This window comes from Panthera uncia (assembly GCF_023721935.1).
Source record: "Panthera uncia isolate 11264 chromosome D3 unlocalized genomic scaffold, Puncia_PCG_1.0 HiC_scaffold_8, whole genome shotgun sequence".
Taxonomy (NCBI): Eukaryota; Metazoa; Chordata; class Mammalia; order Carnivora; family Felidae; genus Panthera; species Panthera uncia.
In genome coordinates this window covers 46,740,577-46,812,665 of record NW_026057586.1, presented here as the reverse complement: position 1 = coordinate 46,812,665, position 72,089 = coordinate 46,740,577, and the positions used below count along the sequence as shown (strand labels likewise).

Below are 72,089 nucleotides of genomic sequence, written 5' to 3'. Positions count from 1 at the left end.
TATCCCTTTGATATTCTTCCATGCTGGTCGAAGTGACCACGAGGTACACTGAAAGAATGGTCACATGGACAGCTCGTGACTTCCACTGAGAATCAATCCTCTCCTCATGGTAGTAGGAAACTAAAAGTTATGATGCACACATCAGAGTACCGAGAAAGCACACGGCTGATGACTTGGTAGGGAATGCATGTAGCACACAAGTCGTTGCACCCCGAGGGGGAGTGCAACAAACGCCAGCATCTCGCTACTTTTAACAACTAAGTTCGCTGCAGCATTGGAGAGCCGGCGGCCACACGGTAGCCGAGCCGGGGGTGGGAGCCCAGCATCGCCAGGACTCAGTCCTCGGAGACGCGCGCGCGAGGCCCGCGCACCCCCCACCAGGGGAGGACAGATCTTCCCCGCGCACCAGGCAGGGGGGAACGCGCTCGCACAGGAACCGGGCACGGAAACTGACCTACGCGGTCACCCGGGCTCCCAGAGCTCCCGGGGTGGGGGCCACGACCGCAGGCTTCCCCACGTCGATGAAGCGGCCGTCACCGACTCTGGCTGGCACTACCGGAGGACTCGCGGCCCCGCGGAAGGACTGTCTCCCGAGTCCCGGAGCCCGGAACGGGGCGAAACGCGAGACAGTCAAACGCCACTCTGCGAGGTGACGCCGCCCCTCCCCGGCGCCCGCGTCAGGAGCGCGCGCGCGCGCCCGGTTTATTTGCGCGGGGCCCGTGCAGCACGTGACCGGCGCGCAGGCCTCTAATCGTGCCGGTAGCACGCCGAGGCCCCGCCCCCGCAGGCCCCGGGCCCAGGCTTTGCCAAGGGCTGCCGGGAGTTGCAGAGGCTCGTGCTTTTTTCCCCAAACCCCTGACTCAGAAGAAAGGGTGGGCCTGATACTTACGAGCTGTGGCGGGGAGAGAAATGGCCCCCTCCCCGGCCGAAGCGAATATAAATACTGGGTTCAGGCTCTGGAAATTTGTCAGTAAACAAATACATCACACAGCTGCCCACGTTTTTTCTTTCCTTGACTTTACCCGAGGGAACTTAATTGGCTTTGTGAATTGGCTACACCTCTTTTTCTTTTCACGTGTCAAAGGATGGGCTTAAAATGCCATACAGGTGTAACTGTTACAAGATAAATACCAGCGAAGGATGCTTAAAGAGATGAGGATTTACAAAGTTTCCCTCATCTCCTCCCCCGCCCCCGCATCAAAAAATCTTTCATGAAGAGTCAACCTCTTCAGACTCCATTCTAACAGGTCTAGCCAGAAGCCTTAATTACGCCGTCTTCAACTTCAAACTCTAGTATAATTACAACTTTTAAAAAATTATGCTTAACCAAAACAAAGGGAATTATGAGCATGTGAAAAATCTTCCAACTTTTTTGTATTTTCCAATATATTTTACGAACCTTTTTGTAATGAAAAATTAGTAAGTAGGTATTATTTTTTAAGGGGCTGTAGTTTTCCTGTCAATTCCATTTTGAAAACATGTATTGAGAACCTATTATAGGCCGGCTGGTCATTGCGCTACATGTGATCCATCTTTTGGCAGATTTCTAAGAATGTTTTTAGAGAACACCAGTAGCCTTGCTTGTATTCCCCAGGCTAGTATCATCCCTTATTAACAAAAAAGGCACTTGAGTAGCACAATACTTCAACTGCAAAATGTGTGGTAACTGAGGCAGTCATATTTTCCTCACAAAGAACATCAGGATTTATTTTCTAAGGATACTGAATTATCTTCCCAGCCAAAATAAAAATTGACCATTGAAATAATTTTCCACAAAATTATATGAAAGGCTGCATTCTCGCTATGATATTTAAATGCCTAAATTTACTACTCTCGTTTTTTTTTTTTTTTTCCAATTCACTGTACTCTCTTGAGTTAGTAAATGAAAACAGATCCTAGCCAAATAGGAGGATGAAGGTAATAGAAGGTAGTCATCATGTTTACTAATAAAAGAAGTTCCAATCTTGGTAAGATCACTAATTTTTCTGTATATTTACAGGAGTCTCTTTGGTATTTATATAAAGAATCTTTAGGAAAAGGTATCTCTTTGGCATTTTTATTGCCGACTAGTAAGATGAAAACACAACAAAGGTGTTAATTCTTACTGTAGAACACTGCTGTCCAATGGAATTTTCTGCATGGAAATTTGAAAATGATGGAAATGTTCTATAATTCTATCTTGTCCAATATAGTAGTCACATGAGCCTGCTGAACTCTTGAAATTTAGCTAGTGTGACAAAAGATGTGAATTTTAAATTTTATTAAATTTTAATTAATTTTTTTTTTAAATTTTTTTTTTCAACATTTTTTATTTATTTTTGGGACAGAGAGAGACAGAGCATGAACGGGGGAGGGGCAGAGAGAGAGGGAGACACAGAATCGGAAACAGGCTCCAGGCTCCGAGCCATCAGCCCAGAGCCTGACGCGGGGCTCGAACTCACGGACCGCGAGATCGTGACCTGGCTGAAGTCGGACGCTTAACCGACTGCGCCACCCAGGCGCCCCTAAATTTTAATTAATTTTAAGCCACATGTGGCTAGCCACTACCATACTGGTGAGTGCTGTTCTAGAACAACAAAGAAATCACTAAATTTCCCCAACCATGGTAGTCTCTTTCTTGAGAAAACATTTGGCAGATACAGAACCTCTGGAAGCAATAATTTCTCCAAACTCTTTTCTGAGCTTTTGAGAAAGTAGGTATTTTAATTTTATAGACAGCGCACATTAAAGTGACTGTATCATGCTTAGCTACAACGCATGCAAACAGAAATAGAACTGGAAGCTCTAGATGTATGGCAGGGGCTTTGGGAGTAAGTAAGCCTTTGCCCTGCCATTCCCATGCCTGCCTGACCCAAATGAAAAATTTTTAAAAAAAGAAAAGGTAGCTATTGTTTAGGCCATGATATGCTTCAGAATTGCCCACTGCCTGGTTCACACAAGATCTACCTGGTACTCTCTCAATAAACTTAAGAGCCCACGGCTTTCTACCCCTGTTCTCCTCCCCACATCCCAACTATTCCCTCCAGACTACAGTACCTGACGTTTGTATCCCTGCAGTTTTGTCTTAAGCCTGAAACACCCCAGAATGCACTTGGTGCATTCCATGTTTTAAAAACACTCTCCTGGTGCTGGTGTGACTTTGAAGTGCTGCAGGAGCACACTAAAGGCTTGTTAAATCTTATTAAAAGGAGGATTTTATAGACCGAGGCTTTGGGGAGGACTTTGGGTAATTACTGCCTGGAATGCTGAAAAAGTAGGTCAGATGTCATCAGGCAAATCCAGATCAATTGTTGAGTTGGGGGAAATTAACCATCCTCTACACCTACATATTAAGTACTTTGTAGTTATTATGAACTCCAGACCATAAATGCTATGAGGTCATTGGAGGTTTTTCTCTCTTTGTGATTTGTACCATTACAGTTTATTTAACAGCTAAAATAAGGGGGGTGGTATATTTTCAGATATTAAATTACTTTCATCTAAGACTTCATTCCGCACTTGACCTTCTGTTCCTAGGGGTGACAAGTTACAGATGGCTATGTAACTCAACTTCCACAAATGATTGATTTTGCTGGGTCTCCACACAAGAAGCTTAGAAAGGTCCCCTATACCTATAGTTTCTTGGTTGCAAGCAATGAGCCCTGACCCTGGCTACCTGAAACAAATAAGGAATGTACTAGAGTATCAAAGAAAGCTGAAAATCTGGCCTGGCAAGGGCAGGACTGGGGCACTTGCAGGGATTACAGCAGGAGGAGCTAGTCTATAGCTTTTCCAGGAAATAATAAGTTCTGATTATTTTTGTTTTCCTATCCTATCTTCAGAAGAGGGAAATTTAAGAAAGAGAGGGAGAGATGGACTTTGGGCTCCTTGGCTGACAATCTCACAAGATTACCTTCCATAGGAGAAGTAGCTCCTCACCTACACACACACACACACAGAGAGAGAGAGAGAGAGAGAGAGAGAGAAAGAGAGAGAGAGTGTCCTGGTGCAGTGCTATAACCAGAAGAAGGGCCAATGGTTAATGGGCAGCCACCATCACAGAAAAACCCTTTATAGCCTCTTTTTTTTTTTTTTTTTTAATCAAGCCCTTCTCTTTCATAGCTTGTGACAGAAGCTCCTTGGGCAATATTTCCAGCTGCACCTTTAGCCCTTAGCTCTATTCATCATGAGTAAACCCTGTTTTTCCATCCAGTGTACCTGACAATTAAATACTACCCCTTCTTAGCAGTCACAGAGTTTGGGGACACCTGGATGGCTCAGTCAGTTAAGTGTCCAACTTTGGGTCAGGTCATGATTTCGCAGTTCATGAGTTTGAGTTCTGCTTTGGGCTCTGTACCGACAGCTCAGAGCCTGAAGCCTGCTTTGGATTTTGTGTCTCCCTCTCTCTCAAAAATAAAAAAACATTAAAAAAAAAAAAAAAAAAAGAGGAGCGGCCAGGTGGCTTGGTTGGTTAAGCATCCCACTTTGGCTCAGGTCATGATCTCACAGTCCATGAGTTCAAGCCCCACATCAGGCTCTGTGCTGATAGCTCAGAACCTGGAACCTGTTTCAGATTCTGTGTCTCCCTCTCTCTCTGCCCTTCCCTCGCTCATGCTCTCTCTCTGTCTCAAAAATAAATAAAAACATTAAAATTAAATAAATAAATAATTAAAAAAAAAAAAAGTCACAGAGTCTGCCCCACCCAAAGCCCTGTTTTGAGAACTTGCTTATGCAACCTACTATCCTTGGCTCAGCAGAAGGTGCAAGGTCAGGTACTAACTGAATGGTACCTTTCTATTAGGTTTAACAAAGATCTGGTAGATACTCTCTGCCCAGCAGAAAAGGTCTTTACTGAGTAGCATTAAACTATCTAGATTCCCTCTGGGAGTATTTGACCATGAAAGTATACAAGTACATTCTTTAGCCAGGGTACATGCATAAAGGCATAGAGGTAAGTGAAGGCAGAGAATAAACAGAAACCATAGGATGGCAAGAAGGAGAGGAGAAAAAGGTGATCAGAAATAGAAGCAAAAGTGGAGAGAGAATCAGAGACCCCAGAGTGCGGGAACACTAGAGTAGGGAGAGGCTCCTTGCTTGAGAGGGCGCCACCTGCTGGCACCGTTGTATCTTCAACAACCTTTCAGAGCAGCAGAGGTACTTTTGCTTTCAACAAATCCTGCTCTTTACCGGATGAAACCTGAGTGCCGCTCTATTCCTTGAACCCAGAAAGAGCCTAATATATCACTCCTACCCCCTTCCATGCATTCAGCTCTCTTGTTCTTCATCTCTAGCAAACAGCTCTGTCAATACCGCCTTTCTTTTCAAGAGCCACCTCTTCCTTCAGGGTCTCTACTCCTCCTTGCTCTTCTGAGCCTCCTAAAACACATCTATCTCTTAGGGCACCTGGGTTAAGTGTACGACTTCAGCTGAGGTTGTGATTTCACAGTTCTTGAGTTCAAGCCCCGCATCAGGCTCTGTGCTGACAGCTTATAGCCTGGAGCCTCCTTTGGATTCTGTGTCTCCCTTTCTCTCTGACCCTCTCTTGCTCATGCTCTGCCTCTTCCTCTCATAGAAATAAACGTTAACACACACACACACACATCTCTCTTCCAGATCCTCACTAACCTCCACTATCTGTTCTGAGTCACCTTTCGATACCTGATACAGCCAGGTCCAAGGCCCTACTCTCGATGAATTGCCATAGCATGAAATACAGTTCATTTACTGAAATCACGAAGATCTCAGCACGGGGATTTGACGGACCAACCTTTGGGCCTGAATTGTAAGTGTAGATCAAATCACAGACTCCTGGATCTTAGATTTGGAAGAGCCATCAGAAATCAGCTAGTCTAACCACAAACCTAAGCCACGTTGTCCTCAACCACATTCTAAAGAAGTATTTCCCCCAGCCTCAGGCTGGGGAATTCATGAATGGGCAGATCACTGTTTCACAGTGCAGCTCAATTCCCCTCCCCCCCCTTCCATATTACTGTTCGAAGTTCCTCCTGCTGAGGCAAATGCTGGCTCCACACAGCCCTCACCTGTTGGTCCTCAAGATAAAGCCGAACCTTTTAATTCCCTTTTCCCAAGCCATTCTTCTAAAAAGCTTAAATACGTGGGGATCAAAGAAGATGACAGGGTAGTTTTTTCTGAACTTTAAAATACACTAGAGACGTACAGTATTATTCTCTCCACTACTGTAAACACTTTTCACTCTTCTTCATACCCAAAGAAGGAAGATTCCTAGACTTCGCAGTGCAGCTTGAGGGGGAGCAGACCATAGCACCCAGAATGTGCCACTTTGGCATGTGGATATTTTCAAGTTGAAGACAATGGGGATCCAGAAGATTCAAGAAGAGATTTTTACTTCCCTCTTTAAAAAAAATTTTTTTAAATATTTATTTGAGAGAGAGAGAGAGAGAGAGAGAGTGTGTGTGAGTGGGGTAGGGAAGAGACAGAGGGAGACACAGAATCAGAAGCAGGCTCTGAGTTGTCAGCACAGAGCCTGACGCAGGGCTTGAACTCACAAACCGTGAGATCATGACCTGAGCCAAAGTCAGACGCTAACCAAATGAGTCCCCCAGGTGCCCCTACTTCCCTCTTAACTGCCTAAAATAATTTAGGTCAGGAGCATGTACCAGGAAAGAGAGCTGTTACTACAGAGAACGTTTTATATCAGAAAAGACTTATCTGCATGGCATGGAAAACATTTGTTTACCAAACATTTACCCTTTCCATCTTATGAACTCTCTTCCTCCCCTTTGAAGCCCCAGACCCCTACCCACTTCTCCTTGGCTCAGGATGCTAGATAAGCCTCAATCACCTGACTGCAGGGGAGTCTCGTATTTTTATGGGGCTCCAGTAAGTACAGAATTTGTTTTTCTCCTATTAATCTGTCTTATGTCAACTGAATTATTAGACCAGCCAGAGAACCTAGAAGGGAAGAAGGGAAAAGCTTTCCACCCCTACAAGCTCAAACCACTCCCCCTACCCCCACCCCAACATGCTGGCTGTTGCAAGTTCTTCTTGAGGAAAATGCCGTCTCCACACTGCCCTCACCTGTTAGGATTAATGATCCTTTCACATTTAAAGACAACTAGCATGAGCTGCCTTGATTTTTTCTAGGCTTACATTCCCAGATGCTCCAGCCCGTCCTCGTGTTCCAACTGGTCATGGCATTGTGATACAGTTTGTACTTTGCTCTCTTAAAATTTAGTGCCTAGAATTAAGCAAATCACATCTGTTTCTAGGAAGCTAAAGAGTATCTTAACTAATAGTTAAGTCCTATTAGATCAACTTTGCCAAACCTAAGGCCTTTTTCCCATCCCTAAGTCTCCCTGACCTCTCTACTGCCCTCTGGTGGTAGCTAGTTTTTTCTCAACTAAGAATTGGAGAGAAAAGAGATTGGAGAAAGGGGCAAAGAAGAACGGCAAAATGTGATACATTTATATACAAATTCTTGGCCTCCTGAAGTTTACAATATAATGTTGGAGGCAAAGTATACAATGGAAACCCAACAAAAAAGACAAGCCACAGTAACACCCCCAAGGATTTGGGAAGACCAGATCAGTGAGGACTAGAATAGAGAAGACATTTAGAAGTGGTGGCATTGACACTCAGCCTCAACTTTAGAAACCCCAAGAAGCGGGAAATGAGTGCCTCCCACATAGTAAATCTGAAAGATGCAGCAAGAAACAAAACGTGGGAGTTTCTTCTGGGCAAGAGCTTACTCTAGAAGCCGACTTACGAATCACCCTCAAATATCTGTGATAGGATTACCAGTGGAAAGAAGATTGGGATAATGACATGTAAAGACTTACCAGAGCACAGAATGTGTCATTCATTGTGGATTAACTCGTTTATTCATTAGTCAGTAGATACACATTAACTTCATAAATGACATGATTTTGTGAGGGAATACATGCTCTCCACTAGGACAGAAAAGATGCCTTTGACAATAGCCTTGCCTTCAGGAATTTAACAACCTACTAATGCAGATGAGACAATATAAGACTTGTAAGCAGGTGTACCACATATGAGAATGAGGAGTCATAAGAAAAGTTTAGATAAAGGACAAAGAAGAGGAAAGTTTTGTTTTCCAGCTGGGGCTATTAGTGAATGCTTTACAAAGAAGATGTCTTTTGAAATCAAGTCATTAAGAGGGACAGGATTTGAAGCTGTGGAAATAGTTGGGGAAAGGGCCCGTTAAAGCTGATGAAACCGTCTGAGCAAAGCCAGGGGGTGGCATACAAGATAGCATAGGGCCTCACACGGAGTAGGCCATGCTGCAAGTGGGTGAGGCTAAAACGTGGAGAATTCTCAGCTCTGCCTACCAGTCTCCTCTCCTCCTCTGGACGCTCTGAGCTGGAGCTGGGGGGGCAGAGTGGGGAAGGAGACTTTGAGATACTCAAAGGTAGGTGACAGGTAAATGGTCGAAAGCTTGGAGGTGAGGCCTGGACTAAAGATATCAACCTGCCAGTGTCTGTGCAGAGGCAACTTGAAGCCACGAGGCTTGCAGGGGAACACCTAGGGAGCAAGAAGAACAGAGTGGAATAAAAGGGGCAAGGGCTAAGCTTTGTCTCCTGCCCTACCTCACATCCCTTATCCCACCCGTGCCCCTGCGCTCTCAATAGATGACTTCACCTCCGACTCTACCAAGGAAACAAAAGCCCCCTGGAATTCTTAACCTCCGGACCAACAAGCTTACCTGCACCCACACTCTTCCTTAAGTTTCCTTTCTGTTAACGTGTCAAGGCCAAGGGCCTGCACCTGTGTTCGTGGCCCCTCCTTCTCCCCTCCTCAGCACCCTCATCCCATCAACTCCCTTTCTCCTGGATCTTCAAGTGCTCTCACAGTGTGCCTGCTGCACAGGGCGTCTCTAACCTGTGCCATCCTTTGCAAACCTACCTGCCAGAGAGTAGTATCCTTTCTCTCTCTCCTCCTTCACAGTTAAAATTAAACTCCTTGACAGCGTGGTCTATAAGGACTCTCTCCATTTCCTCTCTCTCTCTACTCTCTGCACTGCCACTTCTGTTCCCACTACTCCACTCAACAGGCTCCCACTGAAGACCCCAAAGTCCTCCTGGTTGCAAAACCCAATGGACCGTTACTGCTCCTGACTTTACTTGATCTTTGGCAGCATCTGACGCCAGTGGCCCTTTCCCACCTCCTGGGAACGCTCTCTTCCCTTAGTTTCCCTGAGCTCCTCATCCTTGCCCCTTTCCTTAAATGTTACAAGTTCTGCCCTAAACGCTACCTCTCTTCGTACCCTTCCTGGGTTAGGTCATGTGTTCCCTCTGGATGCTCATGTCTCAAACCTATAACTGGGTCCCAACATTACACCTGAACTTCTGACTCACACACCAATTCATCAAACTCAGCATAACTAAAAGGGCAATTTGTCCTTCCCCGCCCCCCTACCCTCCAGGCTGCTCCCCTCCTTATATTCATTCTCTTTCTCAAGTGGCAAACGTTTTTGTCTCTCTCCCTCCATTTTCCCCAAACTACCTTTTCCTCTCTCCACCCCCCATACCCAACCCTAATCCATTTTGTAGTCAAAGTATGTTTCCAAATTTTAAATCTGATCAAATAATGCTCTTAGAATTCTACTCTTTTAATTGCTTTGGGATGTAGTCCAAACTCCTTAGCACCACAAAGCCCCGCAACATCCTGATTCATGTCTCATTATCACCGTAGCGTTTTACACTTCAGCAATCATGAACAACTTTCAGTTCCCTGTATTGACACAGTCTCTGATGCTTTCAAACCTTTGCCCATGTTTTCTTGTGCCTTGAACTCTCCTCCCCAGCTTCCTCCTCCTGCTGAGGCTTATGTTTCACACAATCTGAGTTTAGAAATCACTTCTAACTCCCTTTGCTGACTCGTTATGACTGGATTATGTGCCCCTCTTATAGGCTCTCTGATTTACTGTGTACTTACACCCATGACATTTATTACACTGTGCTACAAAGGCCTCTTTATTTATCTATGTCTTTCATCAAATTAGAAGTATGCTAAAGGCAGGGAGTGTCTTGTTTACTAGTTTCCTCCCTTTATCTAACACAGTGGCTAGCACACATTAGGAAATCAATAAATACTTGTTGAATCAATGAATGAACTGGGACTTTATGTCTAAGATATTCTATCCAAGGTGGGAGGCAGTGTAATGAAATGGAATGTACACAAAATTAAGCATCAGAAAATCGGGATTGAATCCCAGTCCTCTGCCACTTAACCAGGTGTCTACATGAACAATTCACGTAACTTCTCTGAACAGACAGCCGACCAGAGGCAGGGCACTGTACTAGCTGCCGGCAATGCAAGGATAAAGAAAAACATAGTAACTGCCAAGTCCCAAACTGCCAAGAAAGCCAAGCCCCAAACAGTGTATGGTAGGAGGGAGGGGGAAGGAAAGAGCATTCCAAGTAGAGGGGCTAACAGGTGATAGGACAGCAGAAAAGCAATCATGTGCCTCATTGTGGGAAGTGACAGTGGTCCAGTAAGGCTACATCTAAGGTGCAGGCCAGACAGCTGGAGAGTTGGGATGAGGAGAGGAGACTGGAGAAATCCATGGGAATTACATCATGAAGGGTCCTTTACAATGTGTCATAGAGTTTGCGATTCATCCTCAAAACCATGGAGTTAAAACCTAATCGTTTCAACACTGGATGTCTATCACAAAGAGAAAAGTCTGGTGGCAACACGGAGAAAGGGTTGAAAGGCAGTGATGTGTGAGGCAAGAATACCAGTCACAAGACTGTTGCTGTAGTCCAGTCAAGAGATCACAGTGGCCTGAACTTTGGCAAGAACTGTGAGGATGGAGAAAAGAAGAAGTTAACTGTTGGAAGATTCAGGTGACAGAACAGAAAGAGCGTGGTGATCGACTGCACAAGGAAGAGTAAAGATGGCACATTTCTGGTGCAGACAGTTGGCCTACAGGGCGTCCTCACTGACACAGGTGATACAGAAGATGGGAAGGCTTTGGGACAGAGGACTGACACGACCCAAGTGATGCTTTAAGGGAAGGGTCCTGTCAGCAGGGAGGAGGATGGGTAGAAGGGTCTGGAGTCAGGAAGATGAGCTGAGAGGTGCCTGCCATAGTCTGAAGTGAGATGAGACAGCCTGAACTAAGATAAGCAGTGACAGTAGAAGGAGACAGGGCATCACAATAGGCAGGGCTTGGCAATTACAGTGCACAGCCCTGCAGCACCTCACCCCCAGCAGAGTAGAGAAGGGCATGGAAAGGACTGAGGTCAAGAACGCACAGTCCAGAGCAATCAGTCAGGGATTTGGAGCCAAGGAAAGAATGAAAACAGGTGGGTAGAGTGGTATAAACTGCATGAGGGGGACTGATCTGTCTCTGAAAACCAAGCAGAATTGAGCCTTCATTCAGTAGGAAAAGACAACACTTTAAAATATTCCAGGGCATGTGGGTGGCTCAGTCAGTTGAGTGTCTGACTCTTGATTTTGGCTCAGGTCATGATCCCAGGGTTGTGGGATTGGGCCCCATGTGGGGCTCCACAGTGAGCATGGAGTCTGCTTAACATTCTCTCTTTCCCTCTGCCCCCTCCCCTGCTTGCACAGATACACTCTATCTAAAGATAAAAAAAGAAAATAACTTTAAATTCTTGAACAAAGCAGCATTTAAGGAATAACACCAGATCTAGAAAGCGGAAAGGTGGAAACAGGACTTGAGTGAGGACAGAAAAGATAGAGGCAGCAAGGAGACTGCAGTGATCATTTAAATAAAATATAACCCTCCGAGAAAGTGGTTATGACTTAGGAAGGACTTAAGATATTTGACTCCTTTACCGTGAGGTGTAAAGGAGAGGAAGCAACTGACATACAGCCATGGCACATAACACGTTTTGTTTATGTGTTTACCCCCATCAGACTCTGGGCTTCCTGAAATCAGAAAGCATGTCTTACTTATCTTTGTATCTTTATATAGTGCATTTTATGGCTCAAGATCCAGGCTTGCAAATATTCCAAAATGACCAACTCAATGAATAAATAATTGGAATGGCAGGGTACAGTAGTCCCCTTGTCTGTGGATGCCTGAAACTACAGACAGTACCCAACCCTGTATGTATTACGTTTTTTCCAGTACATACATACCTATGATAAAGTTAATTTGTAAATTAGGCACACTAGGAGATGAACAACAATAACTAATAATAAAATAATTATACTATATAGAAGTTATATGAACGTGGCCTCTCAAAATACCTTACTGTGCTGTACTCACCCTTCTTCTTGTGATGATGTAAGAAGACAAAATGGCTGCGTGATGAGGTAAAGTGAGGTGACTGATGCAGGCACTGTGACATAGCGCTAGGCCACAGAAGTATTGACCTTCTGATGATATGTCAGAAGGGGGACCATCTGCTGACCGCAGGTAACTGAAACCTTGGAGTAAAGCTGCGGACTAAGGGGAGACTACTGTATACCTGAAAACAAGATCGTTCGGGGAAGGTTTTGAGTTTGGCTGTGAAATTTTGAGTTTAAGATGACACTCGGGGGGCCTGGGTGGCTCAGTCGACTTCGGCTCAGGTCATGATCTCGCGGTCCGTGAGTTCGAGCCCCATGTCAGGCTCTGTGCTGACAGCTCAGAGCCTGGAGCCTGCTTTGGATTCTGTCTCCCTCTCTCTCTGCCCCTCTCCTGCTCATGCTCTGTCTCTCTCAAAAATAAACATTAAAAAAAGGTTAAGATGACATCTAAAATATCCAATTACACGAATTATAAATAATATAAATGCCTTACAGGTACTTAAAGAGGAAGTGCTCAGAAGCTCAACAGAGAGAACAAACCTGAAGGGAGGCACATTAGGGAGTCATCAGTGTTAATTGTTCCCCTCGGCCCCCTACAACCATCTGACATCTGAAACAAATAACCACTGAAACCTCAGGGGCTTCATATTATAATGCAATGTGGTCACACGATAGAGCCCTGCTCTGAGCACTCATTCAGAGATCCACGTTTCTTCTATTGTGAACATCACCACCGTCAATGCACAGACTCCAGAGTCACTGAAAGCAAAAAGGGGCATAGAGGATGGTACGGGAGGTTTTATGGATGGGGCCGACAGTGGTCTGTCCACCTGTTTTTTGTTCTCTCCTCGGCTCCAAACCCCAAATTATGTTTTATTTATTTTTATTTTTAATGTTTATTTCTGAGAGTCAGAATGCAAGCGGGGGAGGGGCAGAGAGAGGGGGAGACACAGAATCTGAAGCAGGCTCCAGACTGAGTTCTCGGCACAGAGCCTGACATGGGGCTCGAACCCATGAACCGCAAGATCATGACCTGAGCTGAAGTCAGACTTTTAACTGACTGAGCCACCAAGATGCCCCCTACCAAATTCTTTTTTAAATGTTGATTTATTTTTATTATTTAAAAAAATTTTTTTTAACATTTTATTTATTTTTGAGACAGGGAGAGACAGAGCATGAATAGGGGAGGGGCAGAGAGAGAGGGAGACACAGAATCTGAAACAGGCTCCAGGCTCTCAGCTGTCAGCACAGAGCCCGACGCGGGGCTCGAACCCACGGACCGTGAGATCATGACCTGAGCCGAAGTCGGATGCTTAACCGACTGAGCCACCCAGGCGCCCCTTTATTTACTTATTTTGAGAGAAAGAGAGAACACTGTACTGTCAGCGTGGAGCCCAATGCAGGGCTCAAACTCACAAACCATGAGATCATGACCTGAGCCAAAATCAAGAGTCGGACACTTAACTGACTGAGCCACCCAGGCGCCCCCATAGATTAGATCATTTAATTTTCATAATACTCCTATAAAATAGATACTATCATCATCATCCTCATTTATGGACAAGGAAACTGAGGCAAAGAGCAGTTAAGTCACACAGCTAAGTCATGGGCAAAGTTGGTATTTGTACCTAAGCACTCTGGCTCTGGAGCCCTTACAAAGTACATGAAGAAACTATATACCTATTGCAGCTTAAATGTATATCACATCAACTTCACAAGATATGCTAAACATGGCCTGGCTATTGCTAATAACTTTGAATCTCTTCAGCACAAATTAGAATAATTCAGTGTGCTACACATAGTTGAAAAAAACACAGTTACATGGTTTCCTTTATTCTTTCTTAAACTTCTTGGAAATGAATTCACAGTGCTTTGTATCCAGCACAAAATAGGGCTTTAATCTTTATTTAATTCAACCAAGCTAGTAAGTTTTCATTAGCTTTGTAGGAAAACGCATCAGAAGGCATTAAAAACAAATAAGCAAACAGTGGTAGTAAAATACACAAACAGTCAATATAAACATAAATGATCATTATTGCCTCCTAGATACAAATTTTGGCTAGCTTTGGGAAAACGATTCAACGAATATTTTCAAGACTACAATTTAAAATGGTTACTAACTGCAGTAAAGCATGTATTTACCTGGAATGCTTTCTTTGAAAGCTTCAGAGTGATTTCCAAATATACCATAGTATTTTTTTTTACATTTATTTATTTATTTTGAGAGAGACAGAGACAGTGTGAGTGGGGGAGGGGCAGAGAGAGAAAGAGGCAGAGAGAGAATCCTAAGCAGGTTCCATGCCCCCAGCCGGGGAGCCTGATGTGGGGCTCGAACCCACAAGCCATGAGATCATGACCTGAGCCAAAATCAGGAGCTGGATGCTTAACTGACCAGAAGCCATCCAGGAGCCCCAGTATTTTAATGAGCATAAAAGATCTATATTCAATGATATTCTTTTTATATGTACAGGAAGCTTGGGCCTGGACACTAAAACAAAAGTTCTGAGAAGATACCTTATGATAGCCATTGTAGGAAGATGATTGAGAGACCTTGTTTTTTCAGGTTCTGTTTCTTGAAGGTAATAATCAAAATTGGCAAGAACTAGAATATCTTCTGTACATAACTGGCCAGATAAAATCAGATTTGACCATTTCACAGTCTCACAGGATTCTTTAGTCAGAATTCAAAAGGCCATTCATTCTAGAGTTAGTAGTTTCCCAGCCTCCCAGATCAGGTACCCTATCAGAGGATGGTCTGGCAACCCCCGAGGTGACTTGAAATGGCTGTGCCATCAGGCATATGCTTTGGAACTACCTCACTGCCCTTCCTGAACCTCTATCGCCACCTCTATTTGAGTCCTTTCCTAAGCACCTAACTTACGCATCCTTTCAATAGTATTTATTGAGGATATACCATATGATGGGGCTGCTTTTGACGTTGGAGACAAGCAATAAATGAGAACTTGATACCATGCCCTCACAGAGCTTATATACATATACATACATACATACATACATACATACATACATACGTACGTACATAAAGACGGGTCACACACACGTTAAAAATGTTAAGTTATATAATTGTTGGATGCTGATTCATACTGTGAAGAACATTACACAGGATGATGGGGTAAAGTGAGAAAGGAAAAAAATCACCCGTTTTCTGGGAGCTGGTCTGGAGTTTAGAGCTAGATGGTGGTGTTCTCCCATTGAACAGAAAAATTTTGTGGCACATCGACATGAGATAAGACCACTCTGGGATTGCGATGGAGACAATGACAACAAAAAGACTACCCTATAGTCATGTCTAAGCAGAGACAAAACCAACTACACTGGGTAGACCCCTAAAATGACTGAAGAGCCCCTCTCCCAGCTACCACAAGTGAATGCTGTTTCTTTACTGACTGCAGCTTCAGCCCCACTCTGCTCCTCCTGCCTCTAAGATAGAATTCGCTAAGACATGCAATCACAGAATGACTCCCCTTTCTTAACAGCCCCCAATCCAGAGTAAATCCCAGTTCCTTGATATAAGCCCAAACCCTTAACACGCCCCACTGTAGACTTCTTCGAGACATCCTGTTTTGCCAAGATGTGCATTCTCACTTGGTGGCAGGGGCATCTATAAGCCCAACTTTGTTGGATTACAATGTGTTCCCGGTGGTCTTTGATTAACGGGCATCAATAGGAGGGAGAGGGAACAATTCTTTAGTTAGGATGGTCAGGGAAGTCTTTGATGAAGTGTTGTTCTGCTAAGAACTGAAAAGTAAAGGGACAGTCATCTGAATATTGGGAGAACATTCCCATCAGAGGAAAAAACAGCTTGTATTTTTAAACAATATTTTTATTAAAAAATTTTTTTTTAACATTTATTCATTTTTGAGAGTCAGAGCGTGGGTGGGGGAGGGGCAGAGAGAGAGAGAGAGGGAGACACAGAATCTGAAGCAGGCTCCAGGCTCTGAGCTGTCAGGACAGAGCCCAATCCGGGGCTTGAACTCACTGACCTTGAGATCATGACCTGAGCCGAAGTCTAACGCTTTTAACTGACTGAGCCACCCAGGCACCCCTAAACAACATTTTTAAATTTCAAGTACATCATCTCCTTTGAACACTGATTTTGGGGTGGGGGGAGCTAATCCTATTCTCATATTCTACTTCTAATCAAGAAAAGCTTTTGGGGGCACCTGGATGACTCAGTTGATTAAGCGTCTGACTGGCTCAGGTCATGATCTTGCCATTTGTGAGTTCGAGCCCCATGTTGGGCTCTGTGTTGACAGCTCAAAGCCTGGGGCCTGCTTTGAATTCTGTCTCCCTCTCTCTCTCTGCCCCTCTCTTGCTCGCACTGTATCTCTCTCTCTCTCTCAAAAATAAATAAACATTAAAAAAAAAGAAAGAAAAAAAAGAAAACTTTTGGAGAAAAAGAAATCTTTACATGAGGTGCCATGTAAAGAGGTAAGGAGGTAGAATGTGGAGGCAGTGTGGGTTAAGGCAGCGTCAGTGTGCATAATGCTGAGGAAGGCTTAGCCATGGTTTTATTCCTATTCCAACTTGGGACCCTGTTCTCTGTGGGCTGTCTCCTTCCAAGGTTTTAACAAGCAATTAACAATAGAACTGGCAGCCATCCCTCCTAGAAATATATTCATTAAGAAGAGGCTTCTTCATCAAAATCCTTGAGGAGAAAGCAGCAAAAACCTCTTTGATCTTGGCCAAGCAACTTCTTACTCAACAAGTCTCCAGAGGCAAGGGAAACAAAAGCAAAAATGAACTACTGGGACCTCATCAAAATAAAAAGCTTCTGCACAGCAAAGGAAATAATCAGCAAACTAAAAGGCAACCGACAGAATGGGAGAAGATATTTGCAAATGACATATTAAAGGGTTAGTATCCAAAATCTATAAAGAACTTACCAAACTCAACACCCAAAAAACAAATCATCCAGTGAAGAAATGGGCAAAAGACATAAGTAGACACTTCTCCAAAGAAGACATCCAGATGGCCAACAGACACATGAAAAAATGCTCAACATCACTCATCACCAGGGAAATACAAATGAAAACCACAATGAGATACCACCTTACACCTGTCAAAATGGCTAACATTAACAACTCAGGCAATAACAGATGTTGACGAGGATGAGGAGAAAGAGGATCTCTTTTGCGTTGTTGGTGGGAATGCAAGCTGGTGAAGCCACTCTGGAAAACAGTATGGAGGTTCCTCAAAAAATTAAAAATAGAACTACCTAGAACGACCTAGCAATTGCACTACTAGGCATTTACCCATGGGATACAGGTGTGCTGTTTCAAAGGGACACATGCACCCCCATGTTTATAGCAGCACTATCAACAATAGCCAAAGTATGGAAAGAGCCCAAATGTCCATCGATGGATGAATGGATAAAGAAGATGTGGTATATATGTACAATGGGGTATTACTTGGCAATCAAAAAGAATGAAATCTTGCCATTTGCAACTATGTGGATGGCATTGGAGAGTATTATGCTAAGTGAAATTAGTCAGTCAGAGAAAGACAAAAATCATAGGACTTCACTCATATGAGGATTTAAGAGACAAAACAGATGAACATAAGGGAAGGGAAACAAAAATAATATAAAAACAGGGAGGGGGACAAAACGGAAGAGACTCATAAATACGGAGAACAAACTGAGGGTTACTAGAGGGGTTGTGGGAGGGGTGATGGACTAAATGGGTAAGGGGCACTAAGGCATCTACTCCTGAAATCATTGTTGCACTATATGCTAATTCAGATGTAAATTTTAAAAAATAAAAAATAAAATTAAAAAAATAATAATAAAAAGAAGATGCTTCTTGAAAATAATAAAAAAGTCAGAGTTAATATTTTTGCCACATAAGGTCCTTCTTAATACTGGGCCAGCAATAGATATAAATGTGACCCTGAACTATCATTGCCAGGAGGATATGAGATATACTGATGCTTAATGGAGGTAGTACTTATCAAAGAGCAGTCTAATAATGCTACTGTTCCAAGATTTTAGGGAGTTAGGAAGGAAAGTTAGGGATTCCTTACAGAAATTCCCTGTGAAAAGCTGAAACTATTATCCACTCTTAGAGATTTATATTGCACATTAGAATATGAAGGGCTGTGAAAAATCTAACATAAAATTAACAGATGAAGTGTGTTTAGCGCAGCAATGATAAACTTGACCACACACCACCTTCCCCCCTTGACCGCTTGAAGGATTAATTTCTGTGGCCTACGCATTTATACATGCTGTTACTGGGAAATCAACCACTGCCTTAGAAGTTAATTGAAGTGGTTGCACACCTCGTCCAAAGAGGGGGGTTCCTATTTCTGCAATGGGATTGCTGACTTGGGATTGGTGTTGACAGGATCTGCACAGCTCCACTGTGCACATTACATGCCACCTTTCCATTCCCTTCAAATCTCCTGAAGTCAGCAAATGCCTGGCACCATTAGTTTCTGGTGACTGCCAGCTAATCTTGCCATGCTGCATATTACTTATGGTGACATTACAATATTCAAGGATTTCTTTCCTTCCTCTATTGTTTGCTAATCGTGACTCCATTTCCTTGACTATTTCTTTGACAAAGCTTCTACCGAAGACTTGTATTTTAATATCCGGCATGTTAATCTTCCTTTGTACCTTTATCACTTTTCTTGGCCATATTTGGTCAAACTGTTGGCAGAACACAAATAAATGGCACAAGCAGAACCTATAACCTTAGCATTTGTTGGCCTGTAGCCTGCCACATTGGCTTTCATTGACGGGGAGTGTAAGATAAGCACAGAGAAATAAGGGAGAGACTTATTATTAATAGTATGCCAAGATGGCTTGTGTTTTGTTTCTTAAATATTTTAAGGACATATTTTCTTAAGAAAAAAATTTCAGAATGAGATATTACTGTAAGTCAATACTACATGGACAGACTTCACCTGAGTTACAGTGTACCCTAAAGCACCTTGTGCTGGTCTGGATCCTGGAGAGGCAGACCCCAAAATGAGATTAAATGTGCAAGAAATTTATTGGAAGAAATACCTGTGCGAGAAAATAGGAAGGGAAACTGAAGAGGCTCAGAGAGCCAACAAACTGATACAAATCTGACCCTGAGTGAGTGGGGAAATGGAAGGAGGGACAGAGGAAAGTTGTAAGGCACTAATTTTAGAAAAGTTCAGCAAGGCCTTCAGGGGAACCCTGGAGCCCAAGTACCCCATCAGAGGGGTCTTGTCTCCTAAGAACGGGCCAGTTTGCGTAACTCTGCTTTGTTGAGAACAGCCCATGGGAAGCATAGCCTCAGTGTAAATGGAGTAATGGATCCCAGAGCACAGGAGCTGGAGTCTTCTTTAATATCTAAGAGGCACTTCCCCATGGTTGTCACACAAGATCCTCAAAATATGACGTACATACAAATCACCCAAGAATCTTATTAAAATGCAGATTCAATAGGTCTGGGTGGGACCTAAATTTCTGTATTTCTAACAGGTTCTCAGATAATATGATGCTGTTGGTCCACACACCTCATGTTGAGTAGCATGGTCCTAGAGAATGTTTGGAAGAGCCCTATTTAAACTATCTATGTTTATGGAGAACGCTTCACAGGATTAACTCCTCACCTGATGTAACAGTCATCTCTGTCATAGTCAGATGTATACCCTTCCAGGTTAGGGTTGTTGTTTTTTCCCCCATTCACATAACTCATTCTTGCCTCTAATATCACAGCTGTCAATCTCATCTTGTCACACTGCTTGCAAAACCTGCTAATGGTCATTTCTATATCATCTCTATATCTATATGCATTCATTTTTGCTATGAAGGGAGGGCTTTGACCCTTTGTGATCTCCACAACATCCCTTCTCTCCTCCAATTATTTGATTCAGAAAGTTTATGTTTCTTAATCTTTTTTTTTTTTTTTTTCCTAAGTAGGCTCCATGCCCAACATGGAGCTTGAACTCAGGACACTGAGATCGAGAGTGGCATGCTGTACCAACTGAACCAGCCAGGCACCCGTTTCTTAATCTTAAACAAAAAATTGCAAGCATCTCCTATCAACCATATTGCACTCTCAAGTCTATCTGACATAGAAGCTCTGGTGCAGCCAGTCACCCCATCTTTCTTGCTGAGAAGTCCATGGGATCTGGCCACCTGTGTCTCCACTAGGTCACCTGAAGCCTTCTGCAGTTATCACACTAACAGCAAGCAGCCAGACACATATTGTTAAACACATCTGCTCTCTTCCTTCACTCTGGTCTCTGGCCTCTTTGTATATCTTAATTCTATACAGTGTTTACTGTGTTAGAGAGCAGTTTTCATACTTTTTTTTTTTTAAGCCATGTAATTCTTTCATCAAAGGAAGCTTAAATAAGTTAGTTTGGTCTCACTAGAAAAGTGGGACATAGAGAGGTCACCATGAACATTCCTTGTGTGTTAAGGCGCTGAAGCATCATCACAAAAGCTATGGGCAGCAAGTGAAGGATTTCAAGGAAGAAAAAAGACATGATCAGACTCTAACATTGTGAATGATTACTCTGGCAGATGTGAGGAGGATAACTTGAAGAGCGTCCAGATGGAATCCAAAAGAAAAGGGAGGAGGATATGAGGAACATAAGGGATACAGGAATCCAAATCATCAAACTTGCTGTTTGGGTGTGAAAGCAGTGAAAGACAGGGGTGCAGCATGTCTCCCAGGGCTCATGCTTGGGCAATTAATTATCGACCCAGAGGTGCAGCGGTTGCCAATTCCTGAACTGGGGAAGACAGGAGGATGACAAGAGGTTTAGGGAGAAAGATAACTGAGTTTGGTTTTGAACATACTGAGTTTGAAGAAGACATCCAGTAACCAACATTTTGGGTAAACTGATATGGAAATCAGAAGAATCTGGCTTAGAGACCCCTCTTGGATCTAAATCTATGTTACTGTCTGCAAACCATTCTCAGCCTCTGCTTAGGCAACTGCTCAAAGTTCGTGTTAGGTAAAAAATCTTTTCAACTAAGTTGTCAATAAAGTTTTGCTTTTTTTCCCAAGGTGTTTTACACAACAGGTTGGTTGTTTGCTACACTTGTTACTTCAGTAACTATTTCTTTCCTTCTCTTCCAAAGTGCTCTTTGCATGTCTGAGTTTGGGGTTCTCTGTATCTGACACATAAGCATTGAGTGCATTAGAGAGGGTTTTGTTTTGTTCCTTTTGGCAAAGAATCATTTCTGTTCAGAATCTGAGCTCAAAAGAAAAATTAAAGGCTCTAGCTAAGAAGAAATAGGAATTACAGCTGGCCTTAAACAACGTGGGGGTTAGGGATGCCGAACCCCTGTGCAGTAAAAAATCCACACGTAACTTGACTTCCCAAAAACTTAACTCCTAATAGCCTACTGTTGACAGGAAGTCTTACCGATAACATAAACAGTCAATAACATATTTCGTAAATGCATTACATACTGTAGTCTTACAGTGAAATAAGCTACAGAAAATATTAAGAAAATCATGAAAAATACATTTACAGTATTGTATTGTATTTGTCCAAAAAAGTCCACATGTAAGTGGACCCCTGCAGTTCAAACCCATGTTGTGCAAGTGTCAACTCTACTAGGAAATCATGGGTGTAATCTGTAGAAGGTAAAATAGACTGGGCTTCTGTGATATATGGTAAGAAAAGAGGTATTATGTAAAATAAACTGCATATAGTGTGCTTTGTTTAGACTTTCAAGTTGTGCTGTGCATTGTTTTGTTATATTTTAACACGGTAGTTTTCAAATTTGGGCTTAAAGTCTAGGAGGGGCCTCTGTGGGGGAGGTGGGGGGAGGGAAGGTTGTTGGTAATTTGGACTTCAGGACCATCACCACTATTTCAGCCAGAATGATCTAATCTGTTTTACATAAGCTTTCATTGAAGGAAGGATTCTATTTTATTTTTTAATTTATTTATTTTGAGAGAGAGAGAACACGAGGAGGAGAGCAGTAGAGAGAGAATCCCAAGCAGGCTCTGTTATCAGCATGGAGCCTGATGTGGGGCTCAAACTCACAAACTGTGAGATCATGACCTAAGTCAAAATCAACAGCCAGATGCTTGACTTACCAACTGAGCCACCCAGGCCCCCCCCCCCCCATGGCTTTTTTTTTTTTTAACTGTGAAAATCACTATTTTATGCAATAGAAGCTGTAAGAAATGTGAAGAGATCAATGAAGGAAGAGTTCAGAGTGAAGGAAGAAAGCTGTTTAACAATAGATGGACATCTAGGTAGTATTAGGATGCTAACTGCAGAAAGTTTCAAGCAACCTGGAGATGCATGGTGGCCAAACCCCATAGCACTTCCAGGCAAATTCCTTGCCTAGTAGAGACATACCATGATAAACTGGCAGTACCATGGACTTTGGGGCCCAACTTGGTTGGAAGGAGGAGCTAGAAACTGTTTTAGCTCAAGATGAAGAAAAACACACTGTCCAAACCAAATAGAGGGAGGAAATGTGATTGACATTACTGAGGGCTAAAGCCCTCCAAGCACTCTGTTGGAACAAAAATGAATGCACAGCTGCAAACTTATGGAGACAATCAGAAAGCCACATGCAAGCCATGTGACAAGAGGAGGTTAACAGCTATGATGTCAGAGGCAATGAACTGCATGAAATTTCTTACATGGGCCACAATTTTTCTGCCAGTATTTTTCTCACCATGTGAAACAACTACCCTCCCCTTCTTCAATTAGCTAACCTCTACCTGTTCTTCTATAAGTCAGTGCAAGCATTCTCTGGAACAAGAAGCCCAGTAAAATTTGGATGGACGGGGATATCTGGGTGACTCAGTTGGTTAAGTCTCCCACTTCGACTCAGGTCATGGTCTCGCAGTTTGTGGGTTCCAGCCCTGGGTTGGGCTCTGTGCTGACAGCTCAGAGTCTGAAGCCTGCCTGGGATTCTGTGTCTCCCACTCTCTCTCTGACTCCCGCCGCCGCCCCCCCCCCCCCCCCCGCCCCAGCTCTGTCTCTCTCTTAGAAAACAAACACACACATTGGTTGGACGGCCTTTTTTGGTGCTACTAACACAACAAGACACAATTCTAGTCCATTTTAATCTTAATTACTTTTGTTGCTCCCCATCTTAGCTCCTTAAAGGCAATGCATTACGTCTGAAAATGCATCTCTAAAGCTTAGCACAAGAGCCTAATAAATATCTGAATTAATAAATCCACAAGGCTCAGTAAGATCCTCTCAAAGTAATTTAAGCAGACTTCTTTACAAGTACTTAAGTGGTGCACTCTTAACTCAGATAAGTTTTAAGGGGTAATTAAAACACGCCCATAATTAAGACAAAAGAGAGGAAGGATGTAATATTTTGAGGTTTTGTCTGTGCGTGTGAAGAAAGTGAAGAGGGGACAAAATCCCAGTTGAATAAGTTATTATGTGCCTTGATTACGATATCCATATAATTCACAACCAATGTATTGCAAAGTAGGTGTTGGAGGGGTGGGGTGGAGTGGAGACTAACTGAAGCAAATTGATGCAAATGTTTTGGGTAATGAAACAATGACCATTACATTGGCTGGCATAACTAGTGTCTTGTACAAAAGGTGCTTTTAGGCAAAATGTCCAAGAACGCCAAAACAACCAACCAACCAACCAACCAACCAAACCCCAAAAAGCTATCACAATACAACAGTTGGGTGGGTAAGTTTTCCTGCACGCTTTCGAAATGCCGCCTGCTCTCTCCTCGCTGGTTTTTGGAAAATCAAACACATCCTTGCCCAGATTAAACAAAATACCTTAAAACACGTTTTTAAAAATCCAGAAAACAAAACAAAACAAAACAACCCCTGCCTGGAAATGCAAAGACGAGTCTGGGCTGCAGACTGCGGTCGAATTCCTCCCTGGGCCGTGGCTGTAAGCCCGACGCCCCAACGTTTCCCGGGGACTCCGGGGTATACCGCGGCCGCAGTGGGCGACCTGAAGCCCCCAGCCCCGGCGTTTCCAGGACACGGAGCCCAGAAGCCCTCCAGCCGTCTCTCTAGCGGGACGGCTTCCCCGGGCGCCGCTAAGGGGCAGAAAGAAGGCGGGCACAGGGCCAGGGAGAGGAACCTCGGGTGCGGAGAGCCCCTCACATCACCTGGCCCACAACCCGGAAGCAGATGCGGGCTGCGAGGCGCGCCCCGGGTTGCGGTTCCGGGTCGGCCTCGCCGCAGCCGGTGCTCCGCTCGCCGCCGCAGCGCCCCGCCCCCGCACTCCGGACCTGGGCCGGCGGCGGCCGCCTGGCTGCTCCCGGGGCCACATGGCTGAGGGGGACGCAGGGAGCGACCAGAGGCAGGTGAGGGCCCGCCGGGGCGCCGACCTCCAGGCTCGGCTCGGCCTCGCCTCGCCGTCCCGGGCCTCCTCCGCCGAGAGGCCCTCTGCCCGGGGCCGCCCCCATTCCCGCCGGCACCGTCCGGGCCTCCAGGCGCGCCGTTTGCTGCACCGCGTTCCATTTTCTTGGCGCCCGTTCTCCGCCGATCGCCCTCCGGCCAGCCGCTCCCGGGCGTCGGCGGGCTCGGCCTGCCTCCGACGGTGTCGTCGTCAACCATCAGCACGCGACGGAGCAGCTCCGGGCCGGCGACAGAAATCCGGGTTCTGCTTTCTGCCCTGTCGCCGCCGGGTCACCTTGGACAAGCCACTTATCTCCAGTTTCTGCCTTTGCAAAATGGGCAATAATAACACAAACCCTGGAGTTCCTTGAGGGCCCGCTGGATCTTACTCCTCTTGATAGTGAGCTTTCCCTAGTGCGTGGCTCACGTGGGTACTCTTAAAAGCTTTTCCATCTGGGCTGTGAGGCCAAAATGAGATGCATACAAGATTGCATACTTTGCTTCCCCTTTTCACCTTTAGATCCTGTTATTTTTCTTTTTTAACCCCAAACCAAAGAATAATTTCCGAAATGTTTTTAGGATACGATTACCAAAAAAACAACGAAACAACCACCCATACCTGTGCCTAAATCCAAAAGAAACAATGGAGGTATTAAGTAGGACTATATGGCTAGTATATAGCAAGGATACTGGGGAGTGGGAGTGAGGATTATGTGGTACCTAAGAAAAGGTGAAGCAGAGGATGTGTGTTCATCTTTCCACTTGTAAATCATGCTGTAGGGTATTGGATATATCTTGGCTCACTAGTGGCCAAAAACCCAGTGATGTTGCAGCAAGGCTGGTCCTAGTCCTTGTCTGGCAACCACTTACAGAGTAGAACATGGTGACCTGCTGCTAAGACCTTTTGGCAATGTTCCTTCAGGGATCCTTTATAAAGGCTAGTAATGTTAAATAAAAATACTTTATAAGAGAGGAAGGAAAATTCAGGCTTTTAGGGCATGTACATTCGTTGACTTTTTTTCCTCCCATCAACTTCTTACAGAATGAGGAAATTGAAGCAATGGCAGCTATCTATGGCGAGGAATGGTGTGTCATTGATGACTGTGCCAAAATATTTTGTATTAGAATTAGCGACGATATAGATGACCCCAAGTGGACACTTTGCTTGCAGGTATTTTTCCCTCCTTCTCTATAGCCATTTTCCAGTTACAACAGTGACTGTATGATTGACTAATACTGTATTCCTCTAAATGACTGTTGTGTGACTTCTAAATTGTCTGTTTTCTTGTTAGCTTTTGTTAACAATTGAGTAAGCACCAGGGTAATGAAATCTCTGATCACTCAAGACAAGCTTTAACTGATAGTCTCAATCTTTCCTATCCAAGTTATTTTAATTAGATATTCTCAGTGTACCTTTGACAGACTTGAGTTTCACTTCCTTTCATTGTTCTGTTCATTTAATAGGAGAGGGTTTAAACCTGGAAGGATGGCTAACCTTTAAGAGGAAGAATAGGTTAGTAATTTAAAAGGCTTTATAAAACAGATACTTGTTTCTTTATTAACTGAGAATCAGTGTGGTTAAGATAAAAAGTGACAAGATCAGTATAGCTTTCTGTATTAATGCTTATTCTTTGGTGACTGCCTGTATTTTCAACATAAAGGTTTTTGTCAGTGTTTGTTTTTATAACAATACTGATCTGGGAACAAAGGTGTATGGGTCTCTGTAAAGGGTTAGTTATTTAATGTGTTTACCAGTATTTAATAGGATTTTTTTTTAATATTTCTTCAGAAAAATACCTGGAACAAGTTATAGTGCCACCCTTTTCACTTGAGGTTAGGGTTTAATGCCCCTGTTTCAGTTTTCTTTTCATCTTTGTCTTCCCCACTCTTCCTAACTTTCATTGCTTGTATACCTTCTCTGTAAATAATGTGCTCCTTAAAAAATTGGCATTATCATTAACAACATACTTTAAGTATAAATATGAGGAGGCATTTCTCTCCTGAGATTGAACAAAATAACGGTTTTGATTTTAGTTTGGCAAGTAGGAAATTTGTCCAGTAACTAGCTTTATAAATATTGTTAATTTTGAGTCACGATGAAGTATAAACAGATTTATTTTTAAACTGCTTTACAGGTGATGCTACCAAATGAATACCCAGGTACAGCTCCACCTATTTATCAACTGAAGTAAGCTATATTTCTATGTTTATATTCTTACAAAAAGATTATACTTTTTAAAGATTATTTCTCTATATTGTGCTTTGTGTTTATATAAAATACCTTTCTTAGGAAAATACATATGGAAGTTAAGAACACCTTTTGGGGGCACTTGGGTGGTTCAGTTGGTTAAGCGTCCGACTCTTGATTTCGGCTCTGGTCATGATCCCACAGTTCGTGGGCTCAAGCCTCATGTTGGGCTCTGTGCTGGCAGCACAGAGCCTGCTTATGAGTCTCCCTCCCTCCCTCCCTCCCTCTCTCCCTCTCTCCCTCCCTCTCCCTCTCTCCCTCTCCCCCTCTCCCACTCCCCCTGCTCATGGTTGCATGCTCTCTCTCTCACAATAAAGAAACTTACCTTTTGGTAATGTTTATGCATTTTTGAGAGAGAGGGAGACAGAGTGTGAGCAAGGGAGGGGCAGAGAGAAAGGGAGACACAGAATCTGAAGCAGGTTCCCGGCCCTGAGCTGTCAGCACAGAGCCGGATGTGGGGCTCAAACCCACAAACCTGACCCGAGCCAAAGTCTGTTGCTTAACCAACTGAGCCATCCAGGCACCCCTGTTTTAAAAGTTTATTTATTTGGGGGTGTCTGGGTGGCTCAGTTGGTTAAGCATCCGACTTCGGCTCAGGTCATGATCTCATGGTTTGTGGGTTTGAGCGCCGTGTCAGGCTCTGTGCTAACAGCTCAGATTCTGTATGTGTGTCTTTCTCTCTCTTTCTCTGCCCCTCCCCTGCTCACACTGTCTCTCTCTCAAAAATAAAAATACATAAACATTTTTAAAAAAATAAAAAAGTACTTGAAAAGGACACCTTTTGGACTTTGTATAGAGCATTTAAATAAAAAAATTTAAATTATATAAAAAACACATTGCAGAATGTATTTAGTATAAAAGAGAATCACAGCGTTCTTAGGGATAAAACAGCTACTGAATTGTATTTAGAGATAGAGAGAGAAATCTTTCTCTTTAGACAATCTGGTGGTTTAGTTTCTCCTAATCTGGTTCTGCTGACCTAGCCATAGTTCCTTGGCAAGCTTCTGCCTAAGACTGCTTGCCCTCTGGGAATTACCCATGCTTGGTGCTTCTGGAGCTTCTCTCTGCGCCTTGTTGTGGAGGAACCATCTTCTTAGCAGCCTAAGCTTAATCTTAGTCATGACCTGTTGATTGCAAATGATCTTTGATCAGCTTTGCCCACTTGACCTCCTAAGATGTATAAACTTGTGTGAAGAGAATTCCATTAAATTGTCATTATTAAAATTTTTACCTACCAGTGGGATAATTTTTTGTATGTGTTTTAAAACAGAAATAAAATTTGATAATAATAATGGTTCTGTTAATTTTTATTTATTGAAAATGAGAGATATAATTTTAGAATGCCTATAAACATAAATGCCCTTTTCAGGAAAAGTTGATATATATTTTTGTAGTCACGTGGCAACCACTCTATTTGTTAAAGTTGTTTTTGAGACACTTTTTAGAAAAAAAAAAAAATTGGCAATTCCTAACAGTGTCGCAGATACTGTGAATCTGGAAATTTGGATTCTCGAACTTGTTCTGCCATTTACGTAAACCTGGACAGGTTCATGATATCCTATGAACTCACCTCTGTTTTTTTAAAAAAAAATTTTTTTTTAATGTTTATTTATTTTTGAGACAGAGAGAGACACAGCATGAGCAGGGAAGGGGCAGAAAGAGAGGGAGACACAGAATGTGAAGCAGGCTCCAGGCTCTGAGCTGTCAGCACAGAGCCCGACGTGGGGCTCGAACTCACGAACTGTGAGATCGTGACCTGAGCTGAAGTCGGACGCCCAACCGACTGAGCCACCCAGGCGCCCCTCACCTCTGTTTTTTAAACTATATTTTAATTGAATAATATTGAGATTGCCTTCATCAAGGTTTCCTGGGAGGACACAATAAGTTAATGCCAATGAAAGCATTTTGGAACTGTATAGATTTGTACAATATAACATTTTAATGAAAGTAGGTAATTTTTAAAAGTTATCAAATAATTTGTAATTTAATCAGTAATTTCTGTTTGAAATATAAACACAATCCTTGAATAGTCTTCTTCATTGTGTTTTATTTAATCTTAGTGCTCCTTGGCTTAAAGGACAAGAACGTGCAGATTTATCAAATAGCCTTGAGGAAATATATATGTAAGTAGCAAATGATTTTAAAAAAAATTCTACTTGTGATTTTATTGTGGGCTTTTGTTGCCACTGATATGTTAGGGCATTTTCTAAAGTTTTTGTTAAGCTGCCTTTCCCTTAACATAAAGGATGCATTTGAAGAGTCTTTGAAAGACTGGTTATATAATTTTATATATACACTTGATATGATTTCTACTTAGATAAAACAAAAACAAAAAACAGTAACGACTCAGAGCTAATAGCTGTAAAAATACCAGATTGTGAAAGTAAACCTAAAGATACAGTTCTTGTTTTAATACTTTCACAGGCTATGTTGAATGAAACTGGTTACAGCAGAATCTTGTATTAGGTCATAAAACTGAGAGTCTATTGACACTGTATTCTTCACTGTTTCATTCATTCAAGAAATACTACAAGACAGGCACTGTACTAGGTCATAGGTACACATAGTAAAAACAAAAATGGTCTCTGTTTTCATGGCATTTAGAACTTACTGATTGAGATACCACTCATGACATTGTAAAATGAAGGTAAAACTGCAGCTCTGATAAGTTCTGTAAAAGAAAGATATTAATGTGCAGTACTAAATGAATTTGAAACAAGATATGACCTAGTCAAGGATGGCTTGTTTGACTTCAGAGCTGAATTACTGAAGTGAAGATAACTAGCGAATGGCACAACATGTGCAAAGGCTCTGTGTCAAGGAGCTTGTCAGGACATAAAGTTGGTGGTATGAAGGGGGAAGAGAGGGGAGGGGAGAGGAGGGAGGATGCTGGGACAGTGACCTGGTGAGGTAGGCCGGGGAGGTCATGCACAGTCTTGGAGGCCATGTGAAGGATTGTTGTCTTTGTTGTTAAGACCCGTGGAAAGCAGAGGTTTTCAAGTGGTGTGATGTCGTTGATAAGATTCTGACTTTGAAAACACCAATCTGTTTCTGTGTGGAGAGCTGATTGGAAGGGAGCAAGAATAGATACGTTAGGAGGCTAATGCAGTAGTCCAGGGAAGATGACTGTGATTTGGATTAATTTTAGTAAGATGTTAATTTCGTAAAATAAACAATGTTTTAGAATCAGTTTTACTGTAATCCAGAAACTGGTAAGGATTGTCTTATATGTTCTAGGTGGCCACCCTTTTTGGTACAGTGTATCCCTGGGATCTCGGCCAGGTTCCTTTTCCTCCTAAAATATTTAATTAAAATGTGGTAAGTCTTTATGGAATTGCTTCTGTTCATTCCTTCCTGGAGAAGTATGGTCTTCCTTGAGTCCCAGGTTTACACTTGACCCTGGAAGTAACCAAGAACTGGACGTATCAATAAAGGATGACCCCATTAGATATTCCTCAGCATATAAGTATTATTTATTTCCTCAATTAAATGTTTTCTGATAACTTTCTCTAACCTTACTGGTCATTCCAACTTTACGCCCCCAAGAAACTTGTTTCTGTAATCCTTTATTTATGTTTATTTACCATTTTATCTTCTCCCTTAGAGTAGAATAAATATACTGCAAATTTGTTCACCAGTGATGTTGTAATTATACATCTTGTGGTCATTTTCTTAGTTCTTATCTTACATGACATCTGTAACTTATGCTGGTGTTGAAGTACCTCTTTCTTGAAAACCTTCCCATATTTGGATTCTATCATACTAATGTTCGTAAGTTAGATTTTTCTCCTACCTATCCACAATGTCATGTACTCAGAAATGGCTTCCCATCTGCCTTTTTTCTATCCAAAAGCCCCTCTTTTACTAAGAGATAGATCCCTTCCCATAGGACACAATTTGGTGTTCTCCCTAACTGGTTCAGTTGAGCTATTTGGGAATTAGGAAAGGTCAGAGATTATAAAGCAGTTTGTTCTAAAGATAGAATTGTGGTTTATACTGTCTTGCTTATTAAAAAGGGCTTGAATAATCCTGGTCCAATGGTATTGTTTTCACACAGGTGGTGTGAGTAAAAATAAACACTCTTTTAAAAAGAGCACTCTTGGGGCGCCTGGGTGGCTCAGTCGGTTGAGCGGCCGACTTCGGCTCAGGTCATGATCTCGCAGTCCGTGTGTTCGAGCCCCGCGTCGGGCTCTGTGCTGACGGCTCAGAGCCTGGAGCCTGTTTCAGATTCTGTGTCTCCCTCTCTCTGACCCTCCCCCGTTCATGCTCTGTCTCTCTCTGTCTCAAAAATAAACGTTAAAAAAAAATTTTTTTTAAAGAGCACTTTTTTTTTTTTTTAATTTTTTTTTAACGTTTATTTATTTTTGAGATGGAGAGAGACAGAGCATGAACAGGGGAGGGGCAGAGAGAGAGGGAGACACAGAATCTGAAACAGGCTCCAGGCTCTGAGCTGTCAGCACAGAGCCTGACGCGGGGCTCGAACTCACGGAGTGTGAGATCATGACCTGAGCTGAAGTCAGACGCTTAACCGACCAAGCCACCCAGGCGCCCCTAAAAGAGCACTTTTTAAAACACTCTTAAAAAGTTTTGTGACAGCCTTTAATATTTTTCCATAAATCCAGCAGGGGGCAGCAAATTGAAAAATATTATTAGTTTTGAAAATTAGTAAATGTATGAATATAGTTTTTAATATTTATAGTTTCATTATATTCTAAATATTATATCACTATGAAGATTTTTACATTAACATCATTTTGTATGTAAAATGTGATTTTTGGCTAGACAAGAGGATGAGCCATGGTTTGTTTCCTCTTAGGTAGGAAAGCAGAAGTCAGAAAACTAACAGTTTTTCCCGTAAGAATTTATTGAGTATTTCCTATATGCTGGTACTTTGTTAGGAGTTTGGAATTTAAAAATGAAGATAAATGTGTACCAGTATGATATAATGACATAATTACTGAGAGGTTTGGACCAAGTGCTGTACTAGCTTTTTTTTAAGAGGTTTTAGCAACAGACTATCTCTGGGCATGTGGATAGAGTTGTAAAGAAGGGTTCCATTGTGAAGGAGACCTTGGAGCATGGTGTTTGCGAGGTAATCAAGTGGGGAGAGGTTTTCTGGTAGAAGGGACTGCATGAGCAAAATCACGTAGGTGTGAAGCAACCTGGCATCTTCAGAATTTAGCAAATAGTTTAAGATGCCAGGTATATAAATTAGGTAAGGATAAGAATAAAGAAGTCGTAAGTTGGGAAAGAAGTGTGGGCATTATGTTGTAGGCTCTAAGTGTTCTACACAGAGTAGTGATGTAATCAGATTTGTATTGCAGTGTGAGAGATGGGCTGTGAAGAGTTTGAGGAGGAGGGAGATGGTGGAAGCCTTTTTAGGAAGGCAATAAGAATGGATGGAGAAGAATGATCGGTTAAAGAAATACTTAAGAATATAGACTGGGGCACCTGGATGGCTCAGTCGGTTAAGCATCCAACCCTTGGTTTGGGCTCAGGTCGTTATGTCACGGTTCAAGAGTTTGAGCCCCATGTTGGGCTCTGTACTGGCAGCATGGAGGCTACTTGGGATACTGTCTCTCTCTCCCCCTCCCCCTGTCTCCCTCCATTCTTCTCTCCCTCCTTCCCTCTCTCTCTCTCCCCCATCTCCCTCCCTCCCTCCCTCCCCCTTTCAAAATAAATAAACTCTTTAAAAAAAAGAATATTGACTAGGGTTTGGTGATTAGTTAGTTGTAGATTAATTTGCTTATCATACCTTATTTTTGATGAAATATTTTGCATATGAGTATTTTAAATCTGTGAAAATAATTATTTTAATCAAGCAAAAGGTGAATGATGGATTTAAAAATACCCGGAACATAATAATAAATGTTGTTTAAGAGTAATCCCTTAAGGAAAGGGATTAACATTTTTTTTTTTTTTGTAGTACAGGTTTTTCCCCACCATCTAAAAGTGGAGCATTCCTATTAAACCTCTCAAAATGGCATAAAGAAAGAATATCCCCAGCTTTCTGAATGTTCAAGTTACACTGCTTCACTTTATGAAAGACCTACATTTGGTACAGTAATGGCAGTTCTTGTAAAAGTGAAAATTCTCTTCAGGTTTCTTTTGGTTAGTGAAAACAGCTAATGTAGATCTTTTGTAAAAGTGCAGTGGCATAACACAAACTTTTGGAAAATGGGGGAATATCTGTATTTAAATTTACAATGGTTCATTTTAACAATATTTAATTTAAAATCCAAGATGATGATTTTAATTTCCCACAGCCCCTCACATTTTGATTTATCATGGAGTCTTAGATTTGAAAGTTGGGAGGAGAGGCTTATCAGATGAGATCAGGTGCGTTCAGGGTGGTATGGCCGTAGACAAGGCAAGGCTTATCAAAGCACAAATTGCCACAAAGCTAAAAGAGTGAGGAAAACATTGTTCAAGACTATTGCAGTAGGGGAGAGAGGCCAGAGCTCAGTCTGACCTCAACTTCCAGAAACAAAAGGCAGAATTTTTTGTGTTTTTAATTCCAATGAGTTAACATACAGTGTTATTAGTTTCACGTATGTAAGATATCATAATTCCATACATTGCTGGTGCTCATCATGACAAGTGCCCTCCTTAATCCCCATCACCTATTTCACCCATCTCCCTACCCACCTCCCCTCTGGTAATCATCTGCTTATTCTCTATAGTTAAGAGTCTCTTTCTTGATTTCTCTCTCTCTCTCTTTTTTTTTTTTTTGTCTCCTTTGCTTTTTGTTTTGTTTAAATTCCACATATGAATGAAATCATATGGTATTTGTCTTTCTCTGACTTATTTCACTTAGCATAATACTTCAATCCTTTTTCTATGGCTGTGTAATATTCCATTATACATATTTATATATGTCACATCTTTATCCATTCATCAGTGGATGGACACTTGGGTTTCTTCCATATCCTGGCTATGGTAAATAATGCTGCTATAAACATAGGGGTGCATATATTGCTTTGAATTAGTGTTTTTGTACTTTTTGGGTAAATACCTAGTAATTCGATTGCTGGATTATAGGATAGTTCTATTTTTAACTTTTTGAGGAACCTCCATACTGTTTTCCACAGTGGCTGTACCAGTTTGCATTCCCATCAGCAGTGCACAAGGGTTCTATTTTTCTCCACATCCTCCCTAACACCTATTGTTTCTCATGTTGATTTTAGCCATTCTGACAGGTGTGAGGTAATATCTGATTGTACTTTTGATTTGCATTTCCCTGATGGTAAGAGATGAAGAGCATCTTTACCTGTGTCTATTTGCCATCTGGGTGTCTACTCTGGAGAAATATCTATGTGTTTTGCCCATTTTTTAATTGGATTATTTGTTTTTTGGGTGTTGAGTTTTATAAGTTCTTTACATATTTTGGATACTAACCCTTTTTTGTATGTGTCATTTGCAAATATCTTCTCCCATTCCATAGATTACCTTTTAATTTTGTTGATTTGTTTCTTTTGATGCATAGAAGTCTTTTGTTTTTATGTAGTCCCAGTAGTTTATTTTTGCTTTTGTTTTTCTTGCCAGGAGAATTTTTAAAATTTTCATTCCAGTGTAGTTAACATGCAATGTTATATTAGTTTCAGATGTACAATACAGTGATTCAGCAGTTCCATATATTACTCAGTGCTCATCAAGATAAGTCTGTTCTTAATCCCCTTCACTTAATTTACCCCATCCCACACCCCCCCCACCTCCCCTATGGTAACCAGCTGTTTGTTCTCTAAAGTTAAGAGTCTTTTTTTTTTTAATTTCTCTTCCTTTGTTTGTTTCTTTAATTCCACATGAGTAGAATCATATGGTATTTGTCTCTCTCTGCTCTTATTTTGCTTAGCATTATGCTACCTAGATCCATCCATTTGTTGCAGATGGCAAGTTTTCATCCTTTTCTATGGCTGAATAATATTCCATTGTGTGTATGTATGTGTATGTATACACATACATACACACCATATTTCCTTTATCCCTTCATCTATTGATGGACACTTGTGTTGCTTTCTTAGTTTGGCTGTTGTAAATAATTCTGCAGTAAACATAGGGGTGCATGTATCCTTTCAAATTAGTGTTTTTGTATTCTTTGAGTAAATGCACAGTAGTGTGATTCCTGGATTGTAGGGTAGTTCTACTTTTAATTTTTTGAGGAACCTGCCTACTGTTTTTCACAGTGGGTACACTAGTTTGCATTCCTATCAACAGAATTTGTAAGGGCTGGGATAAGGATTTGAGGGAAGGTTAATCAGTGAGCTGTGTAAGCCCAGTAAGTTATTTCCTGAGTTTGCAAATGTGTTTCTCATGATTAGGCCATCTGTGTTTGCTAATTGTTGCTCATCAGAAGTTAGGCTCCTCCCCTCCCATAAAGACGGGAGAAGGGATGCTGTCTTCCTTAATGATTACAGTTCAAAATGATGGCTGCCAGGTCCTTGAGAAAGACACTCTTAGGCTATAAAACTGACAGGATTCTCCCTAAATCCTTTGGGATACTCCCAAAGGAGTAGAGAAAGAATTTATAATGTCAAGTTTTCTAACAAAAATGCACTAAGAAAAGGGAGGTCAGGGCCTATAGTTAGGAAGTTCTGCCAGTCTCAAGTTTAGCTAAGCTGGCATTAAGGCTGTCTTGGCCAGGCTTCTAGAATCAGTTTTGGAAATAATGTGGCCTCTTTGAATCTGTTTTCTCATCTGTAAAATAAGGATAATAGAATAATACTGTTGTGAGGATTAAATGACATAATCTGTGTAATGTGCTTTAGAAGCATATGATAGCCACCCTTAATTTTATTGTTATTAAAAGAATCATCTCATCCAATTTTGTCATTTTGAAAATGGGATAATAGAAACTCAGATTGAGTGATTTGTCTGAGGTCACACAACTTAGTAGTGTATTTTAGCAAGTGGCTTTGTCCATAAATCAACAAATATAAATATTAGAAAATTAAAGATACAACAGAGCCACAAGTAACATGACTTTGTTTTGATCATTCTGGATTGGCTAATAGTCATTTAAGTATAGCTATTCACAAAATCCAGCTTTTAGTCCAAGTTTGTCTTTTATTCAATTTGAAACAAATATTGTTCTAGACATTTTCTATTTAGCTACTTTACCATAATTTAATTTAATAAATAAAAGCTTAGCATCTCACCCTATAATAAGTAGTTTTTTAAAATTTTGTATCAGAGTCCTTAGGATTCCGTAGACTTCCTCCAGGACCAGTTGTGGGTGGCGTGCAAGGCAGATAGACACAGGAAGGAGGACTCTCAGCTTTTGTCTGTTTGTTTCTGATTCTGTGAGAGATTTCGTTATAGCAATGCAAAAGTTTGAAAACCACCAAATCCTAGTGGATAGTTAAAATCTTGGACCAAGGAGAAAACACAGTTTCTTCTTACAAGAGAAAACACAAATGCAGCAATAACAACAACAACAAAAACAAACAAACAAAACACCATTAGTGATAGAACAAGGGAAAGAGTAATTGTCATTTTCCTTAGGAAATTGTAAACACCCACTACAACTTCCGTACGTTGGATTTCAGTAAGTTTTGTTAAATACAAGGGAAAAAGGAAGCATTCGGTAACTGATGTTGGGCAGAAGTGCTGTTGTACGTTTTTCTGCAAGAAGCCGTGGGCCGGAGGAGAGGAGATTTGGAGTTAAGGTTTAATTTTGTCTTTATTATTTGGAAAAATTATTTATTAATCGTTAAAATTCTTCCAAGGTGTTTTCACAACACTCCAACAACAAATCTGAATGTGAATGTATGATTCATACACAGGATGATTTTCCTGTCTCGAAGGGTGGCTTAAGGATTTAGTGAAGTAACAAAGTGTTTTCTACATGTCTTCTGTATAGTAGGTGTTCATTAAACACTAGATACTGGTATTACTATTTTTGGTGATGTGAAGAATTCAATAGAATGAGATTAGGAGATGGAGAGAATTATATACAAAAACATAAATTTGTAAGGATCACAAACACTGATATAAGGGACCCAGTTTTCTCATTGACTACCATCCCCCCAGGCCAGCATGTAGACATGGTGTAGTTATGTTGAGTGAATTAAGATAGGTTCACTTGAAGAGAAACTGCTTCTGTAAAGTAAGATAACATGCTGTAAGTCTCTGTTTTATAGATGAAGAAACAGACTCAGAGTTCAAGTGGCTTACTTGCCTAGGATCATAGCTGCTTGATAGGAGAGCAAAATGCAGTGAGCAAGCTGAGTTTTGGAGTCAGTCTGCATTCACATTCTGTCTCTGGGCTTCTTCACTGCTTCTAAGACTGTTTTAGACAAGTCTGTTTTCTCTAGGTCTGTTTTCTCATTTGTACAATGGGGAAATAATACTTCATTAAATAATTGTGAGCATTTAATGTGTTGACACATAGAATGAACTTTGGGCTTTGTATATACTCAATCCATCGTACCTTTCTGCGTCTATACCTCTGAATCATTTATTGAGAAGAGAGGATAGAAGTGGGAATTGTTTAAAAGAAATTCAAACCACATTCCCCAAATTTTAAAGCCTTCCCAGTTGAATTTTCCTCTCTCTTAGAATCTTAGACACCAGTTACCAGAGCACAGGGAGGAATGTTTAGTGCTAAGGAGTTATGGGTGAGATGGGGAAGATTTGAGGGTACAGAATTATTTGAAAACAATATTTTCTTCTCTCTGCTTGTTTTGAAAGTTTCCTTTGGTGGGTACTGATGAGTAGTGATGAAGAGAGATAGTGGTTTCAAGGGGGACTTTCAGAGGAAGGAGGTAAGGTGTTGTTATCAAGTAATACGGGGATTACTTTAAGTACACGTAACGGACATTTATCTAAAGTTGGTGTCATTCCCTAAAGAGTAGACACCGGAACCTTTATTTTATTGCTGTTGTCATCATTTGACATAACTCTATGGACATGAACCATGCCATGTTCTTTTTCTCAGTGACCTTTGAGTTGGATTTAATTTATCTGAATCAGTCAGACATTATTTGGAACCAAAATGAGTCAATTTGGGCAACAGAATATTTTGTCAAAAACAAAATGCAATTGTAAAGTTGTTACCTGAATTGTCTTTTAAGTCTTTTAAATTTGGTCTCTGAGGGAGTTCCTCTGATGCTTTGCATTCTTCTTTGCTGAAATAATTATACCAAACAAGTGCCAAATAAGCGGTTTGAAATTGTTCAAAAAGCTTAAAAAAAAAAACCAAGCTGTGACATCAGTACTGAAACTATATCTGCTAACAGGAACTGAATCCCTTTACATCTATCTACTTCATCTAGTTCAAGTTCAGAAGTTTTCTTTACCCTCTTTGGTTGCAGCTTTTCTCTTATTTTAAGTAAGCAATGTTAATTTGGAGCCTGTTGAAATTGTTAATACTGATATGAACATCTGTATTCAATACTTAGCTAACAGATGTTAGGGAATCTCATGTTATTATAAATTCTTTTGTAAAAGGCATAGCTAGATTGCATATAATTTCTTAGATTGTAAATATGTTTATATTTTCTTGAATTTGAGAAAGAATTTTTTTTAATAACCAAGTTTTCTCTTCAATTTTGTTTAGACAGAATATTGGTGAAAGTATTCTTTACCTATGGGTAGAGAAAATAAGAGATGTTCTAATACAGAAATCTCAGATGACAGAACCAGGTAAATACCAGAAGAATATTATTAATATTATTAATGCTCTTTTAACTTAATCATAATTAAATTTCCATGTAACTATTCTAAATGAAATTTTTAATGAAAAATCTGTATTCTGTTTTATGGTTCATATGTGGTAAAATACAGGTTTCTCTGGACAAGTTCATTTGCTCATGTAGTTATGGTTATTTCTATGTGATTTTAGCCTCTTTGGTTTCATATTATACTCTTACAGAACTTGGGTTAAAGAACGTGGGTCTAAAATTTCTGCTTTCTTTGACTATTAAGGTAATATGAACCATGTAACATTCCTCATGAATTACTGGAGTACACAAGTTAGACATTAGCTTCAAATGAGTAAAGTGTTTATAGAAAAAGAACTCTGGAAAACACACCAACTGATATTTAGGATATAAAAATTTACTTTGAAAATTGATTTTTAAATTGAGATATAGTTCACATACCATAATTATTTATCCTCTAAAAATGTGTAATACAGTGGTTTTGGTATATTCCAAAATTGTACACCTGTCGCTACTATCTAATTTCATATCAAAGACATATATTGATTTTCAAATCAATTATTATTTATTATTTATTATTATTCTTTATTATTCTTTGATTGAATCATTCATGACAACGCAGGTGTTTCTAATATTTCATTGTTACCACTGATAGAATTGTTTTCAATCTGGTAAAGAGATTTTTAAAAAACCAGCAATAGTTTATTTACTAACTTTTTAGAAGATTATTTATAAGGAACCGATTATTTTGGACTCACTTAGCAAAATCATTATATATTTAAAATTGATAGTAGTGGTAACTTTTTCAGAGCATTTTACTATTTTTCTGTAGAAAATAAACGTTTTTACTGCTTCCATTAACATCTGAGATAAATGGTATGAAGATATTCTCTCCATGTGACAATCATTTTTGAATTGTTTTCCTGACTTTTATAATTCATGTTCTGATTTTGTAGCATTTCAGGGCATTGATAGGAAAAGTAGTCTCAAAATAAAATTGATTTTTGCTGATCTACCATGCTAGAGTGTGGGATAATTGCAAAAAATGGAATGTATGCCAGTAAAAGTTTAGGACTCCAAAAAATTTGGAATCACTCAATTCTCAGGAGATTTTTAAAAGTATAGATCTTAGAAATAAGATATTTCCCCTTTTCCATCTATATCCACATTACAGTTTAGCCACTCTTTAAATTGTAATGTTATTGATTTTTGTTTACAATTTGTAGTTATACTTTTTAGAAATTTTGTTTGGTATTTTCTTACCAAAAATTGTTTTTGTAGACTTCATACTAAAATGGAAGGATTTGTAATTCTAAAGAACTAATAAGGTTACAAGCTCGTGATCAAGATATCTCATGAGAATTTTCCATTCTACCCACTTAACAAGTAACTTAGATTGATTTTACTGTTAATCTTCAGTACAAATTTATCTCATAGGTTTTTTCTATTGCAGAAGTACTAAATTTTGAAGTAATTATATACACAAAAAATTTTTACAATTCTGTACTAATTTTAGACTTACAGAAAAATTGCAAAAATAGTACAATGAACTCTTTTATATTCCTCACTCTGTTTCCCCTAGTAACAGCCTACTTAACCACAGTATAATTACCAAGAATAGGAAACTAACATTGGTATAATATTAACCAAACTAAAGATCCGAATTTCATGGATTTTTTCCACTAATGTCTTTTCTGCTGTTACAGGATGCTGTCCAAGATTCTACATTGCATTGACCTGTTATTTCTCCTTACTTTCTTCTAGTCTGTAAATAATTTCTCAGTCTTTCCTTGGCTTTTATGACCTCTTATGACCTGACACTTTTGAAGAGTACTGTATTTTGTAGAATGTCCCTCTGTTTGGGTCTGTCCATTGTTTTCTCATATTGGAGCAAGATTAGGCATTTTGGCAAGAATATCACAAAAATGATATTGTCTCCTTCACAGTGCATATATCAAGGAACTCATGGTATCAGTATGCTTTATTGTTATGTTTACCTTGATCCTTTGGTTACGGTGGTATCTGTCAGGTATCTCCACTGTAAAGTTATAGTATTAATCAAGCCTCTCCAGAGAACCAATTGGGTGTGAGTGTGTGTGTGTGTGTGTGTGTGTGTGTGTGTGTGTGTGTATGTATGTGTGTATGCATGTGTATTTATAAAGACAAGGATGGGGGAAGAGAGGGGTGGATGCAGAAGAAGGGAGGAAGAGGTGTGGAAGAGAAGGAGAGAGAGATCAATTTAAGGAATTGGCTCATGAGATTGTGGAGGCTGGCAAGTCCACACTCTGCAAGGTACTTTGGCAGGCTGGAGACCTAGGGAAGAATTAGTGTTGCAGCTCAAGTCTGAAGGCTGGCTGTCTGCTCGAAGAATTCCCTCTTCCTCTGGGGAGGCTAGTCCCTTTTCTATTAAGACCTTAACTAGATGTAGCTCTCTCACATTGTGGAGGACAGTCTGCTTAACTCAAAGTTAACTGATTTCAATGTGAATTCCATCTAAGAAATACCTTTACAGAAACATCTAGAATAGAGTTTGATCAAATAAATATCTGGATACTGTGGACTAAACTAGCCAAGTTGACATATAAACTTAACCTCACAGTTACTGTCTTTCCCTTTGTAGTTGATAAGTACCTTGAGGGAGATACTTTGAGCCTCTGCTAATATCCTGTTCCTCCTTAAACTTTAACTTTAATATCTATTAGTCTGTCTTGTCAACAGGATTTATTGCTGTGGTGTTTGCATAATAATGATTCTCATTTCCTTCTTTCCTTCTTCATGGAATTGGAATTCTTTTGTGAGGAAGAGATGCCTCTTCTCCCTGTTTGTTTTTTATTTATTTTTATCAGTATGAACTCATGTATATTATTTTACTCCATGGGTTAAAATTCTATACTATCATTATTTTGTTGCTCAGATTTTTCCAGGTTTGGCCTTCAGGTAGACTCTTGTATTCTTTTTTGTTAGCTCACCTGTCTTTTTTTTTTTTTTTTTTTTTTTTGAGCATTTCTTTGCTCTCCGGAATCATAAGCTCTTCCAGGCTCATCTTTTATTTATTTTCCTAGACAAAGACCAACCAGTTATTAAGTGGAATTCCTTACTGTCCTCTAAGTTCATTCATAAGGTCTCATATCCACATAGGTCCTGACATCAAGAAGAAAACTGAAGAGGAAGATGTAGAATGTGAAGATGATCTCATTTTAGCATGTCAACCGGAAAATCCTGTTAAAGCATTGGATTTTGAGATTAGTGAAAATCAAACAGGTATATTACCATCTAGTTTATTTTGAGGTGTGTGGGATGTTTCTGAAATGGTATAGAACTGTAGTAAACTCTCATACATTAAGAAATAGTTATTAATTTGCAGAGAATTGAGGGTTTTTTTTTTCCTGCCTGCTGGCCATTTTGATGTTTGCTAGGTCTGTCAGAATGATGAGGAAAAAACAGAAATTTCTCCCTCCCCCCACTGTTTTTTTTTTGTGTGTGACTTTCTAGAGTTTTGAATTAATGATAGGAGAAACTGAAACTAAGAAAAACTCTGTTAATGTTTTCAGTTCACATCCTGTTTTTATATGTCTATTTTGAAATCCTCAGCTATCTCCTGATGTTTCAGTTAACTTTTAGTCTGTGTTCATAAATATAATAGCTGAACGTACAGCCACAGAACTCAAGCTAGTAAAATGCCTGTAAGATTTTAGTTTTTGCTTAAGTAGATTTGTTCCATAATCAGATAGTATTCAGCTTATGAATAGGTTGATGTGATAAATCAATCAGCTGTATGTTGCCATTGGAAAATATCTTCTATTTTAGTATCTTAAAATTTTGAACGGTAGCATCAGTTTTCTCAAGGCTTTTACAAAAACATCATAGGCCAGAGGGAACTATGCATTATACAGTAGCTTTCAAACAATACTATGAAGCTTTAAAGTTCTTGTGTGGTGTTTCAGGACCAGGAAGGGAAATAAATAGGAAGAGAAAGAGTGGGAGAAAAGACCCAGGATTCCCACCCCTACCTCAGTCTCACATTTTATTCATTTATATATTTGTGGATTTGGCGTAAGATTTCTTTCAGGAAACAGGATACACTATTAAAAGCAAGAGTAAAAAGGGGCGCCTGGGTGGCTCAGTCGGTTAAGCGTCCGACTTCAGCTCAGGTCATGATCTCGCGGTTCGTGAGTTCGAGCCCCGCGTCGGGCTCTGTGCTGACAGCTCAGAGCCTGGAGCCTTTTCAGATTCTGTGTCTCCCTCTCTCTCTCTGACCCTCCCCCGTTCATGCTCTGTCTCTCTCTGTCTCAAAAATAAATAAACATTAAAAAAAAATTTTTTTTTTAATAAAAAAAAAAGCAGAGTAAAAATCATAGTCAACAATAAATAGTGTCCAGTTCATGTTGACCTTAGTGCTACCCTGGTACAGTGGTCACAGTTTGTTCAAGAAGAGGACACACTCAGGAGGAAGGCAAAACATCCTGCATAAACCTGGTTTCTTTTTTTTTTTAATTTTTTTTTCAACGTTTTTTATTTATTTTTGGGACAGAGAGAGACAGAGCATGAACGGGGGAGGGGCAGAGAGAGAGGGAGACACAGAATCGGAAACAGGCTCCAGGCTCCGAGCCATCAGTCCAGAGCCTGACGCGGGGCTCGAACTCACGGACCGCGAGATCGTGACCTGGCTGAAGTCGGACGCTTAACCGACTGCGCCACCCAGGCACCCCTGGTTTCTTGACCTAGCCCCGCCACACACCAGTGCAGTAAGTTTTGACAAGTTGTTGTTTAAAGCTGTATAGAAATATTTTTATATGTGTTAGTTGAAGTAGTCCATCAATTGTAAGGCAAGCTGACTTGGGTAAGATTCAACAGATCAGTGAATAGAAATAGGAAACAATTTTAATTATTTTTCCTGAATAGCTTTAAAATTTTTTTTTTTTAACATTTATTTATTTTTGAGACAGAGAGAGACAGAGCATGAATGGGGGAGGGGCAGAGAGAGAGGGAGACACAGAATCGGAAGCAGGCTCCAGGCCCTGGGCCATCAGCCCAGAGCCTGACACGGGGCTCGAACTCATGGACCGCAAGATCCGTGACCTGAGCTGAAGTCGGACGCTCAACTGACTGAGCCACCCAGGCGCCCCCCTGAATAGCTTTAGATCCTAAATGAGGCAGATGTAGCAGCCAGGATAGTTGGTAAGTTTCTCAACAGAGTTAAGGTCAAATTAGTGGTTCTTAAACTTGTTTAAGAGGCAGAATAACTGGAAATAATGATACTCCGTGGAATACCAATTTGGTGTATCATTGATATATTCAATCCTATGAAGAAGGAACAGTTTTATTAGCAGAAAACATTTCATCACAGCTACACAAAATAAAGTCATAGGTTTCCCAACCCAGAAGTCCATCAACAGAATTGATAAATAAATTGTGGTATATTAGCAGCTGATAATCTTTTTGGTCTTAGGACCCTTTTATACTCTTTTTTAAAAAAAAAAATTTTTTTTTTTTAACGTTTATTTATTTTTGAGACAGAGAGAGACACAGCATGAACGGGGGAGGGGCAGAGAGAGAGGGAGACACAGAATTGGAAGCAAGCTCCAGGCTCTGAGCCATCAGCCCAGAGCCCGACGCGGGGCTCGAACTCGCAGACCGCGAGATCGTGACCTGAGCCGAAGTCGGACGCTTAACCGACTGAGCCACCCAGGCGCCCCAGGACCCTTTTATACTCTTAAAACTTAGTTATTATACCGATTTATACTACTATAACATCCCAGGATTTGAGGCCCAACCTACTGGGTGACCTTGACAGGTGAAAATCATTTATAAGTCAAGTAGTTTAATCTTACTTACATTTGAACACTTTTTACTTAAAATTATAATTTTAATAGATAGCTATTAAGGGTAATTTGGGTTGATTTGCTATATGATGTACATCTCTTTCCCAACTCCCTTCCCCACCCTCTGCTCACACCATTGTCAATTTTTCATTATTCAAATGTAAGAATTTTAAAAATAAAATAATGTATTTCTTTAAATTTATAGAAATAGAAGAATTACCTCCGATTGATCATGGCATTCCTATTACAGACCGAAGGAGTACTTTTCAGGCACACTTGGCTCCGGTAGTTTGTCCTAAACAGGTAAAGTTTCTATGTCCAGTTCACTTTGATGTTGTTTTACCAAAGTAATTCAAGTAAATGGTTTTCCTATTATGTTTGCTGTTATGTTTAATTTTCACATAAGATGAAAATTATTTGTTCATTTTCCTACCCCGGAATTACTGTGAATCATGGAAGATTTGTTTCAGTTTTAACAAATTAGGGCTTAACCCTCTAATGGATTTCCAAACAAGAAAAGCACATTGTGTGGAAAATTATGATGCTTAATAGCTTGTTAAAAAAATTATTTGTCCTATTGTGTGGGAGTTCTGCAAAACCAAGTCGGCTCCATTGATGCCCAGGGAAGAGGACAGTGGACAGACTGGCTGAGCAGAGTCTTTCTGACCTGAATTCCTTTTCCTTTCTGCCTCTTGATCTTAGGTGACCTGATTCCCACTCAAGGATACCAAATGGGAGAATTTTCAATCACAAACTGTAACTACCTAGAAAGTTAAATTAACAACAAAAGTCTCATTAACTTAGCATAGGTTTGAATCCTTAGTCTCTTCTCTTTGGTCTCTATAGCTCCTCAACTGTAAGCCCTTCTGAAGCCCTGAACTACAGGGTACAGTTCTTTGTACCAGGCTGCACTTTCACTCTCCTCTGCATTGACTTGTGGTCAAGATAACAGCTTTTGGTTCAGGCTTCTGGCTCTTTCTGTCCGCAGTTTGTCCTTGGCTGTTGCCCATAATCTTGTTGCCAGGGTCCTCCTTAGACATTATGTTCTGAATCTGTTCATCCTGGATCCTCTTTCTTTTTCTGATTATAGTCTCTTGGACTTACAGGATCATAATTGTGAGAGCTCAAATAAATCTTAAAGATCAGTGTCTGCTTTATTTTGTTGATCAGGAACCTGAGAACCTGAAAGATTAAAAAGTAATAACCACAAGATAACATAGTTTCCGATTCAAATTGATCTCCCTGGCTGCAGCTCAGTCTTCCCTACCTCCAGAATTTCTTCCATACTCTTTGCCAGCAAGTTACCTTTCTGAAAGATCTCGCTGTGTGTCCCTGGCCCCACCCCCAATCTTTGCTTATATCCGTTGTGTACAAGGAGAAACCTAAACTCTTCTATGGGGCCCTTTGTGATATGACCCTAGCTTTATCATTCCTGATACATTGTCTTTCATCTCATTCATACTCTAAATAGTTTCTACATAAAACTATTCGTCGTTTCCAGAACCTTTCTCTTTTATGTCCCTGGTAAGGTTACCAGATAAAATAGAGGATGCCTAGTTAAATTGGAATTTCAGATAAACACTATTGTATGGGACATACTACTAATAAAAAATTATTTGTTGTTTATCTGAAATTCTAACTTAACTGAGCATCCTTTATGTTTTATTTGCTAAATCTGATAGATTTGCACATGAAGTTTCCTCTGAATGGAATGACTTATTCTTGCTTGCACCCCTTTCTTCCCTTTTGGTGCAAAAGAGATTGCTACTTATCTTTCAAGATCTGGCTCTTGTTACCTTGTCCGTAAACTTTATAGGACTCCAAGAGAGCTTTGGTCTTAACAACATTTGGAACATAACCATGTTGTACCTGTCAATTTGGATACATAAGTGTGATGAATTTTCAGAGTTCATTTTAAAAAATGGTCATATTTATGTTTAAAATTCTTTACAGGGGGGACAATTTCATCTATAAGGACCTTAAACATAGTTAGTGCTTAAATATTTGTTGTTATTTGGTACTCAAAATACCAGGTCTGGAGGCCAGCCCAACCACTCTCTGTCAGCACTGTGCCCTGCTTCAGCTCAAACTATAAGGCCCAATAAAGCCTTACCTGTGCCTTTGAAGAAAAAAAATATATCAGGTCTGTAGTTTTTTATACCAATTGAGAGTATTAGTTTCTGCCTCTAAAACGAGGAGAAAACTTTGGAAATGACCTTTTCAGAGTGTAGTAGACTCTTTAAATGAGGAGAAAACTTTGGAAATCGCTTTTTCAGAGTGTAGTAAATTCTTTAAATCACTATTTCAGTACAACAGTATTTATATCAATATGCTTTAAGATATTTTTCTAGCATTTATTTATGGAATAAATAAAAAGTATACATTGGTTTATTTATATTACTGCTGTTTTTAAGGTGAAGATGGTTCTTGCCAAATTGTATGAGAATAAGAAAATAGCTAGTGCCACCCACAACATCTATGCATACCGGTGAGTAAACCTAATTTTAGGAATGTTCAATTTGTAAAAAATGGGGGAAACTGATGCATGATTTTTAAAATAACAACTATTATGTGGGGTTTTTTTCATTATAAAAGTAATAATCACGTATAGAATATTTGGAATCTGCAGAAAAGGAAAAGAATTGGAGGGAAAATCAGCCTTTTTCTGCCATTAAATGTAACTGATAATAGTTGGATACATTTTGATAATATATCGATACATTTTCCTTGTCTTCTATGCAACTTTTATTTTTTCAGTGCATTGCCTGTAGTATCTATGTTAACTAACTAGAATTTAAATAACTTGAAATAAACAATTTACCAAAAGCATTTTTCCATGTTGTTATAATTGCTTTATAGACATTATTGTAATGGCTGTGTACTATTTCTTTCGGTCTGTATACCGTAATTAGCTATTTTCTTTTTCTAGTTTTTCATATTTTTCATTATTATAAAAAATATTCTTGTGAACATCTTTGTATACATTCTAGATTATTTACTTGGAGTAGGTTCTGGTTACTTGAGATTATTTTTTGAAATGAAATGGGCGTGTAATTGAAGAAGAAAGAATATATTCCTAGAAGTAAAATCATCAGGGGCGCCTGGGTGGCGCAGTTGGTTAAGCATCCGACTTCAGCCAGGTCACGATCTCGCGGTCCGTGAGTTCGAGCCCCGCGTCAGGCTCTGGGCTGATGGCCTGGAGCCTGTTTCCGATTCTGTGTCTCCCTCTCTCTCTGCCCCTCCCCCGTTCATGCTCTGTCTCTCTCTGTCCCAAAAATAAATTAAAAAAACGTTGGAAAAAAAAAAAAAAAGTAAAATCATCAAAGTATGAACATTTTTGAAACTCTTGATACATAGTGCCAAATTTTTTCCCAAGTTTTTCTTTTAAACCAATGTATGCTTTCATTGGCAGGGAAGTAAGTGTGCTTCTTTTGCCGTATTCCTTTTAGTTTTGAATACTAAGGTTTTATACAAATGTTTGCTGAAGTGTTAGTAAACAGAGGAAGAATATATTTCTAAATACGTAAATTAGTATAGACTTAAAAGAACATATTTTGGGACTGAAATGAATCAGAACATAAACATAGAGATTTAATGCAAATTTAAACTTTTTTTTTTTTTTAATGTTTATTCATTTTTTGAGAGACAGAGACAGCATGAGCAGGGCAGAGAGTGAGGGAGACACAGAATCTGAAGCAGGCTCCAGGCTCCTAGCTGTCAGCACAGAGCCCGACGCGGGGCTTGAACTCACGAACCGTGAGATCATGACCTGAGCCGAAGTCAGATGCTCAACCGACTGAACCACCCAGGTGCCCCAAGATTTAGTGCAAATTTAAAGTGTGATTGAGAATATTAGTACAATCTAGGCTATCTGAAAATCAGAAAATTAAAAAAAACAATCCATCACTTTGGATAGGTGAGTTTTTTTATATTACTAAGTCACATTTCTTTAAGTGCCAAAATTTCCAAAAACTATTTGTTATATGATTCCCTGCTTACTAGAGTATCCCTGGGCAGGATTTTGATGTTTTGAGTTAGGGTCATCAATATAAAAACAAGGGATTAGACTCTGCTTGCTCTCGGTGATTTGAATTGTGCTATAAAAGTATTAATTGCCATTCATTCAGCCCATGTGTTTATTGAGTGCCTACTATGTGCCAAATACTTTATGAAAGTTAATTTTGATTATTTCAGGAACTCTGCCCCTGCAAAAAGTTTAGCTTTTTCAAGATCACAAAGTTGTTAAGTGGAGTCTGATAAACTGATTTCTCTCTCTTTTATTCCGACATGGCTCTGTGGCGGCACCTTCAACAATCAGTCACTGGATATAATTTTAATCTTAAATTATCAAAAAGTTAAGGGGCGCCTGGGTGGCGCAGTCGGTTAAGCGTCCGACTTCAGCCAGGTCACGATCTCGCGGTCCGTGAGTTCGAGCCCCGTGTCGGGCTCTGGGCTGATGGCTCGGAGCCTGGAGCCTGTTTCCGATTCTGTGTCTCCCTCTCTCTCTGCCCCTCCCCCGTTCATGCTCTGTCTCTCTCTGTCCCAAAAATAAATTAAAAACGTTGAAAAAAAAAAAAAAAGTTAAATAATATGCCAGATATTCTATTTCAGGCCCCAGATTTTTGTTTTTAAGTACCTGGAAGTATTTTTTTTAGTTTTGCAAGTTAGTAGGTGATCAGACCAGCTGTCAGTTCTCACAGATATCAGCACGACTTACACGCTTACTCCACCTTGCTCCATTATGTTATAATTGACACTTCGGAATGAAAGAGCTTAGCTTGCCAGAATTGTGTGGCACCTAAGACTAAACCAGGTACAAAGTGGAGTCTTGCAGGATCCCACTGGAAGTAAAGTAAATAACCTTTATCTCGTATATGGACTTTGTGTTGTATATTTTGAATGCTTAGGATCCTTTTAAGGTTACTTCTTCGTTCTGGGGCTGTGTTCCTGCTTTGGAGTTACGAGGCACTCTTCAGGCTACTGGTATACACAGCTATGGGATACTGCATTATCGTCTTCCTGGCATGTGCCGAAAAAGTAAAAATGTCCTTGGTATTTTCATTTTTAAAAAACCTATTAGCACTGATTTATAACTCAAGTTTTCTTCATTTGTTCCATAAAATTATGGTGTTAGGTTATAATTACAGTCCTAATATACACCAACTGCTGACACCTTTTTGCCTTAAATTTGCCATATAAAATTTTGTCTATTAGCACGAACTTTGTTCTCTTGGAATGAGGTCAATTCTAAATAATTGTAGAGCCTGGTCATAGTAGGTGGGCAGTAAATATTGATTGAGTCAATGAATGGAAAGATAGATTGAAGGAGGAATGAGTGAATAAATGAATGAATATGATTGCTATAATACATATGAATATATAATAAATATATGAATAGGATTGCTATAATTGACTTAGGTATTAGATATGGTAGTATCTGGCTTTTTTATAGCCACAGCTGGAAAAGTATCTTTGCTGCGTTTGCCTAGTCCTAGATGGTGTCATCTGTAGGGACCTAAGAAATCCTGTAGACACCATACTTTAACTGTCACTGTTTTCTTTTTATATCTCACCCTTACTTGCCATGCTTATTCTGCTACAATGTAGCCCAAATTATTATTCCAAATGCAAACTTTCTAGATAATTTAAATAGGTAAAAATATCATGATTTATCTCAGATATTGATAATTAACCAGGGGAAAAATTATAGAGAAGGTAAACCTTATAATTCTTAGAATGGGGAGGATAGAGAAATGTTTGATGGCTAAAATAAGATGTGAGGAAAGTATAAAATGTTAATTTATGTTGATTCCATCACCTCCATCTTTTTTATATACTCTTTGTCTCTTCCACTAGCTCTAAGGCTCTTTGAAGACTGAAGTATGCCACTTATTTCTTTATATCATTTCATGGTGCCTACATACTTCTCTACAGTATATTCTCAATCAATGGTTTTCAATGACTACTCTCTGTAACCTTATAGCTTCAAGATTAGATGAGGTGTCAGATGTATAAACTCACCTTTCCATAATTATAGCATTTCTGCTTTAAGGGAGGTGCCCTTGATTCCTAGCTTTCACAAATATAAAAAAAAAAAAAATGAAATGTACTGGATAACAAATCAGAGAAAATGTATCTAATATACAGTTCAAGAAGAATTTTTTTTTTGACAAATATGCAGATTTTGGAAGTAAATTGATTGCAACAAGTATGTAGGTGTAACTTTTCGGTGCAATATTTTGGAGTTTCAAAGTGTAACACTGTTATATGTATTTCTAGAATATATTGTGAGGATAAACAGACCTTCTTACAGGACTGTGAGGATGATGGGGAGACAGCAGCTGGCGGGCGTCTTCTCCATCTCATGGAGGTAAGTGTAAGTTAAACCCTGGTAATCCTGCTCTCTGAGCCATAAAATTTTTCAATGAAACAGAGCTCCATTTAGGAATAAGTAAATCAGTTAGGCTACATGACATGAGATATATTTGGGATAACTAGTAGTTAATTTTTAAACCTTGAGAGAAACGTTTAACCACTTGATGTGGGGCAGAAAGCCCAAGGTTAATAACAAGCGCTGTGCTTGGAAGGTCTGGCAGTCATAAATGATAGAAGATTGTCTTCAACTCTAAAAAAGCATCTCCTTTTTGTTTTTCAACAATGTCATCCCTGTATTTTCTCTGTTCTGTCTTTGTGCATTTCTTGTTAGTTGGGTATTATTGGACCATCTGGATAGACCCAGAATATTGCTTTCTTCATTAACTTGTCCATCTCCTCACCTTATGTTCTAAGACATTTTCTTACCTGTCTTCCAAGATTTCTGTTGAATTAAAAATTTTTTTTAGCAATCATGTATTTAAGTTTTAACAGTTCTTTCTTGTTGGGGCATCTGACTGGCTCAGTCAGAAAAGCATGTGACTCTTGACCTTGGGGTCGAGCCCTTTTTTATAATGTGTTGTTTTGGTTTTATGAATGCAATTTCTCTGAGAATAGTAATTAGAGGATTTTTTTTTAGATGTTCTCCCCTTTAAATTTTTCCTGGTCCATTTTAGTTTGTTTATCTTGTCCTTTCTCTTTCATGCTGCTGGATTTTCTTCATCTGTATGGTGATCATTGATCTTAATTGTCTATTAATTTTAAGAATAGATTGGTTTTTTTCCTAAGGTAGTTGCTATAGTTTCTTCTGTTACCGTATGTGGAGGTTTGTTTTCTAATCAGGCCGTTTCCATGATAGGAACTCTGTGTGGTCAGGCCTGTAGCCTGGTGGGCTTCATGTTAAGAACAGCATTTGACAGATACCCAACTGAGGAAGACCTTGCTGGTAGGCCCCAGCAGTTACCCATGCAGCCCGAGTTCTTTCCACTGTTTTGTTCAGAAGCATGTTTTGGTTGTTGTTTGGCCTAGGGGCAAAAGGCTGCTTAAACTGAGCTATTTTGGTTGAATTCATGAAGAACTGGAACACAACCTGCATGAGTTCCCCTTCATTCTTCCCAGTTGCCCCACAGTTTGGAATTCGAGGACACTGTGGAGCACAGTGTTTGATTTCTAAATTCTGTCGCCTGAATTTTAGGAATCTCACTCTGCTCACTCGGGCGGTTCTGCCATTCAAGTCATAGGGAAATTTTATGTGCAGTTTAGAACTCGAATTTGTACATGTCTATGTGTATATCTAATTACGCTTCTGAAAATAACAGATTTTGAATGTGAGAAATGTCATGGTGGTAGTATCACGCTGGTACGGAGGAATTCTACTAGGACCAGATCGCTTTAAACATATCAACAACTGTGCCAGAAACATACTGGTGGAGAGAAACTACACAAATTCACCGGTGAGTGCTTATTGATACTATATAGAGTTTCTCACCATTGCCTATGAAAGTAGAAAAAAAACAAACCCAGACAGAAAATTAAGAATGAATCAGAGTGTTTGTGGTACACTGGGAAAACCTTTGGACTAGGAAATTGTAGACTTAGATTCTAGTAAAAACAGTGTGGCTAGTTAGTTGTGTAACCTTGGGCAGATCACTCCATCCCTTTGAGCCTTAATTTCATAGATTCATACAGAATTTTATAAAAACTTTTAAGACCCAATTATTCTTCAGTCCCTAAATTGAGGCCAGGTGAGGTTGTGTAGCTAATGCTATGAGCTAGCTGTTCTTTAAACGTATGTGAAATTCCGGGGCGGCTGGGTGGCTCAGTCTGTTAGGCGTCTGACTTTGGCTCCGGTCATGATCTCACGGTCCCCCACATCAGGCTCTGTGCTGACAGCTCAGAGCCTAGAACCTCTTTCAGATTCTGTGTCTCCCTCTCTCTGTGTCCCTCCCTGCTTGTACTCTGTGTCTCAAAAATAAATAAACGTTAAAAAAAAAGAAATTAAACATATGTAAAATTCTGATATTCACTGTTAGTCTCAGAGTCCCTTCCCTCTCCCCTGGCATGCATTTGGATGTCTGCCCTTAAACTTTGAATTTTTTTTGTTTCATATTTTATAAACATGTTTATTTTATTTAAAGTTTTCTACCTTAACTTTGAAAAGTGCACAGTAGATTAAATAGATTCAAACATAAATCTGTTAGATGAGTGTTTTCCTTGACTATCCTTGATTATTTTGGAAATATTAAAATAGACTATAAGTAAAAATGTCCCATAAAACAGAAAGATGATGTACCTGGAAGTAATTATATTTTCACTGTTCTGTTTATTCTGTATGATTAGACTTAAGGTTCCTAAGCCGGTATCTTGATATAAACTGGGAGATACTACATTGATTTATATCTTTTTTAGGAGGAATCATCTAAGGCTTTGGGAAAAAACAAAAAAGTAAAAAAAGACAAGAAGAGGAGTGAACATTAATACCTAAAATTTATACAACAGGTTAATTTGCCTATAATTATACACAAATTCCACAGTCATCAAGGAATATTGTGCAGAGAGGATCCTGGACTGCTCAAGTCAGCCAATCCATTGTGGACACCAGCGTTACCTTTTCTTCTTTGGTTATATCATCTGCCAAAAATAGAGAACTTGTGATATATTCATGTGTATTTCAGGCTGCTTCAGAAGAATTAATTTGAACTTAATTGCCACTTCATCTAATCTTAGGAAGGTAACAGTTGTCCAGGGCAGTACCTGAATTAACTGTCCATTTCAGTACATGTCAAGTGCCTTTGTTAGGTGGGGAAGAAATGTCTCGAGAGGAATATAAATACCTGATATCTTGTCATCGGGATTCTCATAACGTTAAATGAATATTGCCTTTTACTGCTCTTTATGGCTTATTGGAATAGGACCTCATTGCAGATTGATCTTGGAGAGTTTCTTCTTGTGATTTTGGTTCATAGGAAGTCACCTTGCATTTTATAGTGTTCATCACTGAGTAATGATTAAGCAAAAATCCAGGAGTATCCATCTGCAGTTATGTGCTGAAACGATAATTCATCTGACATATTTTTTAGCACAAGTGTTATGCTTTGATTTCTGTCGCAAATTGGTGATTGTGAAATTTCAAAATGTGGTTTTTTGGCTTTTACTTTTTTTGATTCTTGTAATGCAAACCAGTAGATACGGAGTGTCAGTAGTCTCTTGCCCCTGAAACGTGTTAGTGTAATATTCTAGTTTTGGGTCTTTTCATATCCTGGGAGTACCTTTCTTGTGATCTTCATTGAGGAATTAGGACTACTGTAGAAGCTCTTCTGCAGTTAACGGGGCCTTTCTAGAAGGGGATAGAGGTAGGAAAACAACACTGGTATGGGGTGGAGTGCATCATCGCATAGTTATGTAGGTATGCTCCAGCTGTCTTTCTCAACTCCTTGACTTTGGGGCGAAAAGGAGCAAACATTTTGGTTGGGAAAACAAAGAAAATCCCTCTTGTCCATTCTTACCAGATCTTCCTTAAGATCAATGTTTTATGTTCCTTTCATCTGCAAGTTATGCTGTTTACCTCTAGACAATACATTTATCTTTGAGATCTAACAGTAAGTCATTAACTGTTCCCCTTCAGATATGATTGCAAACAATTATTGAGAGTCATTAATTGATTGCAGATTTGCCTGAGATTCTCTTCCAAAGGAAGGGGACAGAAATTAGGAGGCAACTTGGAATGGTGCTTGCATTATGGAAAGCATTGCAGAAAAGCAGACACAGATAGATAGCCTTTTCTGGTCTCTTGATGTCTTACCTTTAAAAGATCCAACAACCTTATTTGGTGTTTTTAATAAAAATTGAGTAAATAGCTTTCCACTAGGATGGATTCTGAGAAATAAAATCCAAGTCATATTTGTTGTAAATATGTCTGATGTTGCCAGTGATCAAGAGTCATCGGAGGATGTGCTATATATATATTTAGAACAGCTAGGTCAGATTCCATGAAAAGTATATCCAGTGTTATTAACTGTTAACTAAAGAAGTTGAAGACCATTAATTAACACTAAAATAATTTCACAATTTTAACACATTCTAACCTGTGAACAAAGATATAAAATAGGAAGAATTTGGTGCTGCAGAAAAATTGAATTAATTTTTCTGTAACACCAAATGTGAATTTCTTTCTTGCTGTTCATCTCAGTTGTTTAGGTCTTTATGGAAGACCTTTAATATCTGTGATCTCATTTTCCCTTATTTAAAAAAAATCTTATTTTTGCATCTTTCTATAAAATTATTAATCACATTTTCCTGACTAAAAAACCTAATCTCCTTTGCCTAAAGTCAGTTAGCTGGGAAGAAGAGATCCCAAAGTCTCTAATTCTGGAATCTGAGTTATTTACACCCAACCATTGTGGACCCCTAGCTAATGAGAGCATCTTTTTCTCTATTTAAAATTTCTCTCTAGTAGAGGATTTTCAGATTCTCCATACAATTAATTTTCTATAGCCAGATCTATGCTGTGGCATATTTTGTAGTATATTGTGTTAGTTAAAAATATTCTCCATATGCCAGTTATGTAAGAGCAAGTAGCATCTACTTTTTACGTGGGAAAAGCAGTATGGTTTGGAGGTACATACCATGAAGCAGTCTGTTTGAAAAGAGTTACATCAAGCTAATCACACCCAAGAAAGAATAGCATGAAGCAGATACTGTTTGGCGGGCAGGTGAAATTTACTGAGAGAATTGTATAATCACCTCTAATTGTACTATCTAGAGATAACCATTATTAACATTTACTATGTACATCCTTCTATTTTTTTCCTGTGCATGATTTTGTATATATGGCTATTTTTCTTTCCATAAAAATGGTATTAAACTGTATATACTGTTTTGTATCCTGCATATTTCATATAGAAGCATATTGTTAACATTTTCCCATGTCAATAAATATTCTTCTATGGCTTAATTTCTTATGACTACATTGTATTCTGTCTTCTGGGTGTATCATACTATACTAACTGTTCTCCCATGTTTCCAATGTTTAAGTTTTTTTCAATTTTTTCGCTTAAATATTTATGAAAAACTAAATCATTGTATGCAGATTTTTTGGTATTTGTCTCTGATTATTAGGAAAAATTCCTAGAAATAGAATTTCTTGGTCAAATATTTATACATTCTAATAGCTTGATTGGTTTAGCCAAATTGCTCTCTAGGAAAGGTTTATTGGTTAGACCTACATTAGCATTGTGTTAGAAGATACTTAGGATACCAAAGATGTGGGACAGTAGGGATTCTGGTAGAAAAAAATACCAGTATATTTTTAAATTGATCTTTTTTTGTTTTGAAATAACTGTGGATTCACTAGAAGTTGAAAAATTCTCTCCCTACTAGTAACATCTTATATAACTATAGTATATTTATCAAAACCAAGAAACATATTCTGGATACAAGTTCTTTGTCAGGTAATTTGCAAATAATCTCCCATTTTGTTGCTTGTCTTTTCATTCTCTTGACTGTTTTTCACAGAGTAAAAGTATTTAATTTTGATGAGACATAATTGACCTTTTGTTTTGTTTTTAATCAAGAGTTTGGTGTTAGGTCTAAAGACTTTGCCTAAACCCAGGTCATAAAGATTTTTTTCTGTTCTCTTTTTAAAGTTTTAGAGGTTTTTTGTTTGTTTTTCATTCAGATCTGTTATCCATTTTTTGTTAATTTTTGTATAAGAGATTTAATTTGCAGTTCATTTCCATATGGATATCCAATTATGAGGGTGGCTATTAAAAAAAAATTTTTTTTTTAACATTTATTCATTTTTGAGAGACAGAGAGCACCAGCAGGGGAGGAGGAAAGAGAGAGGGAGACAACAGAATCCGAAGCAGGCTGCAGGCTCCGAGCTGTCAGCACAGAGCCTGAAACGGGGCTCAAACTCACAGAGTGCGAGATTGTGACCTGAGCTGAAGTCAGACGTTTAACCGACTGAGCCACCCAGGCGCCCCAGGAGTGACTAAGTTTTTAAATTGAACTTCTTAATGAGTTTCACAAAATAAAGTTATATAACCAGCACTTAGGTTGGAAGGACACTACCAGCACTGCAGAATCCCCTTGCATCTCATCCCACATTAGCTGCTCTCCCTGCCACCTAACCATCTCCCTGACTTCTGACCCCAGAGGTTAATTTGGTCTGTTTTGACTTTAACATGGAGTCACACAGTATGTATTCTTAACGTTTATTTATTTTTGAGAGCCAGAACGAGCAGGGGAGGAACAGAGAGAGAGGGAGACACAGAATCCGAAGCAAGCTCCAGGCTCTGAGCTGTCAGCACGGAGACCAACGTGGGGCTCAACCCACGAACTGTGAGATCATGACCTGAGCCGAAGTCAGTTGCTTAACCGACTGAGCCACCCAACCTCCCCTACACAGTATGTACTCTTGTTTGGACTCCTTTTGTTCCAACATTTTTTGAAATTCATCTGATTCTTGTATGTAGCAGTTATTTTATTCTTACCACTGTATAATATTCCATTGAGTGAACATGGCAGTTTATCAATTCTGTTTATGAGTATTTGGGTCTCCAGTCTGAGGCTGTTACAATTAGTGCTGTTACGATTATTCTCGTGCATGGCTTGTAGTCAACACATATACGCATTTCTGAAGCATATATACCTGGAAATGAATTTGCCAAGTCAGGATCCACGTATGTAGAGCTTTAGAGTACACCGCCCCAAGGTGTGCTGGTAAATTTTTTAACTCTCTCTGGGGTGGTTGCTCATCAATAACATTTGCCAGTTCCTGTGGTGTATATACTCCCACACCGTTCAATTCCAAGCTACCAAGGTGAAATCAACCTGCGGCAAACTTCCTGAAAACCTAGCAGTTGCTTCTTTGTGAGTTCCGGCACACATCACTCATGCTCCGAAGCAGTTTTCCAAAGCAGTTAAACCAATTTACACTCCTACCAGTAGTGAACAAAGTTCGAGTTGCTGCACATCCATATTTGGTATTACCTGACTTTCAATTTAATTATGCTGTGTGGTACATTGTGCCTTCAGTTTGTGGTCTTAATTTGCATTCCCCTGATGACTAATGAAATTGAATGCCTTTGGTTACTATAGTTTATACCTGAAATGACTGAGTAATCTTAAATGACACATGTCCCCCCTGCCAGCAGTGGAAATATTGGGGCTTATTACCAAGTTGGTTCAGATACAGAGAAATCAGTTTACGGTTTTGCGTACCTGTGACATATTCTGTAAATTTCAGTACTCCAGCACTGTCCCACTGGTATATTCTCTGTGAATTTATCAGGGAACTTCATCTTTTTTGCTCTTAGATTCCTAATTTATAAACATGTAGATTATGATTCTTCCCTGACTGGGATATTATGGAGATGGGATATTATGGATATTAAATGGGATGCCTTCCACGGTGCCTAGTATGTGATAAGCATAATATCACAACATATAAAAACCATTCTTAGCTCAGGGGCCAGACTATGGTCTGTGAGCAATGGTTTGCCAACCCCCTGGTGTAGACCAGGTAAAAAAGAGAAAGAAAGGCAAGTCAAAAATTGTAACGCTTACAGATAGGATTTTGGTTTCTGAACCTATAGGGAAGAGTTTTTTTGTTACATTTTGTTTTCCCATTTAGCCCCACTTTTGAGTTACATACTGTTTAGGGTCATGATAAAGTTAATTCATATATCAGGACCCACCAAATGGGGACTGCCCCAGTAGCACAACCCATGTCATAGATCTAAACATAGGTCTGTCTGCACTTATGGGAAATGCCTCTCAAGGAAACTCAGCTTATATCAATCATAGTCCTCCAACTCAGCTTTAGCTATCTTACCCTACTCTAAACAGTAGGACCTGCTGGCCTTACAAGGAATCGGACCTCCTAGCCATGTTTCTGTCTTACCTCTCCTAATATTCTATAAAACTCACTCTTGCCCAAAATTCCTTGCCAAGAATGCTTTACTGGTTGTCAGGCACTGTACTCCCCTAATCTGTGGATTATTGTTCTTTGAATAAAGGACATCAAACTCATTACCAGATTGTATTATTGTCATTCGACAGACGAGATAAATCACAACTATGTGTTTGTAATTAAGGAGAATTAGATTTGCAAGTCAGAGCTGGATTTAAATTTTGGTTCTGTTCCTTGGACATGGAAGCCATCTTGGACAACTTACTTAACTTCTTTGAGCTTTATTTTTCTCATCTGTAAAATGGGGCAAATAATCCTTCCTCATAGGACTTTTGGAGGGTTGAATGAAATAAGATCGTGTGTGAAATGCCACTAAAGTTTCACACAAAGGAGGAGCTTAATGTTTCTTGTAAAAGAAGTGAAATCAGATTGATCTGAAATCAGTAAGATATTGGTGCTGAAGTATAGCTGAATATGCCACCTGAAATATGCCTCTTTGGCATAAGGATTAGTTTGAGCTAATTATTTCAGGAAACTGCAGACATAGCAGAAGTTCTGAAGACTAAGAAAAAGTTACCTTTTTGTAATGGAAATCTACATTTATAAAGGAAATTTACATTAGAAAGGGGGCCTGTACCAGAAAGAGAGCTATTACCATATACAACTTTTTCACCTGTGTCTTATCTGCATGTCTACCCTGCAAAGGGCAACCTTTGCTTACCAATCATTTCCTCCTCCCACCTTCCCATAAATTACCTCCTCTCCCCTCTCCCCCCCAACATCTTTTTTGTCTTTAGATGAAGATGGTATTTAAGATAGTGGCTTGGATCGTCTCGGGAGTTTTACTTATTTTTCCTGGGTATCTCCCACACATATATGAGGCATACATGTTAATAAACTTCTGCTTGTTTTTCTTTTGTCAATCTGTTTTTTTATTACAGGAAGCAAAGTACTTGAACAGATATTTATCCAAAGAATGTATACAAATGGCACATGAACAGATGCTCAATATCATTAATCGTTAAGGAAATGCAAATCAAAACCATAATGAGAAATCTCATCATACCCATTAAGATGGCTGCTATGAAAAAAACAAACAAACACAAAATAACAAGTGTTGGCAAAGGTGTGGAGATATTGGAACCCTTGTGCCCTGCTGGTAGGAATGTAAATTGGTACAGCCACTAGGGATAACAATATAGTGATTCCTCAAAAAATTAAAACAGAATTACCATACAATACCCCAATTTCAATTCTGGGTATATACCTCAAGAAACTGAAAGCAGGGTCTTGAAGAAATACTTGTACATCTATGATCATAGCAGTATTATTTACAAAAGCCAAAAGGTAAAAGCAACCCAAATGTCCATCAACAGATAAATAGATACACAAAATGTGTTATATACATTCAGTGGTATATTATTCATCCTTAGAAAGGAAGGCAATTCTGGCACGTGCTACAACATGGATAAAACTTGAGGATATTACGCTAAGTGAGTGAAATAATCCAGTCACAAAAGGACAAATACTGTATGATTCTACTTACATGAGGTACCTACAGTCATTGAATTCATAGAGACACAAAGTAGAATGGTGGTTGCCAGGGGCTGAGAAGAAGGGAAAATGGGAAATTGTTGGTAATGGGTGTAGAGTTTCAGTTTTGCATGACGAAGAGTTCTGGAGATTGGTTGGTACAACAGTATGAATATACTTAACACCACTGAATGGCACACTTAAAAATGGTTAACATAGCAAATCTTAAGTTATGTGTCTTTTGCCACAATTAAAAAAAATAGTAATAGGACCCTATATAGTATAGGGTAGACTTCACTTTGTTCTAACTGTTGTAAGGTGATGTGGAAAGCAGGAAGAAAGCTGCAGTGGGAGTAGCTGATGGAAGTTGTCCGGAGGCATGCACAGGGCTGATCGATGTAAGAAAAAAATACCAACTGAAATAAACGTTCTGGGGAATTGCATTGGTGGGAGGACCTACCCTTTATAGTTCATTGTTTTACTATAAGTTTATTGAAAACTTTTGTTTAGAGGAAATGAAAGTTTGGTGTGTGGCTGGGGTGCAGGGGACTGGAGAAAGAATCTTATGAGATGAAACAGAAAAGGTAGGGAAAATGAGTCAGGTAGAATCTTGTAGACCTTGATAAGATCTTTTTTTTTCTTTTCTTTTCTTTTTTTTTTTTAAACATGAAATTTATTGTCAAATTGGTTTCCATACAACACCCAGTGCTCATCCCAACAGGTGCCCTCCTTAATACCCATCACCCACTGTCCCCTCCCTCCCACCCCCCATCAACCCTCAGATTGTTCTCAGTTTTTAAGAGTCTCTTATGGTTTGGCTCCCTCCCTCTCTAACTTTTTTTTTTTTCCTTCCCTTCCCCCATGGTCTTCTGTTAAGTTTCTCAGGATCCACACAAGAGTGAAAACATACGGTATCTGTCTTTCTTTCTTTGTATGACTTATTTCACTTAGCATAATACTCTCCAATTCCATCCATATTGCTACAAAAGGCCGTATTTCATTCTTTCTCATTGCCATGTAGTATTCCATTGTGTATATAAACCACAATTTCTTCCCTGAGAAGATCTTAAAAAGAGCAATGTGAAACAACGAAAGGATTTTAAGCAGAAGAGTGACTCAATCAGATTTGTCTTTCAAGAAGAGAACCTTAGTTGTTCTGGTAGAAAATGGATTGAAAATCAACAAGAGTGGATAATGGAAAACATTTAAGAGGCTATTGTAGTAATAAAGAGATAACGGTAGTTTGGATTAGGATAATGGCAATGGAGATGAAACTATGTAGATGAATTTGAAAAACATTTAGGAAGCAAACTTAGAATCTGCTGATGAATTGGGTAACAGGATGAGCCATTGGCATGGATCCATATTATGATACTCTCATAAATATACCTCTTGAAATTTCTTTCTTTTTCTTTGGTATTCCTATTCCTAGGCCTTTGTGAGTTGCCTGTGATACACATGTTTGCCATCCCTCAACACAGGGATGAGAAATGTATGGCATTATTTCCAAAATGGGAATATCACAGAATTTCATTGGCATATGACAATTTCTAAGAATTGTTTTTAACCTTAATTCATGTTTCATTTGACTTATTAATTTGTAAATTAGTTATATATCCTAATCAGTATGAACAAATAACTGGAGAAAGTATGGGTTTTGTTTGTTTTGATTTTTAATAATTTGAGTTTCCTTTGGCTGTTATTTTGAGGGACTGGAAAAACTAAATTTGGCTTTGCTAATATGATTGTATGGTACCTATCTACTGATAACAAAATCTATGTCTCATTGAAACTACTGAGTGAAGTCATAAAACTGTGTTTACAATATACATTTACAGTTAATCCAAGTCCTCTTTCAAATAACAGTCTACTATTTCATGTACCCCTGGGTAGTATGAGTATTCTATAATAACAAAATAATCCTAATTCCTCCCATCTGTCCCTAATGTCATTGCTGTCATTCATTTCATTTACAAATAAGCATATATAAGACTGGATATGATATCTACATAAGCATACATAATCAAATATGTTATTGGTATTATTTTTTTTAAACAAACTATTATCTGTTAGATCAATTAAGAATTAGAAATATATGAGGTGTCTGGGTGGCTCAGTCAGTTAAGTGTTCCACTCTTGATTTTGGCTCCGGACATGATCTCACAATTTGTGAGGTCGAGCCCTGCATTGGGCTCTGTGCTGTTAGCATGGAGCCTGCTTGGGATTCTCTCTCCCTCTCTCTCTCTCTCTCTGCCCCTCCTCCACTTGCTCTCTCTTTCTCTCTCGAGATAAATAAACATTTAAAAATGAATTAAAAAAATGTTTTGTTTTCTTTTTTTTTACCTTCATTTATTCCTTCTTCGATGCTCTTCTTTAGCTTAGGTAGATCCAAGTTTCTGACCTCTTTCTTTCTCTCTAAAAAACTTTTTTTTTTTAATGTTTATTTATTTTGAGATTGAAAGAGAGAGAGAAAGCAAGCCGAGGGACAGAGAGAGAGAGAGATGGAGGGAGAAAATCCCAAGCAGGACCCATGCTGCCCGCACAGAGCCCGACATGGGGCTCGAACCCACAAACCGTGAGACCATGACCCGAGCCGAAATCAAGAGTCAGACAATCAACTGACTGAGCCACCCAGGCGCCCCTAAAAAACTTTTAATATTTCTGCAAGGCAGGTCTACTGGCAACAAATTCCCTCAATTTTTGTTTATCTGAGAGAGTCTATTTCTCCTTCACTTTTGAAGGATAATTTTGTAGGGTACAGGATTCTAGGTTGGTGGGTTTTTCTCTCAACACTAAAATATTTCACTCTCATCTTGCTGGCATGATTTCTGGGAAGTTGGATGTAATTCTTGTCTTTGTTCTTTTATAGGTAAGGTAGTTTTTTCCTCTGAAATTCTATCAGGATTTTTTCTTTACCTTTCATTTTCTGAAAGTTTGAAATAATATGCTTAGGTGTAGTCTTTTGAGTATTTATCCAGGTTGGTGTTCTCTAAGATTCCTGGATCTATGGTTTAGTGTCTGACATTTGGGGAAATTCTCAGTCATTGATGTTTCAAATATTTCTTCTGTTCCTTTCTCTCTTCTTCTGGTATTCTCACTATGCATATGTTAATCGTTTGTAGTCAGCCCACAGGCCTTGGATATTCTTTTCTTTATTTCAGTTGTTGTTCTTTTTGCTTTTGGTTTTCTAGGATTCTATTGACATAACCTTTAGCTCAGAGATTCTTTTTTCAGTCATGTCCAGTTTACTAACTAGCCCAGTTTTCTGCAGTGTTTTTTTTATCTCTAGCATTTATTTTTGGTTCTTTCTTAGGATTTCCACTTCTCTGCTTATATTGCTTGTTTGTTCTTTTCTTTCTTTCTCTCTTTTTAAAAACTGCAGTATAATCAACATATAACATTATGTTAGTTTTAGGTGTACAACATAATGATTTGAAATTTGTATATATTGCAAAACAATCACCACAGTAAGTCTGGTTAATATATATTACCATAAGTATTTTTTTTCTTCTGATGATAACTTAAGATTTACTCTTTTAGCAAATTTCAAATATTATTAACTATAGTCACCATGCTGTACATTACATCTCCATGACTTACATAACTACAATATTGTACCTTTTGACCTCCTTTACCCATTTTGGCCACCTCTTCCCAGTCCCCACCTCAGGAACCACCTATCTGTCCTCTGTATCTATGAGCTTGGCTTTTGTCATTGTTATTTTGTTTTGTCTTTTTTTTTTCTTTAGGTTCCACAAAGAAATGAAAGCATACGGTATTTGTATTTCTGTGTCTTATTTATTTCACTTGACATAATACCCTCAAGGTCCATCCATAGTGTCACAAATGTCAAGATTTCATTCTGAATGATATTCCATTGTATGTATGTTTATACACCACATTTTCTTTTTTAACGTTTATTTATTTTGAGAGACAGAGAGAGCATGAGTGAGGGAAGTGCAGAGAAAGAGGGAGACAGAATTTGAAGCAGGCTCCAGGCTCTGAGCTGTCAGCAAAGAGCCTGATGTGGGGCTCGAGCTCACGGACCGTGAGATCATGACCTGAGTCAAAGTCAGATGCTTAACTGACTGAGCCACCCAGGTGCCTCTACACCACATTTTCTTTTTGATTCATCCATCAGTGGACACCTAGGTTGCTTCCATATCTTGGCTATTGTAAATAATGCTTCTATGAACATGGAGGTACATACATCTTTTCAAGTTAGTATTTGCCCATTTGTTCTTGCATACTGCCTGCATTATCCAGAGCCCTTCTCATACTCTTCATAGTTGTTTTAAATTCCCAGTTTGATAATTCCAACATCGCTGCCATTTCTGGTTCTGATGCTCCCTCATGTTATTCAAATTGTGTTTTTTGCCTTTTGGTATGTCTTGTAATTTTTTTTTCTTGATAGCCAGACATGATGCACTGAGTAAAAAGAACTGCTTTATATAGGCCTTTAGTGATGTGACAATGAGGTGTCAGGAGAGGGGAAGCATTCTATAGTCCTATGATTACATCTCAGTCTTTTCGTGAGCCCATGCCTCTGGACTGTGAACTGTAAAAGTATTTCTTACTCTCCTCCATTAGGTGGGACAAGATGGCTGGAGTGGGCTGGAGTTGGGTGTTTCCCTTCCCCAAGATCTGTTAGGCTCTGATCTAACCCCAACAGGTTGGGTTCTGGTTAACTAGTTTCCCCCTGAGGGCAGGCCTTGTTAAGAACAGAGTGCTCTGGCATATTTCAAAATGGTTTCTTTTTCTCTCCCCCTGCTGGAAGTATAAGGGATTTTTCTGATATTTGCACTGGGAACTTGGTCGAACTCTTGGAAACAAATCTCGTAATATTGTAGGGTCCTCCCTGTGACTGGATCCCCCTGGAATTTTACACTCTGAATTAACTTCCCTGATCCTCTAACAATTCATCAATTACAGTTCATGGTTTTGCACCCTGGCACCAGTTCGTTAGTGTTTTCTGTTTTCAGACCTTCTGCTTTGATAACTCATAACTCTGTATATTTGCCCGGCTGTCTTTCCAGTCTTGGCGATAGCAGTTTGCCCTGTGTCCCTCCCTCTCTTATGGATCCAAGAAGAGTTGCTTTTTCAGCCTGTTCAGCTTTTTCATCATTAGGATGGAGTGGTGAATTCCAAGTTCCTTACATGTGGAACCAGAAGTTCTAAGACCATGTTTGTATATGTTACCTAACTTATTTAAGTATAATCATAATGACCACATTTTAAATGAAGTTCTATGCTTAAGACTGAAAACTCATGCTGCTCAGTTTTGTCATCTGCCAATTATGCTGTTGTGCTATTAAATTTTTTTTTTTACAAGAGCTTAAACAAATGTATGTTGTTTGAATGCTAAAATGTCATTTCATATTGACCTTAAATGCTGGTGAGTTTTCTTTTTAATATTGGCTTCCCTAGTGATTTTATGTCTTAAACCATAAAATTCTATTTCACAAGCTTGAAATATACTTTATTTGATGTTTGAGATACAAAGATATTGTTAAACTGAATAGAAAATAAAGAAGAGTATGGTCCTGGCATAGGAATAGACATAAAGATCAATGGACTAGTATTGAGAATCAAGAAATAAACACATACATTTATGGTCAGTTGATATTCTACAAGGATTGCAAGGCAATTCAATGGGTTAAAAAGTAACTTTTCCAACAAATAACATCAACTTGATATTCACATGCAAAACAATGAAATTGCATCCATACCTCACACCATATATGAAAGTTAGCTCAAATGTATCAAAGACCTAAATATAAAGCTAAAACTATAAAACTCACAGAAGAAAACATAATAGTAAATCTTCATAACCTTGGATTAGATAATGGTTTCTTAGCTGTGACACCATGAGTGTAAGCAATTAAAAAAATCAGTTGGAATTCATCAAAATTAAAAACTTCTGTGCTTCAAAAGATATTATTAAGAAAGTGAAAATAACACACAGAATGGGAGTAAATATTTGCAAATTATATCTGATAAGGATCTAGTAGCCAGAATATATAAAGAAGTCTTTTTTTTTAATGTTTATTTATTCTTGAGAGAGCGAGAGAGAGAGTGAGCAGGGAAAGGAGAGAGAGAGAGGGAGACACAGAATCTGAAGCAGGCTCCAAGCCTGATGTGGGGCTCGAACTCACAAACTGAGATCATGACCTAAGCCGAAGTCATACACTTAACCCACCAAGCCACCCAGGCCCCCCTATAAAGAAGTCTTAAAATTCAACAACAAATAATGCAAAATAGCCTCAGGAAGAAAAGAGTCTGGTCCTTCTACTTCCTCTTCATCCCTAAATGTAAACCTGCTGGTAAGACTCTGCATGGTGATGATTTTAGTCTCCTGTTTGTTAAAGGAGATGGGCTGTGTTGGAGACCGGCAGAATTCTGCAGGGTAAGGTTAAGTCTCTTGTTGTGTCCCTCTTCACATTAGCAAGATGAATCTTTTTTTTTTTTTTAGTTGATTTATTTATTTTTAGAGAAAGAGAGAGTGCACGCAGACTTGAGCACAGGGTGGGCAAAGGGAAAGGGAGAGAGAATTCCAAGCAGGATCCACACTGTCAGCACAGAGCCTGATGTGGGGCTCTATCTCACGAACTGTAAGACCTGAGCTGAAATCAGAAGTTGGATGCTTAACTGACTGAGCCACCCAGGAACCCCACAAGATGAATCTTTAACAGTCACTACATGAGGTAAGGTGATGTTTATTTCTATTCTTAGCTATATAAGCATAATTAGTGGCTTAAGTTAAAGGATCTAAATAATTCCAAAAGACCTTAGATCACTGGTCACAGTTCACTAAAAAAAGTTACTTAAATTCATTATTTAGTAGCAAATTGCTAACTGATATATGAAAATCTCTAGATGTTTAACAATCTTGATTAAAAGGGTTTAATCATGGGGCACCTTGGGTGGCTCAGTCAGTGGAGCATCTGATTTTGACTCAGGTCATGATCTCACAGCTTGTGATTTGAGCCCCACATCAGGATCTGTGCTGATAGCTTGGAGCCTGGAGTCTGCTTCAGATTCTGTTTCTGTCTCTCTGCCCCTCCCCCACTCACGCTCTGTCTCCCTCTCAAAAATAATTAAACGTTAAAAAAAATTTTTTTAAAAGGGTTTAATCATGACTTTCTGAATGTTAAAGTCCGTGATTATTAAACAGTCTCTGTGAATAGGTTCTTTTGAATGGTGAACTCACCTGTGAAGATTACTGATGATAGCTACTAGGATTTATTTATATATATTTATTTTTATTTACAGAACTCAAATTTTTAAAGTATCGTAAATACTTTAAAAAGAATCCTTGGACATACATCAGAAGGATAGAAAAGGAAGGGGCCTGCCACACAAGTTACAGCGACTTGACACCAGTAAATTTAAATAAATGTAAACAGAGTACCTAGAATGGAATTCTGAGCTATGCACCTAGTCAACTCTCTGCTCACACAAGGTAAGAAAGGATGAAATCTTGCCCAACATAATTTGTCATTATTCTTTTTCTTAAATGTTACCTACCTGGCAGTCCACTTCCATGAAAGCAATTCCCTACAACCTCAGACCACAAGGCAAGCTCTCCAAAGTCTGTTGGATTGCTTTCTCTTCCCACATGAAATTACAAGAAAAAAAAAAAAGTCCAGATTACCACACTTTGTCCATAAAATAAATCCTTGTTTACCTTATGAGCCAACCCACTCAGTGCCCCTTTACAATCTTATCTATACTGCTTATAGTCATCTTGTTTACTTTTGTACCTTATCTTCTACTACAAAGTCAGCAGTGTATTTATCAACCTTTCTTTCCTTCCCCTTCACACTGAATGCTCTTTAGAGTCTCCAATTTAGAGACTGGAATTAAGAAATTACATTAAACCGGTGCTGCATTGCTTTTTTAATAGAAGGGCCTTGAAAGTTGGCCAAACATAAAAACTGGCTAGTTTTGGGGCGCCTGGAGGGCTCAGTCAGTTAAGTGTCTGACTTTGGCTCAGGCCATGATCTCATAGTTTGTGAGTTCAAGCCCTGCATCTGGCTCTGTGCTGACAGCTCAGAGCCTGGAGCCTTCTTCAGATTCTGTGTCTCCCTCTCACCTGCCCCTCCCCTGCTGATGCTCTGTTTCTGTCTGTCTCTCTCTCAAAAATGAATAAACATTAAAAAAAATTTTTTTTAAATCCTGGCTAGTTTTGGAAGGGACTTTGTAATTGTGGAAGAATGTAAAAAGTCCTAATACCTTGGGGCGCCTGGGTGGCTTGGTCGGTTAAGTGTCTGACTTTGGCTCGGGTCACGATCTCACAGTTCGTGAGCTCGAGCCCCGCGTCGGGCTCTGTGCTGACCGCTCAGAGCCTGGAGCCTGTTTCAGATTCTGTGTCTCCCTCTCTCTCTGCCCCTCCCCTTGTTCATGCTCTGTCTCTCTCTGTCTCAAAAATAAATAAACGTTAAAAAAAAAAATTAAAAAAAAAAAGTCCTAATGCCTCTTGGTAGTGAATGAGTGAATGCAAAAAAGAATAAAGATTAAGGAGAGTGATGGGGAACATCATTCAGATTTTTTAAAAAGATCATTATCATTAATTTGCATGCCATGAATGAAAAACAATCAAATCAACCATATTTTAAGTCAAATCTCACTATGTAATGTGTATTTTATTTTTATCAGATACATTTTTTTTAAATCACAAGCACCATCTTGTACACAAGACTTCCAGCTTATGTGCAGTTAAAATACATATATTGGGGTGCCTAGGTGTCTCAGTCAGTTAAGCGTCCACCTTCGGCTCAGGTCATGATCTCGCACTTCATGAGTTTGAGTCCTACATCGGGCTTGCTTCTGTCAGTGTGGAACCCTCTGTCTGGGACAGATCCTCTGTCCCCCTCTCTCTCTGCCCCTCCCCTGCTCATTCTCTCTGCCTCCTTCTCTCTGTCTCCCTAAATAAATAAAAGCATATATTACAGAGCAGCGGTGCAACGGAGTCCTATCTGATTCTCCCCAACTCTCATCTTCACCTCCCCATCTCAAAGAATCTTCTGGGGGCTCCTTCTGGATGTCCACTCCTTGCTCTGTGCTTGGAAAGTCTCAAAAGACAGTAAGCTGGGGCAACGGCTGAGCTCGCCTCATAAACCCCTTTTCTCAGGGATCATTGTTCTTCATTGCCTGATGTCCAGTGCCTTGAAAACCATTGTTTCATATATTTTGCCCAGTTTTTTGGCTATGTCAGATAGGATGGTGAATTCAGCCCCTGTTTTTCCATCATGGTCAGAAGGGAATCTTTAACTAGTTCTATATTAGTTTAAAAAATGAATTTCACTGGAGCCCAATTTCTTACTTATATAATGAACCAATTGTATTTCATATATATTACATAATATTGCTCTATTAAGTGAAGATGGTTAAGTCACATTCAAATGTTTACAATAAAACATTTCACTGTCTTTTGGAAAAAACTTGTTCAGTGTCAGTTAAAGGGAAACTGTTATCACAAGTTTGCTTTATCAAGAATCAGGAAGTACAGTGAGATCAGCATTAGATTTTGAGAAATATTGTTATGAGTAGGAGACTATATGTATTAGGTATCCGATTGGAAAACATACTTGTCAGAATCGTCTTGCTGGATTCGTTTGCTCTACTAACTAGCTAGATGATGAGGGCCTCTTCATTATTTGATGAGATGTCAGCTTCTACTAATAGCACAATTGCTTTACTACCAAGCACTCACATTTTTTTAGCATTTTTAATGTGCTTAGTAGCGTTTGCTATAATGCTAGGAAATGCTGTGGTTATTCTAGCTTTTGTGGTGGACCAAAAGCTTAGACATCGAAGTAATTACTTTTTCCTTAACTTGGCCATTGCTGACTTCTTTGTTGGTAAGTGACATATCTTTATTTCAGATAATCTTTTCCAATTATAATTTATTTCTATAACTTTAAACTTTTGTTATTTCAAGGGACTGTGTAGAATTAGGGATTTTAAAAACAAAAAGTTTAAGGATTAAAGTTCTGGGGAGGCTTTAGGGGAGTAGTATATATATACGTGTGGGGGGGGGTTTGTAGGAGAATTTTCATTTGAAAATCGTTTATTTTCTTTTTATAGAATAAAAATGAGTCCAGAATAGTTCTAAAATTGTTTCAGTCTAAGAGTTACTTGTTTCTAGAGGTACCTTCCTTCAATGTTTAGGTTTATAAGTTGGTGTAGAAAAGTCAGCTGATGATATTGTTTTATAGGAACTTCTAGTATAACTTAACTTGTGGTTGTCTATAGCTACATAAACGCTTTTGCGTATCTTACAGTGAACCAAAACTCATAAAATATTTACTTTATTGCCTGGAACATAGGGTTGCTCAACAAATGTTAGTCCTCTTCTCTTTTGATTTCTCTGCAGATACGTGTCAATTCCACCCAAGGTCACGAATGTCAGTAGATTACCCATCCATGTGTAAGGACTGTTAGGTACTCAAGTATGATTAGCTAATGAGGAGATCTATAGAAGACTAAGTCTCATTAGTAAGGTTTCATTGTAGGAGAGTGGATAAGAGATGTTCACCAGTGACTGTAACAGTATAGAGCATTGTGAGAACCACAGAGACCTACCAAGTGCTATGGGTGCTCAGAGGAGAGAGAGAGCACATTTGGTTTGTGAGTGGTAGCATCTGAAGTGAACTTCAAAGGACGGGTAGAATTTCCATAGTCAGAGATGGAGAGGGGAGGAGTATTCCAAGAATCAGCAAAGACATGCTGGTAGAAAATCATTGTGTATGTCTTCCTAAGTGTGAGCTGCAGGCTGGCTGGTGTGAAAATGGCTACATGGGATCAGTAGGGGATGAAGTTGGAGTAGTTGGGATCTATATAATGAAGGCTCTTGGATGCTAGTGTGTCTGGATTGGAGGCTATTCAACAGGCAGTGTGGAGATCTAGATTTTTAAAACAATTGAGTGACTGGATGGAGTGAGGCTTTACCTCAGAGACATTAGCAGAGATGTAGCAGGTGGGAGAAGCTGGAATGGGGAAGTTTGGTTTCAAAAACAACCCCACAGCTTGCTGAGAGCAACTGGGCACAGGCCAGAGTCTCTGTTTATCTGCCACTCTCCTCCTTCACATTTCCCATGCCCCTTGCCAGCTTCATCCAGATGTCCACTTATTTAACAGCATCTGCCATGACGATGGAAGAATTAGAACAGTTTCTGAGAACTTTCTGTAACAAGGTTGGTGTTTTGAGTCAAGGCTGTTCTTTTCCTTTGCCGTGCTCAGAAGTGGGCTTTTTGGCTCAGCCTGTAGGCTCGTGACAGTTGTGGTGAGCCAGGGCAGAACTCATGTAATTGTAAGGCAGCAATTCTTAGGACTTGTGGTCAGGAGACCTTGAGCTCCAGAACCATGTGGCAATGGCTTGGAGTATCACATGTGCTAGATATTATGGGCTTTTGGTTGAATGCCCTTTTCTTACAGATTTTGAAAATGGCCTCCAGTCGAAAATCTAAATTCGTAGCACCTGAACAACTTCCCAGGCTGACTGTTGTGTTGGAAAGCAAAGATTTATTGAGGAAAAACTCCAGTACCAGCTACATTGATAGAAATATATCTCATCTGCACACTATTCCAGAAACAAAGTACCATCAATATATATAAATATAGGGAGACGTCTATAAAATTGGTATCACATTTGTGGGTACCGTCTTCACATCTGCACTTGTGGGCATTTATGACCTACATGACCAGGTGACAGATGGCCCAGGCAGGATCTGCAAGGACAAAGGTGGTTGGGGCTGACAGAGTCTGAACCACATTTTCAGGAGGGCACAGTTAATCTTTAGTCCCTTCATGCTTCAGTTCAGGACTCTTCTCTTTTCTCGTGAGTTAGCTCAGGCTGCCACAACACAATACCCCAGTCGGGGTGACTTAACAGCAATTGACGATCTTAAGGTTCTGGAGGCTGGGAAGTACCAGACCAAGGTGCTGACTGATTCGGTTCTTGGTGAACGCTCT

The 72,089-nt window shown here is 39.5% G+C and overlaps 3 protein-coding genes across 5 annotated transcripts in view; 2 read left to right on the top strand and 1 right to left on the bottom strand.

Moving 5' to 3' along the window:
- OSBPL1A (oxysterol binding protein like 1A) overlaps nt 1-696 on the bottom strand; it is a 243,777-nt gene extending 243,081 nt beyond the window's left edge. For both annotated transcript variants that reach the window (XM_049619605.1, XM_049619606.1), the window contains exon 1: nt 455-696. The gene's annotated coding sequence lies outside the window, so the exon portion shown is untranslated. The remainder of the gene's footprint in view (nt 1-454) is intronic.
- A 23,703-nt stretch (nt 697-24,399) lies between these two features.
- Nucleotides 24,400-55,619, top strand: IMPACT (impact RWD domain protein). Of its 2 annotated transcripts, none has more exons than XM_049619622.1 (11): nt 24,400-24,529; nt 25,606-25,734; nt 26,699-26,751; nt 28,872-28,934; nt 38,369-38,454; nt 41,610-41,732; nt 44,499-44,596; nt 46,708-46,781; nt 50,573-50,663; nt 51,985-52,119; nt 53,075-55,619. In XM_049619622.1, the coding sequence occupies exons 1-11, from the start codon at nt 24,494-24,496 to the stop codon at nt 53,141-53,143; spliced, it is 957 nt and encodes a 318-aa protein (XP_049475579.1). In that variant the 5' UTR covers nt 24,400-24,493; the 3' UTR covers nt 53,144-55,619. The 2 variants fall into 2 exon arrangements, with proteins under 2 accessions (XP_049475579.1, XP_049475580.1); XM_049619623.1 differs by lacking the exon at nt 24,400-24,529 and adding an exon at nt 26,028-26,076 and having other exon boundaries at nt 25,710-25,734.
- A 14,113-nt stretch (nt 55,620-69,732) lies between these two features.
- Nucleotides 69,733-72,089, top strand: part of HRH4 (histamine receptor H4) — a 13,982-nt gene continuing 11,625 nt past the window's right edge. Inside the window, exon 1 of the mRNA XM_049620345.1 lies at nt 69,733-69,976. Within this exon, the coding sequence (XP_049476302.1) occupies nt 69,751-69,976 (226 nt within the window). The 5' untranslated portion in view covers nt 69,733-69,750. The remainder of the gene's footprint in view (nt 69,977-72,089) is intronic.

Coding starts and splice junctions, on each gene's coding strand:
- IMPACT (XM_049619622.1), top strand. CDS start 24,494: ATGGCTGAGGGGGACGCAGGGAGCGACCAGAGGCAG. Junction 24,530..25,605: donor CAGGGAGCGACCAGAGGCAG/GTGAGGGCCCGC, acceptor AACTTCTTACAG/AATGAGGAAATTGAAGCAAT. Junction 44,597..46,707: donor CGGTAGTTTGTCCTAAACAG/GTAAAGTTTCTA, acceptor GCTGTTTTTAAG/GTGAAGATGGTTCTTGCCAA.